General features: G+C 41.9%; 2 protein-coding genes across 2 annotated transcripts; one reads left to right on the top strand and one right to left on the bottom strand.

Moving 5' to 3' along the window:
* The first annotated feature begins 2483 nt into the window (after positions 1–2483).
* Positions 2484–8174, top strand: cd36 (CD36 molecule (thrombospondin receptor)). Its single transcript, XM_040149096.1, has 12 exons — positions 2484–2606; positions 2983–3143; positions 3320–3464; positions 5224–5379; positions 5498–5589; positions 5845–5894; positions 6022–6091; positions 6385–6572; positions 6710–6828; positions 6915–6988; positions 7463–7517; positions 7624–8174. Exons 1-12 carry the CDS (start codon positions 2484–2486, stop codon positions 7798–7800), a joined length of 1410 nt encoding a protein of 469 aa, XP_040005030.1. The 3' UTR covers positions 7801–8174.
* Positions 8175–9334: 1160 nt separating this feature from the next.
* sema3c (sema domain, immunoglobulin domain (Ig), short basic domain, secreted, (semaphorin) 3C) lies at positions 9335–50559 on the bottom strand. Its single transcript, XM_040144849.1, has 18 exons — positions 50409–50559; positions 45934–46117; positions 31732–31892; positions 30979–31041; positions 27762–27881; positions 25386–25476; positions 24293–24412; positions 24011–24153; positions 23803–23917; positions 23170–23239; positions 20016–20160; positions 18651–18873; positions 17065–17153; positions 16202–16243; positions 15809–15966; positions 14827–14894; positions 13828–13958; positions 9335–11989 (listed from the first exon to the last, which is right to left on the bottom strand). Exons 2-18 carry the CDS (start codon positions 46067–46069, stop codon positions 11564–11566), a joined length of 2301 nt encoding a protein of 766 aa, XP_040000783.1. The 5' UTR covers positions 46070–46117; positions 50409–50559; the 3' UTR covers positions 9335–11563.
* Between the last annotated feature and the right edge of the window lie 8657 nt (positions 50560–59216).

The raw sequence follows: 59216 nt of genomic DNA, 5'->3' as shown, positions 1-59216 counted from the left end.
CTAACAGAAGATACCACGGACGTGGAATTCATTCGTGGTCTTTGAAAAGGACGGTGTTCCTCGTTGTGAGAGATTTACGTGTATGTATACCTCTGCACATATAAATGAGTAAACCATTCTTGTCAGTGTTTTAATCATGCTTCAATACCACTGCTTTTTTTTTTTTTGTATAGTTCAATTTATTAAACCACATAAATAAATAAGGAACACTTTTGTTTAGATGGAGTTTATTTTCAGGTGATTTAAACACACATTTCACCCACGGTACAGGTTTTTTTTTATGCAACTCTTTACAAACTGTCAATAAAACATTTTAAGCTTTAATTTAGCCCCTGGAAAATCCAAATAATTCATTCTGTTTTCAAAGAAGCTGGAAATCTTTTACTTGATGGCAGCTGTGGTGCGCTCTCTGTTCCTGGTCGACGAGGGACCTGTTGTTGTTGCACAGGGGAAGCCAGAGACGCTCAGTGGGACACTCCTGGAGATTGAGAATACTTTCATTCCACTTTTTTTTTTTTTTTTCCCCCCCAAATGTTGCTTGCCGAATTTGTTGAACAGTCAGACTCACAGGTGTTAATATCTTTTTTTTTTTTAGAAATTTGAGGCCAACTAATCGAGCTCTTACGTGACGGGACCCCGGGGCAAAAGTGCAGTTAGTTTTAGATGGATGCAAAAAAGAATCACAAACAAAGAACAAAAAAATAAATAAAAAAAACACACTCACATAAATATTATTATTAATAGTATTTTTTCAAATAAGCTGGCAGAGAAACAGAGAGTCTACAGGCCTTGTGTATGCCCACACAAAAAAAAATCCATTCCAGATGTTGAAGTTGTAGTGGCAAGGTAAACAATAGACTCGGTGGGATGAGCCGCCCTGTTTAAGCCAGGCCCTCTGCACTGACCACGCCGTGAGTGTTGAGGGGAATGGCGGTGCTGCCCTCCGGTGGCTGCGAACCGTAGCTCCACGGCGCCGCAGGCAAAAAACCGGGGGCTGAAAATGTTGTGTTTCAACCTCACAGCCGCCTCGTCGTGCGGCGCCGTGTCGCTTTAGGACGTCGCCATTTCGAAAAGGGGCATAAAAAGGGCCGCTCCGCCCGTTTTCACACGCGAGGTCCGGCTCAGCCCGCAGAAGCAGCCGTCGGGCGCGTGTCGGGCCGCGGAGGAGCTTTCTGAAGATGACCCCCGACGACGTCATAGTGATGTCATCGGGGGTTATTATGTATGTGGGGGGGGGGCTTGAAAGATGTGTACCAGGGAGGGAGGATCCGAGGAGGGGGGTCCCCCTTCAGTTGCATTATGGGAAGTGCACGATCCATAGCAGGTAGTTAACCTTGGGATATGTGATTTTGACCCTTTGAATCTGTCTCTCGCAAGTCTATTAACGGTACGGAAGTGCCGGAGTAACCCTGTGTGCGTATCCCCCCCGTGCGACAGCCAGCATGGCTACAGCGACAGCCTTTGCCCAGTCTGGGCCCATACACGAGCTGAACCGACCTGAGGCGCCTCGGCTGACGTACCGCGTGAAATACCAGGCCGTGCAGTTTTTTGTTCGGAGGGAGGTAAAAGTATTGAGGACAAAAACGACGATTAAAAACCGCCCGGTCTGCTATATTGGTGCCGATGAAGTTCAAAAAACGCACGTGCAATGAAAATCCTGATGTATTATCTTCGAGAGAGATAAGAGAGAGCAATTCATTTTATGATGCCCCATGAACCTACACAATGACAAACACAGATAAGCCTCTCTCAACTGCCTCTGCACCATAAGGATACGCTTGATCAATCATGTGTTCCTCCTTTTTCTCTTTTCACGCTCGCGTTCTGTGCACCATGGCAGAGGAAGAAATTATGGAGAGGACAGGAGATGGACGGAGATAGCGTAGATATGTGGAACAGGATAGGAAAAGATCAAATGTCCATGAAGGGTCTCATCACCCGGGTCACTGGACGGTCTGACTGGTCCTCTTTGAATGAGGATTCAAGACTGGCTTCATCTTACCGCTGTTAGTTATAATAGCGTGAAACAAAATGAGTGAAAATAAACAAACATGCAAAAAAAACAACAGTGGCATGGCTCTGTGAGCAGAAATGAACTTTATTCATGCACTACCTTTCTGTGCGCCAACCCCTCTTTCAACCTTTCTCCTCAGCCTGTTGTAGCTGTTATCACCTGGTCAGATAGTGCCTACTTATGCTTGGGAGGAAGGTCTCTCGGCTGAACCTTAAACCTTCCTTCTCATTATGTAACTTCATCTATAAGAGGTCCCTGGGTGCCTGACAGAGGCGTCTGTACCTTTACCTGGCCTCTGCTGCTCTGCCAGCTCCTCTGATGGTAAAGCCCGCCGGTGCTGCCGCTGCCGCCGGGACGCAAACACAGGCAAGCTGCGCATACCGCCGCACACCACAAACAAAGAGGCGGAAAGAGGACAGGCTGGCAGGCAGACAGACGCACAGTCGGGCGGAGGGAAACGCACATCACCATGGGCTGCTGTGACAGAAGGTGCGCGCTGGTAGCCGGAGCTGTGTTCGGGGCGGCGGTAGCCATCCTGGGAGGTGTCCTTATCCCGTTGGGGAACAGCATCATTGAGGGGACAGTGGAGAAGGTAGGGGGGCTCAGTTTCACCCGGGGTTGGAGGATAGGGAGTGACAGGAGGGTGCGGATGTGTACGCAGGGATCAAGGTGAATTAGGAGAAACGGGAGGAAAGAGGAGTGCGTTTTTTGAAAGCTGCTTGAACTGGTAAACAAGACGCCGCAGAGAAAGCCAAGTATCAATGTCATACATTACAAGATCAGCATCTTTGGATTTTCTTTTTTTAGAAACTGTAAAGAAATTTTTTTTTGGACGATTTAGACCTTGTTTTCTTCTTTTTTTTCTATGATCGAGCATCTACCTCGTTCACGTATCAGTGGGGCTGCTGGCCTTCTGGCAGCCTTCAGGCATGTTAAAAATAGACTGTCTGTGTGTCTGCGGGGTTTAGGAAGCCGTCATTGAGCCGGGAACGACAGCTTACAACAGCTGGGTGTCTGCGGGGGCAAAAGTGTACAGGCAGTTCTGGTTCTTTGATGTGAAAAACCCCCAGGAGGTTTTGCAGTATGGGGCAAAACCAGTGGTATTGGAAAAGGGACCTTACACATACAGGTAAGGTCGATTTTTAAAAAAAACTTTTTTTTAGTTTGCTTTAGCACAGTATGCCTCTGAAATTTGAACTGGTCAATTCCTCGATGAGCACTCCATCACACCTATCCGATAACATACAACGTAGAAGAATCTACTCTCTTCCTACCTAATTTAACGAGCCTCGCCTCCCTCTCCAGGACAAGATATCTTCCCAAAGACAACATCACGTTCAACGCCAACAACACTGTCTCCTTCCTGCTGCCTATGGGCGCCATCTTTGAGCCGTCCATGTCCGTGGGACCGGAGACAGACAGAGTGACCTCCCTCAACCTGGCTGTGGCTGTAAGTGAGTGTCACCCCGCGGTGATTCCTGATTCGACTCAGCTCTACCGTTTACCAGCTACTGGCCACCTCCGTTGAAAGGCCAAGGCGAGCTGTGACAAATAAAGCTTTGCTGCCTCGTGGTGCGTTGCTCTGGTCTGCAACCACTCATTTTAGTGGTGGTTCCCAAAACTTTTTGGCCTTTGACCCTCTGTTTAACCAAAGAAGTTTAACCAAAGACCAGTTTTCTCTCACAAGGTTGTTCCTTTGAATAATTTGTATAGGGCTAAAAATTTAGAATTTTACAAGAAAATCCAGAATTAGACAAAAAAAAAAAAGTACAATAGACACACCGAGTAGCAGAAATGCAGTATCGTTTTTTTTTCTTGTATTCTATCCTGTTAATCGCCTTTCCCTTAGGTGCATTTTTTGACCCAACCTCCAGGTTGGGAACCAGTGAACTATATCATGAAGACTTGTATCAGAATTTCATATTATACCAGTGTCAGGGCAATGTCTGAGTTTCTGTACTGATGCAATACTGCTTAAAATACCTTGTTTTGAGGAATGAAAATACAAAAGGTCAGACGTTACAGAAAAATTCCGGTGTTTTTCAACCTGGGCTTTACTCTACCCACAGCCTCACACGTGTAAACAAGTTTGGCTTGCACAGATGACTAGGCAGCAGGCTTGGTTAGCCAGACGGTTGCAACGGATGTGGTATGCAGGTGGCTACAATGGCTAATGCAGCGGGCTAGTTTCTGTGTTAACTCTGATGTTTCTAAGCATGTTTTTCACCTATAGGCAGCTAGCCTGGTTAGCCGACAAGTCTCCCTGAAGGTGGGCGCGCACTCAGCTACACCAGCTAACGCGGCGGGCTACATTCTGTGTTTACTTTGACCAAATGCATGTTTTTCATGAACAGGCAGCTACTGGTTAGCTGGGAAGTTTCCTGGAAGTAAGCTAAAATTGCAACGGGCAAATTTCTGTGTTTACTTTTAGTCAGACAAAGAGACATGGGTTTTAAATGATTTATGTGAAACCAAAGTTTACCTGGAAAGCTTTGGCAGGTTAGCACTGCTTGCGCCTATAAACTGTTGTTTGGCCTGACTCAGCGTTTTCCGCATGTCCACAATGGAGGTGCAAAGTTAGCATGGCTTATTAGCATAATTTTAGCCATTCTGACTGTAAGACCCAGGCTAAAAAAATATTGGAACTTTCCTTTAATTGTGTTTTGAACACAAGCAGGAGCTTTACCTAAATAAAACCGTAAAATTAGCAAAATGATTTAAAACAGGAACTTTCTGATCACCAAGAAGGTTAAAAGAGTAAGTAAAAGGAGTCGTTTTCAGTCTTAGGAAAGTATTATGGTTGGATACCCAGCTCCATGGGGAACTTTAGTGTAAGAAGACATGACGGTGGGTTTGGAAATATGAAGAACTTGAAAGTCATAAATTCACAATGGCAATCTTTGTTCATGGGCACAGTGTATGTTCCTCCCTTTCAAATGATGAGTGTGAACAATTCCAAAGAAAGCCTCTACTTATAAGTAATTAGCTAGTATCCAACTCATGAAAGAAGATTATTTTCTGGCATATCTCCTGAGGCAATAGCAGCAGTTGTGACTACAGCAGTTTTATGCGTTTTGTTCTGTCACTGTACCGACGTGTCTTCTAACTGACACCATCAGTCATGACTAAAATTATAATTTGCAGAAATTTTCCGAATGAAATGGTCAATTTTTCCAATTTTTTTTTTTTTTTTTTTTTTTTCCCCCCAGGGAGCTTATTCACTGATTCCAGTTTTTTTTCATCCTGTGCTGGAGACTATGATAAAGTTAAGCAACTCCTCCTTGTTCCAGCACCGCACAGTCAAGGAAATGCTCTGGGGTTACACAGACCCCATGTTGAAAAATACCGTGGGCTTATTTGTACATGTAAGTAAACAGATATACTAGCCTTACTCTCACATTAATAAACATAGAAGAGACAAGACCTGCAGAGTGACACCTCCGAAATGACATGATTTAATCATCTGCAATGTATTTTCCTTAGTACAATAGCACCTATGATGGCTTCTACACTGTCTTCAATGGAAAGGAGGACATCTCTAAAGTGGGAGTGATTGACAGGTGGCGGGGAGAGGGGTGAGTCCAATAATGAATAAAGTGAGGGAGATATTGAGATTGGATTTGAGGCCTGGATTTTTTACGTAAATTGTACAGATTTGACAAGTGAGGATCCAGTTTTTAAAAAAACAAAACATTGTGATATTTTAGGCTGGTAAATCAAATCAGGTTAATCAGTTTGTACATGTTTCGACAAGTGAAAATCCTGTTTTTTTGAAAATGGTAAGGTGAAATTTGGCTGTTTTGTCTGACTAATCTAATTTTGCCCAACAGGAGCTTACGTTTCTGGAATGACACGTACTGTGACATGATCAATGGGACAGGTATAGCTCATGCAGCAATGTGTTTTGTAAAAACTTAAATGACTTTTTTTTCTTAACGCCACTTACAACGGCTCTAAATGCAGAAGATTCACCTTTCTGACCTTATTTCTTCTCGTCTTTTTCTCAGATGCTTCCTCATTCCCTCCCTTTGTGGACAAGAAGGAGCCTATCTATTTCTTCTCATCAGACATTTGCAGGTGACTAAGGGTTTAAGTTTGTGGGAGCAATCTCACCTGATCTAGTCTGACTCGGATTTGCTAATATTAAGTGGGCCAGTAAGATGGGAGATTTAACATCTTAATTTTAGACTTGCAACGTTTTAGACTTCTTTCCTCTAAGTTACCACTAGAGGTCAGCGCTTTCCAGTACCAAAACAGTCATGTGCTTGAGTCCATCTGGATTAAATTGCACAATAGAGCTAGAGAATACTGGGTCCATGAGGTCAATTGCTCGAAGATTCTTGAATTAACCTGTGTTGTTTTGTCTTTAGGTCTGTGTCAGCCATGTTTGAGGAGAGCATGGACCTGAAAGGGATTGAGGTGTACCGCTACGGCCTGCAGCCATCCACCCTGGCCTCCCCTACGGTCAACCCAAACAACAGGTGCTTCTGCAGAAACCCAAAGACCACCAAGAACTGCACCATCGCCGGAGTGCTGGATATCAGCTCCTGTCAAGATGGTCAGTTTGCATTTGGTTTGCAGCGTCAGGGTTTTACCCAGTTACCCAGAATCGGCTGGGAGTTCAGGCCTCTTACTTTATTCTGCACAGGAACTTGGCATTTCGAAATTGTCATTGTTTCCTTGCCGTCTGAACAGGAAGGCCTATCTACATCTCCCTGCCCCACTTCCTTCATGGCAGTCCATCCCTGCTAGAGGATGTACTGGGTCTCAGTCCCAGCGAGGAGCACCATCACACCTACCTAGATGTGGAACCTGTAAGAGCCTCTTAACGTTCGTCTTAATGATTTTTGACTTTAAGGAGCACCATCTCTGATGTTAATTTTTTGTATCTTTCCACCAGACAACCGGGTTTACCCTGAGGTTTGCCAAGAGAATTCAAGTGAATATGATGTATGGACCCTCGAAGGTCATCACGTAAGTTCTGTTTGACCTTTTTAAAGACAAATATTTTGGAAAATATGCTTAGCTTTGCTTCCTTGATGACAGTTAGATGAGAAGAACGAGACAGCTCGTATGTCTCTAGCTGGTTAGCTTAGTTTAGCATAAAAACTGAGAGCAGGGGGAAACAAGTTAGCCTCGCTCTGTCCAAAAGTAACACCGTTTAACTGCCATCCCCTCTAAAGCTCACAAACATGATCTATCTTGTTTGTTTAGATTGTAAAAAAACTGTATATATTTCAAAATAACAATTTGTGGTTTTGTTTTTAACTATTTTCTGGCTTTGTATGGACTGTTAAGCTAACCGCAAAGTGTGGCATCAATCTTCTCATTTAAATCCCAGCAAGAAAGTAAATAAGCATTTTTCCCAAAACGTTAAACTATTCCTTTTTAGAAAGTTTGAGGAAGAATCATGCACTGAATGCCAAGTAATGAACTCTTTCCCTGCAGGGTGCTTAAGAAAGTCAAGGATTATACCGTATTCCCTCTTGTTTGGCTGAATGAGGTAAGATAAAAATGGAGCCCTGCAGTCATGAAGTGTATTGTCTGTCAGCTCGGGATGCATGTTAATCAGTCACTCCCTCCTTCCTCTCTCTACTCTTTGTAACAAGACGGCTATGTTGGATGACGAAACAGCAGACATGTTTAAGAAGGAGCTCCTCTCCCGTATCCGGATGTTGGAGATAATACAGCAGGTGCTGCTGGGCACAGGTCTGACCATCTTCCTCGCTTGTCTCATCTCCTACTGTGTGGTGACGAGGAGAAATAACCAAAGCAAGCTCGTGTGAATGAATCATACAGAGGTGTCTATTGTGTGTAAGTTGTGGAGCACTTTGCCTTTAAGCTGCTATGGGACATCAACACTTTTGATATAGATCTACACTTTTTTCAAATTTTAGTGTTATTTATAATGTCATACTTTGTTTGATACCCGAGGGGGGGGATACTGTGATTTTGTAAAGCTCAAGAGCTGAATTCCTTTGCCAAGTATTATTTTAAGTGCAAACACTGTAACAATAACTTAATCAGGGATTTCCAGAGGGAGAGCAGGTGCAGACTCCTCTTAGCTGCCAGGTTATTAATCCGCACAGAGGAGAAATGGGTTTGTTTGACATCCTATAAAAGAAATGTACATGAAGCTAATCCTGTGCAAATGTTAATATCCTTTGCTGAACTAGTGTCTTCGAAATGAATAAAAGCTGAAAAAGTGAGTTTTTCATTGGGTGTCCTTTTCCTAGTATATTGGATTGTTCTAACCCTGCACCAGCCTATCAAAGCTGGTCTGCATCCCCCGCAGCCCCAAATACAGCTGAGACTGTCCTGCTGCTGAAACAAACCTCTGCATTGTGCATGCTGAAGCAAAATTATGTAGTTTCCTCTTTACCTCGAGTGGCCCATAAATCAAAAAGAGTAACAGAAATGGGCTGGGGAATGATTATACTGTGGTTATGAATGGTACTTAGGTTTGTTTGGTGAGAAAGCAGTATTTCAGCCCAACAGGAGACCTGCTTTTGGTTTTATGGCTTTTAAATGATCCTCGGCAGCCCCCTAGGTGTCTTTGATTCTACTGTTACGTCTCAGTCTTACATGCCACACATATAAGGGGGCGTTTCATTCATATTTAAAAAAGACAAGTCTTGCTCCTCTTTATGTAGATGTGCAGTTTGCAAACCTTAACGTTGACCCAGGTACTTTTCACTGATCACGCAAGTTCCTGTTTGGAAACCTGGACCCTGTTAAGCTGCCACTTATTATTAAACCCATACTTTTTGCTAGATATCAAAATTTCCGCATATGATAAGAATATTTTGTTTTACGTAAGATCGATAGCTCTCTCATCTCTGTATGATAAATCTAAAGCTACCGCCAACATCCCGCTAGCTTAGCTTAGTGAAAAGACCGCAAACAGGGTGAAGCGGTGAAACAGCTAGCCAGGCTCCGTCCAAAGACAGATCTCCCACATAAACCTCAGTAAAACCATAACCTGGTGTTTTCACAATTTTTTGTACGGATTAAACTAATGAGGTATTACATGTTAATGAGGAAAATTTTGTTACTTTAGGGTTTCCCCTTGTTTCCAGTCTTTGTGCTAAGCTAAGCGCCTTTCTCACAATGTCAAACTATTCCTTTAAAGCAATAGAATAAGACAGTTATGATATACGTAGCACGATATGCCGCGCCAGGGTATCTATAATGTAGACAGAGGGATGATGTAGTGGCCAGTAACAGAAAGACAAAGTTCACATTTTGAGAAATTATACTAATAAAATGTCCGACAATAAAATACACAGTCTTTCTTTAAAATTGAGATTCATCTGAACAGATTTATTCAGGCTATCATGACATTAATAAATAGAAATACATATGTTTCATAACACTGAAATTACACTGAGTTGAAGTGACATGATGCTGGTCACACAGTTTTATTAAACATGGAGCAGAGATCTGTAAGAGGGAAGGTACAACTAGAGTCTTTTCTAAAAATGAAAATAATACTGTTTATCTCTTCAATTTGCAGATACAGTCAGAGTTAGTTGGTGAAATGTGTTGAATTTATATACACAATGAATACAGATCTTCACAAAACTCGGCACAACATTAAATTAAAAGCATGAAACAAAAAAAACTCTGTACACAAGCAACAAATAATCTCTATCTACACTAACTATGCTTCTGAAAATAAGTCTATTCACATATGTCAAATGGTCTATCTCACACACTATCACCGACAATTACTACTTCTGAATTAAAAGTATGTCCACTTTGCTGTGCCGACTCTAGAAAATGTGGATCCAGAGAAGGAAACTGTCATTGTAGACCGTATTTCCAAGTACTACAATAACATACAGTATTTACCTGAAGGCCACAAACTAAAATGTGCACATCTGCCAGTTTGGTTGCTCAGATCTAATCCAGGTAAGGATTAATGGAATAATTTGATGAATAATTTGTGAAATGTGCTTATTTGCTTATATTTCCGTGAGTTAGATGAAAAGATCGATACCACTCTCATGTCTGTACAGTAAATATGAAACTACAGCCAGAAGCTAGTTATCTTAGCTTAGCATAAGGACTGAAAATGGGGGTAAACAGCTAGCCTGGCTCTGTCCGAAGGTAACAAAACCTGGCAAACCAGGATTTATGAGGGGTTATGTGGCAGGCAATTTTTCTTGGCCGGAGGAGTCTCGGCATTGACGCTAACAGTTTATAGGAGGTCACCGTGCTCAGCCAAAGAATAGCAAAACCTGATTTTTTTACGCTTCGGCCTTTGTGAGCTTTAGAGGTGCTTGCAGGGTGGATTTCCTTATATTTAGTCAGAACCAGGCCATCTCTGTTTCCAGTCTTCCAGCTAAACTAAGATAACCGGCTGCTGGGTCCAGCTTTGTATTTACTCTACAGAGTGATATCGATCTTCTCATCTAACTAAAAAACAACTAAGCCTATTCCCCAAAACGTCAAACCATTCCTTTGAAAGACCTCTACATTACTAATGGGTTTCTATAAACATGCTTCTGTGCTGGAAAAAGAGAAGTATGATATAGATACAATATGCAGCTGAATTACAGTGAGGCACATTCTCGTACATGTATGTCTGAGTAGTAGGAATAAATATAGGACAGATCATATAAGGTGTGTGCAGCAACTCACACTGTATTTCAAATTTCTACTCAGTATCTTATAACATCAGCATTGGATGTAAAGTTTGGTCTTTGAACTAATACATTTTTTAACTTACAGCGCTGTAATAGAACACTTTATTCAGACTGCTTGCCGTCTGTGCTTTGTATGAACTGTGCTATTGTAGACGCCATTGTGAGGCCGTCAACCTGTAGGAATTTTTTTTTTCTCTCTCACAAACTCACAATTTATTGCCCCACATGTGCCCACAGAGCTCTGTAGTTTTCACTGAATGGAGAGAATTTTTTTTTTTTTTGGTTGAAAAGCAAAAAATTCAAATGTGAGCATGATCTAGTAAAATATTACGATAACACTTAGCATAAAGAGAGAGAGCACTCACTGTCAAACATGCATCTATCTCCCTTTTTTCCCTTTTCAATATCCTCTGTTTAATATCATTATGTCAAACTGCCTCCCCCTTTTTTCTCAACAAAGGACAAATCCACTGTGAGCTAATATCCGGCCGGTCCAATTTCCCCTCTGATATTTAAAATATGATAAAATCATTCTCTCTAGTTGCATCTCAAGGTGTATTATCATAAGCAACATCAACCTGTCAGAGACTGCCGTTTATTGGTGGCACTCGTAACGCGGCCACTTCGGTTTGTGTAGTGACTGCGACAACAAATGAATGGCCCGTGGTCGCCTGTGCGTGTGTCTTAGTGTATGTCACAGCCACCGGGTCACCGTACCTCATGCAAGAAAAACATTTTGCCGAATCTGAACTCCCCACACCCACCTCCTCGTCTTACTGTACATCCGCAGTGCAGCTCTGCAGTTTGAGATGAGAGTTGGAAGATGAGGATTTGTCACTGCCTGGTAGGATTAGAGGGAGGTGCGCATGTCAGTTTCTGTAGCTGCCAGCTCCCTGTGTCAGACCTCTGGGAGGTGATTGCGCCGGTTGCGGCTCTTCCTCCGGTCCAGCAGGGGCTTCAGTTTGGCCAGGTCCCCCCTGAGAGGCCCAGGTGGCCGAGGCTGATGCTGCGACTGCTTCTGCTGGAGGTTCTGGAGCTCCTTCCTCTCTTTGCAGTACTGTTGTACAGCCAGGCTCTCCGCAGGACTGAAGGCTGCCAATAGGACCTTAGGGTGCAGAGAGCTGGCCCACGCCCACGGCGACTGCTGTTTGTCCGACAGCACGCTCACCATGGCCTCGCTCAGCACGCGCAGGCGGATCTTGGCGACGGTGCGTTTGAAGCCATTTTCCGTGGTCAGGCAGTAGTAGAGACCCTGGTCAGACAGCTGGACGGAGCGGATCAAGAGGCCTTGCTCCGTGGAGAGGACACGGTCACTCAGCTTCACCTGCAGTTGGCACAGTTAGGTTGTGTCATAACCTCATCAGCATGGTTTGTAGCAGATTGTTGGACCAGAGAACCAAATATACCGTCAAAACAAAAATTACGTATAAACAGACATGTGGAAAATCACAGGAACAACCTGAGTAAATTAGTGGGGAAACATAATGTATGCAATAAAACCAAAAGAGTACCTATGGGAGATTTTGGAGCAACATGTTCAACAGTCCGCCACCATCATCAAATCACTAAATGAAGGAATATCCTTTGAAAGAAGGGTTTTCTATCCCTCCAGTAGATCTATTCCAAGGAGCACTGAAGCTGTTCTTTCGGCTTATGGTCGGCCGACATCTCATTTAGACACTAACACACTGTGGTGGCTCTTCCTTTAGTCTGACACCCATTGGTACATGCATTTTAGCCCAAAACACGGCAACGAATCGTACGTTACGTCATACATTATTGAGAATCGAAAGACCTTTACTTTGACAGTAAAAAAACTGTTTTTCTTCTCTGCCTTCTGCTCTATACAAACTACAATGGCTTTGTTTGAATTTTTCATGACATGGTTCCACAGAAACCCTAAACCCTGAAATAATCTGGTGGGAAAAAAAAAGGGACTGGCTGTGTGTTTAAAAAAAAGGGAAGAAGAATATTTTCATTAGTCTTACCTAGATTTCTCTTGTAGGTTACAATTACATAAGCTTAACTACAAAAATGGCTACATTTTCGGACCTTTCTTTAATTTTACGTCCGCTCACTGCTGAAAATTTTGCAGCCGAAACATTTGAAATAGTTGAAATACAAGCGGTGGTCACAACGAAATTACTGAAAGAAGTTGACGATTCGGTTCAAATGAGCTGAGACATCAGTCGAAGTGTAACTGATAACTTGAGCAAGGGTCAGCTGAGGAGAAAGAAGTTAATACTTGTTGTAGACATGAAGGTCTGAAAATCTGATCATATAACTAATATGAACTTGGATTCTTTAATTTTGGTATTTTTGTAGTACGATTTTAAAGTGTATGCCCCGTATTCTGGATTTGAGTTATATTCATTTGTATGCATGACAGGATAAATAAAAAGCCTTCAGCATCAGCATTCGTTCAGAGAGAAGACAGATTTTCATGGCGTTACATTACTCCTGTTTTTAAAAAAAAAAAATGCATTTCAAAATAACTATCACACTGATCTAATGCTTTCATCCAAAAAAATAACACTGCTGAGTCCTTTTCCATTGACTCCTTTAAAATCAGCCGGGGCTTATCTCTGAAAAGACTAATGATTACACACCGTAAAACTAAAGTGATTTATTTTAAAGCCAACTTCTATTCTCATGAGGAAATGGCTATAAAACGGCCATTACTCTGATGCTACTCCACGGAGGTGAGAGCTAAATCTATAAAAGATATGTCTTTATCATGCAGGCGCTCTCTTGCCAGGCTTTATTTAATCTTTTAAAGCCTTTCTGAGTGCTCTCACTGTTTAAGGGGTGTCAAATATTTGGATTCTCTGTGCAGAAACATTTTCCAGTCATTAGTCAAGGTCTGTATCATGTTCGATCTGTATCACCTCTCATTAAGATGCTCCGCTGCCAAATTGTGTCATGCCTCAGGCGATACAAGTCCTGATTAAGCATGTAGGCTCATTTGATTTGCTGTGATATGTTTAATGTTTGATGTAATATTTAACTATGTGAGCAGCTCCCTATAGATCAGAAAAAGACATTCAATCCGTTATATCTCGAGGGGTTTCCATTGTGTCCCTGGCTCCACTTTAGCTTGTTACATATGAGCAAAGGTGGACTTTGATGCTGACCTTTGACCTCTCTAAATATCAAACTGACCTCTTTCCTCCGGTCGTTGTCCCTCTGTATAAGCCAGCGAATAGAGGCCTGGGGAGACTTGGGAAGACACTCCAGGAAGGTGGTGTTGTTTTTCACGCCATACTGCGTCATCTCCACTGCGTTTCTGTAGGCTGTAACACACACACACACACACACACACACACACACACACACACACACACACACACACACACACACACACACACTCAGAGTCATGGAAGGCACATCAGACTCCACTTGCTGTAAGACACCAAGTCCACAGATGGACTCAAATCTGTCTCAAGTCAGTGAGAGGGAAATGTTGACACAAGGCTTAGTCTGACACCTGCAGCACAACCATACTCCACCCAGACTTCCTCAGATTTTCCAGAATAACAAAATAACCTTCAATACACTGGATCAACTCGGTTTCGTCTCATCTACCGTGTCGTTTTTGTTGCAGCTAAATGGTCCATCACTCAGCTGAATGTATGACAGGGTTGTGACTAATTAGCGGTAATGACCATATGGTTGGTTCCCCAAGCTCGTGTTAATTTATAGATGTAGACTGTTCATGGAAATGGAACGCTCTGTGGAGCAAATCCTCTCATTAAACTGCAGCCTGCCAGTCGACTGGGTGAATTTTGAAGGATGTTGTGCACTACCTCAACTCACAAACAATCAAAAACTACCCTGAAAACACGAGTAAACAGGTGCAGCTAGAGCCTCAGTGCAAACCACTATGCTTGTTTTAATTTATAAAAGTTACTGCCGTCAACTGCTGAAAACTGCTGAATAGCTGTTTGCAGCTGTGAGGTTGATAACAGCATCATTTTGCCTGCCATAAAATAAAAACAATTAGCTAAAAGAGGCTTAAAAGCAGCTCAGATGTGAGGGAAATGACAAAGTTGGGTGAAAATTCTCTGTCGGTTTGTCACCAGGAGCAACACCTTTCACATCACACGCAGCCATTTGACCCTTTGTAAATATAAAAAATTAAATTAGTGCAGCTTTAATTACCTTTTAGATTGAATCCTCTGCATTGAGTGAGTGGATTTCCATGCATAATGTCCTGCCTTCTGCTTCTCCTAAAAAAATAAAATCAAATAACCGAGCATGAATACACTATGGCTAAATACAGAAAAATACACAATCATAACAGCCTTCTTCCTCTCATATTAAAACTGTGGAAGGAGCAGTCGCTGCCAAAACAATATGAGGAAAATCTGACCGCGTTATTCCACTCTGTGGTGCACACTCATGTATAACAGCTTGAGGAAAAGAGCATGTAAACAGCTGACACATTGCAGACACATTTTCCACAGGAAAACAGGGGCTGCACTTTTGTTCTCTGACCAAACTAAACTTGACCTGCGTTCGACTGGAATGTCAAGAGACAAGCAGCTGGTCCTTAAAGAGAGCAGAGAGGTATCGGTTTAGAGCCGAAGTGTTGCTCATACATCCTCGTCTGTGTTATGTCTAGACGGAGGGGAGGGCAACAACAAAAGCAGAATTAGTCACATGGCTTACACTGAGGTGTATACTGAAGGATTCCAGCCACGTTTGGCCTCACAAGTTATGAGCTGCTCTGTTCTACGGCTGTGGTACCTTGACTGATTTCATATTTGGTTTATAACTGATGAACACTACTTTGGTTGGCCATTGGAAGGCCAAAACCTCACTGCATTCTTGAGGCAAATCCGGCTAAAATGGAACAATGGTGAACAGAAACAAAATCTACACTATGCTACTGTTTATTTTACACTTAAAAGTTTTGCAACACTGCCTCCACGAATGCGCTCCCTAATCATAACCTGTCAGCACTTATTAACACTAAAAAAATTGCTTTCGGGGCCTAAAAACTCTTGCATAGGTTCTTCTACACTGCCAGGAGAACATTCCTCGGCGGGAACTAAATACCTCTTTGCATTAAAATGAAAGATACATGAATACTAGCACAAAACCGCAGTTATGAACCCTAAAACTGTAAACCTTTGTGTACCTTTTGCCAGTGGGATAGAAGCGGGAGCAGCTTAGTCCGTCCCAGGCGCAGTAGGGATCTCTGGCGAGGCAGCAGTCAGCGCAAGCCGATCCGTAAGCGTGACAACGGTGCAGGGAGACCTGCGAGACCCCGAACTCCGAGCTGACGTACAGCTGTTGCTGCAGAGTAAACAGTTCAAATGTCAGCCGCCCTGTTTGTCTTAATAAGTGGCCGGCTGACAGGAAAATGAGGCAGAGCGCCGAAACAATTATGGCTTATTATTTCCTTGCCTTTGGGAGGCTTATCGTGCACAAGAGATTTCTGTTTCGTGCATTACATAGTAGCTGCAGACACTGAATAACATATTAAAACAATAAAACTGCACTCAGGAAACCATTGCAGAAGGATACTTACTTTTTTTGAGGATATTCTCAAGTTTGTAATAGGAGCCTGGTTCTGAAAAATAGCAAACACACGGACCAAGTTCAGAGCTTTTAGACATTTTTGACAATTATTTCTACATGAGAGGTACAATATCTGGCTGCCAGCACCTCTAAGCTCACAAATTAGCACATCGTTTCTTAATTTTTTCGCCTGTTCAAAAACCTTATTGTAAAAACAAAACATTATGGTTATATGGGTGGTTATCTAAGGCAGATTAACTGCTGGCTATTGATTGGAGAGATGAAAGGAATACCGATGTTCTCTTCCAACTCTTGGCAAGAATGACTTCTAAAATGTTGGGCTATTCTTTTACAAAAACCTTTTATTGCAGAGAGCAGCTTATCAGACTTTTCTTGAATAAGAAATAGTCAAAGCAGAAAAGGTAGCCGTCTAGGACCAGTTCCTCGCCAGATGTCTTTAACTTTCTGGAAGAAGCCTATTCAGTATTTGGAGATTAAAACTTCTCCGATTTAAGCTGCTTTTCTCCAGATGCAGCAGAAGATCAAAGGAGTCATGGCCTTTACATCTGATCACAGGTTGATCACAATTTTAGCAATTTCAGCTAAGATAAGACAGCACCTGCAAGGGTTCAATCGGCGCAATTACCAGATTCTTGCACTCTGTTAGCATGTTTCCCATCACTCTACGCTGCACTACACTGCAGAACATCCATCTCCTGAATGCCACCCTGCCCTTGTCTGTCTGCCCCTGGCCTTTGTGCTGTGGCCAAGCGCACCCTCCTCCTCCCTGCCTTTGATTTTTGGGAAAGAAAAGGGATGAAAGTGGAAGAGAAAAAAAAAAAAAAAAAGAGGGGAGAAAGACTGACAGCAGACCTTAAACACTTCCAGCTCCTCCAGGATTAGATCTTCATGCAGGGAATGATTGCTTGGCAGGACAATCACCTTCTGTACTGTACCTTTGTCTGGGGGCAGAATGCACACATGTCATGAGCTGTAACCACACACAAGCATTTACCGTGTGAAACGTACATGTCTACGCACACTCAACAAAGACTGCCCAGAGATGTGTGCCGTCAGTGGAACTAGAGCACAACTGTTGGTGAAAAAAATAAACTCCGAGTCTGTTTTTCTTTGCCTGTGTTTGCTTTTGAATTAGGCATGATAGCCATGAACAGTTTCCATTTGCAAAATCAACTGTGGCAGGAGCGGGAATGGAAGCTGTTACGCCCGCACAAGGCGGGACAAGGGCCATGAAAAGAGCAAAACGCAACACGGCCATCATCAATAAGGCTGTTCTGTCCTGGGAGTTGGAGCAGCAAAGCGTGGAAAAGGAGTTACAGTAGCGGCTCCTGGAAATGCCCGATAAGGGCGTCTCCCTCATCCTTGAGACAAAGCACCGTTTCAGGCCCCAGATACGGTGAGACAGCACTGGCTTCTCTTAAAGAATCCAGGCAGGAGCAACAGAATGGAGAGGCTGCCTGATAAACACAAGCAGCTGCGTGAGAGAGTCCCAGAACGGCTCAATGAATGCAAAGATGTGAAGACTTGGACACGCACAAGCATGAATGCATGCATAATTATGTACATACACACAGACAAGACACGCACACACACACACACACACAAACACACGCATATTATTATTTTTAACTGCAATGTTATATGCATAGAAATAACAGAAATGTATCTGTTCTACACTAGTGTTTCTTGTACTGGTGGAAATGTCACTGTAACAATATTTAATACCGCAATCAGTTTTAAAAAAAAGCACTCTGTCCTTGAGGTGAGATAATAATTTGCCAAAAATGTTTGACAATATCTTGGATGGCTCTTATCATGATTCACTTTTTATTAAAACACACTGTGCAGAGGAAAGTGAAATGAACTCAACCCATTTTACACCTGCTTTAATAAAATGAGACCGTAAAAGCTCAAAGTCCTCTTCTAAAAGACCTTGTCTTGTCACCCTTTCTACAACCTACTCGTGGCTCTATTTGTGGTCTGTGCTGTGCCACGTGTCTGATTTCAATTGAGCTTCCACACCCACTGTGTACTATTCCCTCTTGTTATCTGTTTATCTGTTGACCAGCTGTGGCAATGAGACGCCACTAAACAATCATTTACTTATGAAACACACTCGGTGACAACTCATGAGAGAGAGTTTCTGCCAGTTTTTTTTTTTTCATGTCATTGGAAATTTTTTTCGCTGACATCTAACCTGCCTTGTTACAGGATTGCAATGCATGTGGTGGCGCCATAGCCTCAAGAAAGGGCATGAGGCCATGTTGCATATTTATCATATAAGAATTCTTGTTGTTCTTGGAAGAAGCAACAAAAGTCAGACGATGGGTGAAGTGAGATCATTTTCCCTTTTCTCTTTATCTTGATACTAAGTGAGGGATCTGTCTTCTTTTTTTGAACTTACTGTGGTCAGCAGACTGTGATTCATTTATTCATACCTGTGCCCAAGAAGAGTACTTGGTAATTGCCGTCGGCAGCCATAACCTGGTCCACAGCCACTGATGTATATTTGTAGTCAGCGTTGGTACGAACCACCAGGGGTTTCCTCCCCACTGGGTAGATGGAGTTGAACATGACCGGATGGTTTCGTACGAAGGTCACCACGTCGTCTGGGAACTCCTTTGTTGTCTGAATGTCGGGTGTAAAGGCTCCACCGGGGCACTGGAGAAACAGAGGGGAGTGTGTGTATTGTGTAAAAAGAATCTAATTTTCACATCCTAAACCACAGGTTTTATCCTTGAGCCAGTTGTTAACATTAAATCAACCCCACAATCTGCAAAAATTAAGTCATATCATGGTCAAAACACATACATAAATGGATTTTGTGGGATAGTTTATACATGGCAGATATAAAGATAATAGAAAAAAATGTGTATAGTTTGCTGATAATTGATCTAAATGAATTAAGGTTAAATATGGAGTCCCACAAGGGTCCAAATTGGGGTCCTTGTTTATTTAATGTATTGGTATTGTATTGGTTTCGTAAATCAATTTGTGAAGTGTCAAGGATGCTGGAGTTTATTATGTTTGAAGAGAGCAAAAATTCCTCTCTTTTTCTTTTAGCAATGTTATAACATTTAATGACAGTATTGTAAATTTTAGGATTTTGTGTAATTATTTAACTTTCCGCAAAATGACCGTTCTCTGTAATTGATAAAAAGATTATCCAGGCAAAACAATAGCACTGAAAGCATACCTGAAAACATGTCCTAAGCTTCAATAATAAACAATAAACTTGGTAATTTTCTTGGTAATCTAATAAGTTTAATAAAAGCAATAGCGTCCACAGTCCATTGCAGTTATGAGCAAATATATGTTATATTGAAAGACACTTAAAAATGTGCATCTGTGCATCTATATCTAAGGGCAAAACTTAAAGATTTGGTGTAATTACAGATTATTACCTAAAAAATATCACAGATGTGTATTTCACTTTACTGAGTGTAACTACCGTGGAATTCTCTGGGAAATGTCTTCAGATATTTTTTCACTTTAAGAAAACATGGAGAAGGAATACTTGGGGAATATGAACGTAATGGGTAATATTTATGTTTGGCTTACTGCCATTGATTGTGTATGAATGTCCTTTGCTTTCTTGTCATTTTTTTTAATAGCAAAAGGTTGTTCAAGCATTGATGTAATCTGGTAATTTTGTTAAAGCAAGATTTTTTCTCCCCCCACCCCTCTTCTGGCTAGATATGGAAGGAGGTAAGGTTAAGACTAATATTTTATGTGAATTTTGTTTTGGAATCATGCACTGAAAGAAACAATAAATGAATACATGGCCTAAAAAATGAACTCACAGTTCCGGGCCTTGGGTAAGGGATACGCCCCTGGAACGCCACCCACTGGAAGTTGGGCCCCTCTCTGTGAGCAAAGGGCCCATTGAAGACGGTGAGGATGTCTGCCATGTTGTAGACACACACTGCTGAACCTTTAAACACGGAGCTGAGGAAATGAGATGCATACTTTCAATGAAACACAACAGTGGAAACCTCCGCTCACCACATTGACACCCGCCCAGCTAAAATGTTCTGTAGTGGTTTATTAAGATCGCTGTTGTGCAGGAGTCATACAGACTTGGTGGAACCACTGCCAAACTCAAATGGGGACAGCTCCCCTATTTCCCCCTCCATGATCTCATGTGGTTTGGCCCAGTCATTTAAAAACACACTCTTCTCTGATCTTTGAGCATGGCTACACTACTCTAGCCCTTCTGTGATCCAGAGATAACAAGTGGTTCAAAGGCCCGTGGCAGTGTCCCCCTGGGAATTCAATTAGAGCGTCAGTGAAGGAACTTAATCGAACCTAAGTGATGAACCGAGGAAAACCAGGCTTACAGACGGATGGATGGACTAGCAGGCAGGTAGGTACAGACACATGGGAAAAAACACTCGAACCATAAACAGACAGTCTGACAAGGAGCTGGGGGAAATGGCTGTTTTAAGTAATGGCTGGGAAAATGCGGCAGGGAAGCTCAGTTGATTTGTTGTTAACTACAACCAACATCCTCAGAACCATGAATACAGTACTTTATAGGATAAGAGAAGAAACGATGACACCTGCAGGTAAATTCGGTTACAGCGACGTCCAAAAGTGATATTTAACAACACTAGAAAAGGCCAAGGATATACTATAAATAAGTACAGGAATAAGTACTAAGTTTTCTTATTGAGTGAGTTTTTCTGCTCTTTTACCTGATGATGAACAAACTATTATGAATATGTGATGCAGATTTTGGAAAAAAAAATTGAAGTAATGTCAGACTGTTTCTGCTGCCAGAGCAGAGGAGAGAAGAGAAGAAAAAGTATATTATGCCTGATGAGGTCAATCTGACTGACATGTTCATTTATAATCATGGGAAATATTTAACGGTGTGTGGATAATTTCTCTAAAAAAAAAAAAAAAGACATCAGAGGGTTTAGTTTTTATTCCCAGTTATCATCAAAACTCTCTTCATGTTATTCTGAGCTGCAGTGACAGAATATGAGAGTGAGATCGTCGAACACTGTCAGGAATCCTGTCAGCAATGAAAGAATCTTTGTTCAATTAAAATATAGCTATAATAGTGATAATGCAGTTATTTAGTATGATAAGTATAGTATAATAGTATAATAGTATAATATTTGTCACTTTATTGTAAACTCTTTTGTCCATGTTAGGGTCCTGTAGGAATGATGACTCTGGTTTTCCAGTGATCTGATTGGTCAGTATTTGGGCCGTTGACAGGTTTTGATGTGGTCCTCTGAGGTTAACCTGCTCCGGAGTGGGTTACGCGTGCAGCGCAAGTTACCATGGCAAAGTGTCCCGGTAAAAAGTGAACCACCGTCGTAAACCTGGAAACCCAGGGGGTTAAACCTGCAGCTACTTTGCTAACCCCGAACCCTGTTTCGTAGTACAGGCCTCTGGGGAGCGAACATGAGAGCCCAGAGACCAATCATGGCGAAGAGATCAGAACAGATGGCTCAAGTGACGGTTCCTTCAAACCTCCAGACTTGCTGTGCAGGCCCTGCCGGTGGTGACTTGCCGCTGAGTGAGAACTGTTTAATCGGTTTACTCAGTGTCCCTTAAATCAGTTACCACAGAGGTTTGCATGGTATGTGGTAAACTCTTCTCTCCTTAAATTGAAATGTCAAAGATGATGATTATGTTTAAACGATGTTCATCATCATTTTGACAGCAGATGTGCTCAAATTTACATGCACTGGGATTCACTTAAGCAGGAGAGTTATAATAATCTTGTTACATTACATTTGATATATTATTTCATTTATGATTATGATTATGATTATTATGATTGTTATTATGATGATGATGATTGTTATTATTATTATTATTATTATTATTATCATTATTATTATATTAAACTATTATTATAATTATTACTATAGAAATAAACCTTTTACAGGTGCTGGGTCAAAGACTTTAAAATAGGGCAGAAACAGAGTTTCCATGTTTTCAAGTATTGCTTCAGTATATCATATTACTTATTACTCCCCTTTGCATATTCAGAAGAGCTTCTCTTGAACTTTCTACTTTCTTTAACAATTTTTTTTTTTCCTTCACTGGAACTAATTTTCCCAGACTGGGTCAACAGTGTCCCATTTTGGCAGTACAGGTCTTTTTGGTACTGATCTTATACAGTCTACATAAAATACTACACACAAGAAAACGGCACACTGGCATCAACCAATCTTATATTTATATGTATGTCTGTGTATGTATGTTTATATGAAGTGGAAAAAGGAAAATAGATTATTTATTCAAAGAAAATCCAGAATTTAATCAAATTTACATCTGAATTGAAACAATTGTTTTTACACTTTTTCTATAGTTATGCTGTTTTTTTCGAGGTTGAAGATCAACACCTCAGCTTTAAGTGTTAAATTTTTAGCTTTACAACTCTATCTTTCAAATTCTTAAAACATTAGGTCCCCATTTGTCTCCATATATGTTTATCTAGCAGCTTATCTGTCCCTGTTTTATGATAAAATGGAAAGAGAAAGATGACATAGTCCTTTTTTTTTTCTCTGAATGCTGAGGAACGAGGCTCGGGTTTCATCTATCGGAAAAATGCAATAATAATATTCTCCCTGCACTCAAAAATCCTGCTGGCTACTATTATCCATGCTCGTGGAAAACATCCAACGATGTAATCACTACGTATTAGTATGCGCCATAAAGGTATCTCTTGCACACGGTCAGCAAAACGGCGAACCGCTTCATGTGGTCATGAGGAAAGAACGTCAAAACGAAGAACACATGGTGAAGCCAACAGGACGCTGAAAGTGATAGTTCATCATCTGAATAAACTGTTCTGCTACATGTCACATGAAGTCTCTATGTAACAACCCCTCTGACAAACACATCCCCTCCCGCTATTATGCAGCCCGCTATTGCCATAACCGCTGAGGCCTGTAGGAATGTTAGAGCTGGCTTCGTTGCCATTGCTCTTACCTTGTGGATGTGAAGACTCCAAACACCAACAGACTCTTGGGCTGATCGGTTTCCAGCAAAAACACGCTTTCTGTAAAGGAAAACACATATGTGCGCACGTAGACAATTGCACATACGTGGAGAGAAAAGTGCGTAATGTTTTCAACAAACTCCCTACACCCCTTATCACCTCATCCCTGCGAGTGAGATTGCCAAGAAATGATGAATGCAGGAATCAATAACTGCATATGCTGACAGATGGAGTCTGATGACCTGAATGGAAAAACAGGCCTACAATTCTGCGAGCTGATGTTTGCAGTTTTCAAAGCTGAGGCTAAGACAGGACTTCAATAATATGCCCATAAACAAATAAAAGATGACCAAAAGTAACAGAACAATTGCTATGAAAATTGATAAACGGCTACAGTCCTAATCCAGACCAAACACATTTAGCTTCATGGATTGTTTGTGGAGAAAGCAATTGCTAGAAACCAAAGGACATAAATAGCCAGATTTTGGAAATTACGATGGTAAAAAAAATAACTACACAGTTTGTTTTAAACTCGTTTCGTGGACGATGAAAATAAAACATAGTTTGGAAGCCACACAACAAATACAGGAAATATCTTAAATATAAATCTGTTTTTCACTCACCAAGTTCATCGAAGTGCGTTTCCGTGCCATCCTCCTCCAGAACTGAACAAACCATCCTGGCTTTAAGGAAGGTGGTCCATTTGTTCACCAGGCTCCGCTGGCCTCCGATGTCATTCTGCAATGACAAAAGCTGCACATAGCAACTCGAAAAAAACCCCCCACAGAAAGTAGAGTGCTGATTTATTCAGGCACAGACAAAGGCACTTACTGGACACACTCTGGCCACCATCGTGTGGATATTTTTAGTATTTCCATTATTATCTGTTAGCCTCTCGCGGAAGAAAAAATACAATTTGGCGTCATTGGGGTCTGTCCCATCGGGTATCAGGTGGGCGTCAATGAAGATCGGCTCTGAATGAAAGACAATAGCAAATTGAAACGTTTACAACTGAGATCCATAACTCAAAAAAATAAAAGCAGCTTACTTGTTCAAATTAATCAATAAACAGCATATACACTCAAAATCTTCAGAGATTGTGTGTGTGCTCACCACTCAGCCATTTAGAATTATGCTGGTCCGTCCGCACTGCATTTCGCTTGGTCAGGCTCCTGAAGATGGCAGCATCTGTCCCCATGAAGTCAATGTACATGCCTGAGAACAGCTCCTGGTCTAGAGGAACACATACACACGTTGAACAAACTCAACAATATCCTCGCAAACTTCACACAGCCCTAAAAAAAAAAAAAAGGCAGCAATCTACCTTTGTTCTCGAAACCAAGAGTATAGAGACGCAGCTTCAGAGACAATTAAGATAATATGGATGAAATACGGCAACATTTTATTGCATGACTGATAAATAATGTGAAAATTGTTCAATGAATGAGAATTACCATGCAGAATTATCAACAGGTTGACAGGCCGTGTGTGTCCTGCCGCTAATAATGCACTCAGACACACTGCAGAGGGCCCCAAACGTACGGACGGGGCGATGAAGCTCAGATTTGACTCGCGCCAATTCTTCTTTGACCTCACCCCCCCCCCTCCCTCCTTCAGGTTAATCCACCCGTCCCCTCTGGCTGACTCTTGGGCATCCCTGGAGTCGCTCACCAGCTGGCAAAGCTGCTGCTGACGCGGCAATGCTCAGGTGTCAGAAAGCGGAGCGGAGGGGTGAAAGGTGTCACCTTTAGCCGCGTCAACAGCAACCCAACACTCCTCGACCAATCGGGGATCAAGGGAAAGAGAATTGGGGAGGTGGAGGGGTTGAGCCTGACCCGAAGGAGTCCACGTGCTCGGTGTGTATTAAAGGTGAACTAATTTTGGATTCTCCTCATTTTATCCTATAATTAAATTACTTCTTATTTGATTATCTGTTTCCACAAATACGTCCAATAACAACTTTACTCTGTTCTGAAAATAAGCTTCAAGCCTCTAGAGGGCCTGTGTTCTTATCACGATAACTTCCTCGGAGTAATTACAATTATGGGTTACTGACTTGAAAACAGTGGTGACATCAACATCCAAGTTGTAATTATGACTGGGAAGGTTTTATTCTCTGAAAGTTCCGATATATCCGACTTGGCGCTTAATGATATGATAATGATAAGAGGCAGAGATCATGTAGGAAGAGAGAGGAGGCACCTACTGAGCATGACGGACACTGTATTCACTTGAGGATTGAAGGAGCACCTCCCTTTTCCAGATTCGGTCCTCGAGTCAATGTGAAATACTTGTTCCTGTCACACAGAAAAGAGGAAGTCAGAGATTTTGAAGACAGTTTTATATGATCAGTTATTCCGTCTAGTGGCCTCTAGATAAATAAAACTGCGTACCAAATGTCTCATAAGGCGGCCCCGCTCACGTTTCCATTCCCTTTTGGTTTTAAGGAAGCACAAGGAAGGTCCTGGCCTGGTCTACCGTAACTGGCCCATGTGGGACAGTAAAAAGAAAATTCCATTTGGAAGGAGAGTAGGAATTTCTGCTAATGTGTTGGATAGCCATTCCTCCATCTCCGGTTGGAAAGGCTGCCAAGTTTCAACCCCCCTCCTGGTGGCGGACTGGACGGTCCAAGCACCTCGTACAACAACCCGGGTCGTTTCTAAAGCTTCCCCGTCCCGTCCTATTTAGGTCTGGCTCATGGTGAGGCTGCTGCCTCCTTGAATGTAGCTGCGAGCGCCTCAGCCAAGTAGCAATTTTTTTTTTCTCGGGAAAACGTTGCTGTTTGACAAGAGGTTCTGGGGGTGGACTGACACCATCTGGTAGATTCGGTCATTAATCTCTACGAGGCAAAATGTGTCCATTTTTAACAAGTAATTTGACATTGCAATTCATCTTAAAGCCCCCTTCCCCTCAGAAATGTTCTTAGCTTATTGTTACTTCACTTGGACGTTTCCCTGTGCAGAATGAAGCATTTGGAGAGTCAAAACTAGATGGCTGTTTTCACATTCATCTGCATCCATGCCCTTTTAAGAGATTGTAAGTAGTTTGTGGAACTTTTTTGGTGGAAAAACTGTATCAAACAAATCAAATCGGGGCATTTTTATATGTCTTAAATTGTGTCTGGAGCGGGTCTTTAAAATGCTTTTTTTTTTTCAAGAGACACCCGTTCATACAGATAAATGTTTCTGGGGAATTTCTGATGCGATGCATCTCTGAAAATAAGTGGAATTATTACACCCCACAAAAATTTAACGACCAAATAAAAATCGAACTGAATTCAGTGAGATGGACGTTTTACTGCAGTGCCAGTTTCACTATGCATTTTTTGACGAGTGAGACACAACATCGCCGCACAAAATCAATGACACATGAAAATAACCTGTCTGTTGCAGCCATCCTATCAAGTTTCACAACAACACAATAGTCTGGGGCACGTTGTCAGGGCAAAGCTCCACACTGTGAACAGCAGCTAGTTATCCTTAACAGATCCCTTTTTCTTCAGACATGTTTGAGCTCAGAAATTGCAAACAGAGCAGTCTGCCTTTCAAACAAAAACCCCAAATGACAAAAGGCACCGCAGTGCAGAAAGAGCCCCGGTTCTGAGCTCTCTAACCCTGCTTATTAGTGTTTGGCAGCAGTCAGCAGTCTGTGGCTAAATGTTGTTCACTCAGTGAGCACTTTTCTCCTGGAGGACCTCCCCACGCTCCCTTCTGGAGCGGTGCGGCGGGCGATGAGAGCGCCCGTGCCCAGAAATCTGCCCTCAATCCCTGACACTAGAGTGCCATTTTTCTCCCGCTTATCCTGAGTATCTCCTCTCATGTGGCATCAGAGCGATTACATGAAAGCTTTGCTCATATAAAGTTAAGACGTCTTTCACTTTTTTCTTAACATATGGTGACACTTCTAAATCCCTAGAAGACCAGTAAAAGAATATGCTATTGTTAGAAACGATCACTATCTGATGCCGCGCAAGAATCTAAGATAAGATGTGCTGAAATTAGAGCAATTTCAAATGCGCTGGTTGTCATCTGGTTCATACGTTTTCAGTACTTAGTGATTCTGAATGGTAGCAATGTTGTTCTCCTTCCAGCATAGAAATTATATTTAGTTTTGAAACAAGTAGATACAATCTGATATCCTAGAACACATTTCTCACCCACATACCTTGACGCATTTTTTTATCATTTATTATTACATACATAATTATTTTTGGCTTTACAAAGTCTCCTATCACCAAATCCCCTTCACATTATCTCAATTTTAGTAATTCTATATCCTTAAATTATGTACAATGTTCTTATTTTTTCACTTTAGAGATCACGTTAGTGGTGTAGTAACATTCTGCAGCCTGCAGTGTCTCCTAAAGTATTTTAAAGGACAACCAGAGTAGATAATATACTGAGGACAACTTTTCAAAATTTATTTTCTCAGGAGTAACAGTAACAGTGTGCTGCACTGCACTTGTACTGTGCTTTGACAATACAGCTGTGGTTTTAACCATCAAGCCAATGTCCCCAAATCGTGGTTCATTCCCTCAAGAGTTTGTTTCTTGAGTGAAGTGAATCTGTCATCATGTGCCCACCTCTGGTCTCCGGCCCCTGTTGATGTAAACACAGACGGGACTGTACGCTCCGCTACCACACATGAACAGATGAGTTCTGTTGTAGGGTTGCACCACACGGATGAAGTTCCCACAGCCGTGCTGGAAAATACAGAAAAACAGAGACACATTCAGTTCGCCGACACGTTCAGTAAGGTGAGACAACAGTAAAAACGTCAATCAGATCCAATCCAGTGAAATGTCAAACCGGCAGTAGAGATTGTTGTAAGTGACTTTGGGCTTTTTGACTCTGTGACTTTTATAAGATGACTATTCTTGCACCGGACTTTAAAGCGACACTTGTGACTTCTGAGAGAATTTATAACACATTGTAGCAACTAAAAAAAGGTAAATTCATTAGTAATAAAAAAAGCACCGTTCCTCAATTCAATCCCCTCAGGACTTTTATTTGTACAGCCTTAGTTGGTCTGGTATGACCAGTAGCTTATGGTGGCTAATGTTAGCTCATGTTAACTAACTTTAGGTAAATGTTCTTTTATAACGGACGACAGTGATTCAGTTCACTGACCCTTCTTACAATAGCGTAACATTTTAGCCAGTATTATCTCACTTGTAATTTTCACTTGTAGCCACAGCGTCCGCTGTTCAGTAAACTTTACATTAATAGAATGTACACATAACAATAAGGTTATTTAACCTTTAAAAAAAAAAAAAAAAGTATATCCTGGTATACAGCCAAGGTGAACACCAAATCCAGAACCTGTTTATCGCTCCTAAAGTATCTAATTCCATATGAGAGAGTAATTCAAACTTATCTCACTTTTTATGGTGGTTATACGATCTCGTGCTGCCCAATGAATGATAAAGGAGTTTATTGGTCTGGTATTAAAGCCAGTGGAAAAAGAGCATCAGTGGTATATGTGATATATCTAGGTAAGACAGACTGCTGATATCCATACATCTCTGCCCCCGCTTCCCAAGCCCAGCAGCAGCGGGAGTGCTGGACTTTGTGGCTAATTAAGCCTGAGCTTGCAGAGAACCAGTGGAGAAAGGAAGAGAGAGAGGAAAGGACCTGGGGAGGAGAGGAAGACGTTTCCAGGGAGCCGTCAGGAACTTGGCCATGGCTGCAGGAATTGCAGCTGCTGTAGCTCACGGTCGCTGCACAGCTCCGCTGAGAGCTATTGGCCAAAAAATTACTTTTTCACATTCACACACCCATCTCAGTTATTTATTGTCCCTCTCTTTATCTCTCTCCATCTGTCTTGCTGTGTCCTCACTCTTATAACTGATTCCTCTCATCACACTCTCATTCAACCCTCACACACCCACAGGGTCTGGGGCCTGCACCCATATCTGCACCCATATCTGATGTCAGTCCCACATAGCCATATATATATATATATGGTCATATCCTGTTTTATGTTCCTCTCACGTTTCCTGTCCATACACACGCAACCTTCACGACTGTGTTAGAAAAACAGCATCCAGCCTCATGGCCTCGAGTTCAAGTGGCGACCACGCCAAGTTTAAAGTGGAGGCTTTTGAGCGAGCAGCAAATACACTTAATCAACCTGGTTGGTCTATATTTCTCCACAACTACCGCCCTCCGGCACAAACAATGTGTGGTCACTATCTGGAGCTCAGCTTGACCACAGATCCTATCAGAGAGAAGAAATTTAATATATACAGATGGGGAGGGTGACCCTAACAACAGGATGGGGGCTCTGATTCAAATGAAGGAACTCACGAGAGAGGAGAGGGGCATTATGGATGAAAGAAAATGAAAAACGCTGTGGTAAAAAGGAAATCAAGATAACTCAAACGAGGTGGAAAAAGTGACCAAGGAACGTGTAAAAAATAGTAAGAAAGAAACAGAAACAGAAATTTTTATAAGCAAATCTGTCAGGGCTGCATGCAAGAAAGGGGATGACAGAGGGGAGAGGGGGGCATTGAATGTCTCCACACAAAGATGGCTCACCCAAATATTTGTGGGAGCCTGTCTGCAGCAGGCGGGCTGTGACTCAGAGCAGCAACAAATCACTCATTGACTGGAAACGGGTTCTTCTCTACTTCTGCAACAGCGTGCTGTACAAAACCCCAACTATTACCCAAGCTTCTGTCAGAGAATGGAGAGATGAGGAAGAATGCAGGACAGACGAGCAGCGCCGGTCGCAGTGTGACGCTTGCAGCTTGCACTGTTACTTTAAAAACGAGGCCTTCACTGTTTGTTAAAAACTTACGAAGGCTCTTCTTTAAAAACGAAACCCCCTATTTTCTCCTTCTATTCCCCCGTCTTCTGCACTGCAGTGTCTATAGGCAACTGTGCATGTACTTGTTTCAGAACCACCCAATTAGAAAGAAGAACAGCGGCGGAGGAGAAATCAGTCTTCTGAGTCTCGCTGCATGGCTTCATTAAATCTTGTTGCAGCTAACAAGTGCTGCTCAGAACCAGGCCGGGTTATGAAATCTCTGCATCAATGAGCTGTGTCACATTTGTAAGCTTTGATTCGGGTTTATTTTTTCTACAGTGCTCCGTGGCCCTCGATCCTCCCACGCTTCACTCTCGTCCTAAAACACTGTGCCGATGCCAGGAGGACTCCGAGCCAGTCGGTGACCCTGTAGACATCTGCTGCCTGCTACACATGTGGTTGGACCTGACACAAGCTCCCAGATGGGAGAGGGAAATCCCAGGAGGCGCACGCACGATTCCGCTGCGGACCCACTTGGAGGAACGGATCTGGGAACAGCCGGCAAAACCTTTAGTCTAGATCTGGACCATCATGGCGAAAAAGCATGAGGGCTAGTTTTCTAACAAGTCGGACTGCTATGAATTCCGCTTTTCATTTTTAAGAGGAAGAATGTGTTATTTCTCCACAACATCTTGTCTTGCTTTAAAGAGGGCAAGTAAGTTTATCAAATCAGACAATCACATAAAAAAACAGCACCTTTTAGGAAATGAAAAAAAAAATATATTCAAAGGGAGGCCAAACATTACAGTGGAAGGTGGTTTATAATACATATTTACATGAAATCCAGGCCTAATGATAAAACATAAGTGAACAGTTGAACTTGGAAAATATTTAAATTTTGAGGTAGTTATATAGTTTATAGTAGTATAATATTTGCATCTCTATTTATTAGTTATTTTGGTTATTTATTATTATGAATTATTATTCGAATTCTAGAAAAAGCCCCACGTGATCCAATTTGAGGGTATTGGAAGGTCTACTGTTCTTACCGTAGGGTCCTTGCCCGCCATTTGGCATTCCTCGATCTTGCTGCTGGACGCAGGCCAAAACACCTGGTGGTGAAAAAAACCAAAAACAAAAAACACGACACTTAAACCGACAAGTGGGGAAATATGCACAGGAAACGAGTAACAGATTGAGGGAGTAATACAGTAACATGAATATGAGCAAGTTGAGGTTTGATCATATCCTGTTTACACAGACAGAAATCCCGGGGAAAATCTGTGGAAAACGAGCAAAGCGTATGCTCTGATATTTTTCTGTTTCGATAGAAGTGTCAGTGTCAGACTGGCTGTGGAAAACACGTGTGTTTTCAAACCCGGCAGAAGGTTCCCTAAAAGGTCAATGAATATATCAAGTAATTTACTTGGAAAAAATGGATGCGCTGCAGCACTCCCCGGGGGAACCTCAATGCTTCTCCATCTATGTGTGCTATTTCATGCCTGTCAATGACACTGACGATAACTCTTTCACTACATGCAGAATCAGTTATCAGAGAGCTTGGGCATTTTTATGGCTCTCTTGAATGACCCTAGAATTGTCCCGATCATGGCAAATGTATGGTAATTTGCATACCTTAACCCAGATTAGAATAATTTCGACAGAAATGCGGCAGATTTACCATGTGATTTACGTACTGTTAAATTCAACAGACATTTTTATTTTATCCTCTGTGGCGGCCAGAGAGTAGAGATGCAGGACGCAAGCGTTGCATAAGAATATAACAATAAGCATCTGCTGACCTTAAGTGTGCCATGGGTGATGTTATTGATGTCCATGGAGAGGACATGGTCCTTACAGCCCACATACATCCTGTCCTGGTCCTCGTCCATCTGCAGGATCCTGTAGTCCATGGCCCTGTCTGATATACTGTAGTGTTCAAAGGACTGGGAGGCCTGCAGGTCTGAGGGACACACAGAGAAGAAAAGGCTGAGGAAAAGAATACAAATACGCTTGTATCCACACTGAGATGAGAGGCATTTTCCACCTGTTTCTACTCAAAGTTCACATTAATATCACTCTGATCATGGGGATCAAGTCCGAGTCAAGACCAAGGCCAAAAAACGAATCAGTGTCCATTCACTATTTTTCATATATTAACTTTGTTCTTAGTGAGAACCAACTGTGGTATAATCATTTTGAAATGTGATAAGAACGGGACACTAGTGGTGCGGTCAGTCAAATTAAACACTGTCTATGCTATCAGATATGGACTTATTTCATTTAATGTGCTAAAGGTTCATATTTTTCAGAAATATAAAGTGAGAGAAATTTGACTAACAGTTGCGTTATCTGCTAATCTCTACCTCATTTGTATGTCGCTTTGGACAAAATACATGTTACGCAAAATTGTGATTATAAACCTGAGACAAAAAAAAAAAAAAACTATGTGTAATGAGCACAATCAACTCAGAGTCAAAACAACCACTAGACAGAGACGAGCATGAGACAGTAGGAAAAAAACATGAGTAGTATTGGACTGGACTTGATTAGTCTAGCTCTCGCAATAGAGGAAATTCCGCATTGCACCTACAAGTGTTTTAGGTTTTAAGCTTCATTATGATGCAAAATTAAGAACATTCTTATTTTCTAGCAAGATAGACAATGGCCTGGTCTGAACATCGAGGACTGAGACTCGATGAACGCGGAATGAGAGGCTCCTGAAATTGATCTGACAAATGTTTTATTGGCAAAGGCACTTCCTGTTTCACCTAACGTTCGACCGTTCGGCCGTTTAAAAAGAAGCCGCGACTGCAGAGAACTTGCTGGGAGAGATACAGTGTGGACTGTATGAAATGAGCCCTCCTGCGGAGTCTCTTCTGCTCATTAAAAGCGCACATTGTTCACACACATGAAGTAAACATTCTCAGACAGTTATTTTCAGCCTATTTGCTCCAGAGATAGAGAACTCTCAACCACACCATCAAAGGCCTTCACTGTCGAAGCCAAACTCATGCATATTTATCACTTTTTCAATCTGCACCGAGAGCAGGGGGTATTGGGGGGCAATGTAGATCTACACCCTCCATTTCCTCCCCTCCACTGATCCTCTCTGAGCTTTCTTTGAATTCCCTCCTCTAATCAACAAACAGGTTGCCTGTGCTTCGCTTCAATGCCTTGGGCTAAAGTCACATTTTCATTATTGTGTGACATACGCTTTTGAGGCCGGGGCCTTTTATCTTAAAGGGAAGTGGCTTTTCCCTGGCACCCCTCACTCTGATCACAGGCTGTTGTTTGGTGCATTGGCCACGTAAAGCCTGGAGTGTTTAGCTTTAAATAAAGACAAGTTAACCACTTAAGTCAAAGACGAGTTTCCCACGATTCCTCACTCTCTGCATTCACCTTGTTTAGGTAAACTGCCTTATATTGTTAACGTCTTGAAGTGAGAGCAAGGTATGTCGGAACATTGTATCATCAGAGGTGAGAACATCATCTGGCGTCTAATGAAGAACATGTACACAAACATGACTCTGTTTTTACCTGACTTTCCAGAAACAGAATTAAAAGCGAAGGGGTTCCTGTCAAGCAGATGTGTGTTTAATAAAAGAGAAACCTCGGAAAGAGAGATTGCATCAGTCTCACGCTTCAAAGCTGAGAAGATAGCATCGCAGATAGCATCACAGAGAGCTTCGTAAAGAGGCAATATTATCCTAACGCTGAAAAGGCTAAAGACGTTACAGGCCTTGCTCTGCCAGCTTGCGAGCCGCCAAGGGTGAAACATTCACTGACAGCTAATTAAAAACACACAAGGCTCCAAATTCTGCCAATAAAGATCTATTTTATACATTTTACCGAAATAAGTTCTCCGAGACTAAAGAAAACACTGTAGACCACAATGCTGTACCTCATTTTTGCACTTGGAGGAAAATCTTAATTTAAACATTCCTCTGGCTGATACTTTTCTGGAGCATAAAGGTGGCATCGGACGTATAGCATGCGGCTGTTTACAATGAACGGTCTGAGCAAGAGTTTTAGTTTCATAGCACATACAGGCAGTAATAATCTCGGCGGTTGAGTTAAACCTCAGCGGGCAGCAAAAGTGAGCGAGCGACAGAACCACAGCTTTTTAAGTTATGTAACATTAGCCTGAGAGGCCTGTGAAACTGGGGCAAAGAGGAGAGAAAAAGAAGTAGCCATTATGAAGTTAAGCATTCTTTCAAACTACAAAATGCAAAGCAGATTTTCTAGCTGTAGTTAGCTTAGCTGAGTCATAGTTACTACAGGAGAAAAGCAAGAATTTTGTAACAAGTACAGAGGAAATGGTTAATAAACAATATGATCGTCAGTGTTCTTAGGTCACTGTCATGTAAGCAGAGATTTTACAGGCAACTAAAGTCTCATGACTGCTGTTTGCTTTTCTTTTGAAAGCAGCTTTAACTAGCTAAATTAGCAAAAACAGCTAAGCTAGGTATAGCTTAGTTAGAAATGTTTGTTTGCTAATGTGCATTTTTCATTATTTTAACAAAAAAAAAAAAAATCAACTCAAGGTTCACCTACTAGTTTTTTCAGCTGCATCCCACTATCTTTAGTAAGCCTTTCCCCTTGAAGATTGTAAAGATGGAGACTACTGACTCCTCTAACTTTTAGCTCAGCCGTATCTACTTTAGCTAATGATAGCGGGAGTTCACTATTTGTTTGCCAAACTACTCTTTTGAATGTCTACAACTTTCAGGCTAAATTGTTCCTTATGATTATCCGGCACATCATTTGCAAAAGAATGTAAATTCAGCTACATAATTTTAGATACAAATTTAACAATAGTGGTCATTAAAATACACAGGAATGACCAGTGCTTAATGTTTTTGTGATCAATATCTCTTTAATATGTAATTGCCTCTTAAAATGTTTTATTGTTTTCTTGGTTGTATTGATTAGATATAGAAACTTGAATCTAAAGTGGTTAAATGAATCCTCCAATGTTACATAACCCCTTAGAAAATAAAATTTTTTATCATATGTTGATAGACACAGGTGAATTGACTAGCCTCTAGTCAAAGCTGTCTTTATTGATTTCAATTTCTCGAAACTCGCAGAGTGCACTTTTACTAATGAATGATTTATCTATACAGTATTGTTTGATGACCAAAGTTTATGTTTGCCATGTGAATGTGTTTATTAGTTTTTTATCTGAAAAATGAGGTTCACTGACTTTTAGCACCCCCCCAACTGTTATTTTGACTTTGACATTATGATACACTCCTGTGTTTGTAGCTCTCTTTCTGACAGTATCCATCCAGAACATTCCACAAGAGGAACAAATTGTTCAGAGGGGTGTGGTGCTGGGTGGAATAACTGTTTAATATTATAGTAAACTATGTATTGTTTTGTCAGTGGGGGGGAAATAGGAGACTTTCATTTTTCCTCATGAGGGTGGAAAGCCAGTTAAGCCTGTTGTTTAGACGGGACCCAGCAGGAGCGTCTCACTTGGACCCGGATTATTCACTGAGAGACAAACCGAAACCCTCTGCCGCCCACATACCGCTGGATCCAGTATCTTTTCAGGGCTCTGCTTTCAATTTCATACACACACATGAGTCATGCCTGCACGGCTGCAGCATTGTAGACCAACATTAAAGTTAACATTGCCAGATGGTGCACCTGCTCTATCAGGGAGGGGGGTGGCTCCTCTGAACCATCATCAAGGAATTTCAGAGTCATTCAATATATGCGCTTGGACCAAGAGTTTAGGGAACCAATGCCAGTTCATAACCTTTGTATGAGGTCTTTGTGGAGTGAGGCTGCTGCTAGTGTTGACTTCAAATTAATTCCCTCAGTGGCATCTCACAAGGCTTTTTGACAGCACAGCCTTGCAAATTTTCAAAATTAGATGTCACGAATGACAATCTATCAAAACAGAAAAAAAAAGGCTGTTTTTGTCTCTGTGATGAAGAAATTCTCTGGACCACATGTGGTTTGTTAGTCATGAGTTTATATGCATTCCTCATTGCTGAGATCGCCCCACTCCCAAGATGAAAGCGTGTCAAAAGGGTGTGGACATCATTTCTCTGGCACCGCTGAACATCTTGTTGTGGATTTTGGGTGCAGATTTACTGTATGTACTCTGTTTATGCTGAAGGATGCAAGACAATAGAGGAATAAACCTGCTCTGTGCAAGGATAGGGGATCTACAGTTTTAGGGACAATATTTTGTGTAAAGTCACAAAGGTGGGGACCACACACTTGATAGTAGGACTGGGAAAAGCTCTGACATTGTTAGTGATAAAATGTCTTGTTCTATGTTGTTTTGTCTTTCTGTCCTGATTGCATGTAGAGAGGGAGAAAGTAACTGAAAAAAAGGGATAGAGGGAGCAGTGTTTGAGCATTGACAGTTGGTGGGTTTTCTATTATGTATGTGCGCAGGTGGTCCTTACAACACCCTGCAGACCTCACAGCAGTCCCCAGTGCCCTGCCTTTGACTTTGAGCTTTGACCCATCATGCCCTATTGTTTGGATGGTAGACCAGTAGTGATACAATCCACTCTGATCCATCCGATGGACAGTGGAGCTAGCCGAAAGGGCAAAAATGGTGACTGGAGAGCTGAGACTTTCTCTCACTTTGATGTAGGTTATTTGTGTGAAGTGGTCAAGCGGAAGCAGCACAAAAGGCTTTTGCTGGGCCAAGAAATGACAGCAGTCATTCAATATTAAACAGCAGGTTGCTTTCTTTGCTGCAGAAGGGGTTATATTGGCAGAAAACATTCCTCACATGTTGGCAGATGGGCTGTAAAACAAATTAATGGAAAAGAGCTGGTAGATCAGAGGTTTGCTCAAAAGATTAGTTGATTCCATAATCCAACGAGAATAAATCGACAACTATTTTAATATTTAACACATAACACAGAAGTTAGGGGACTTTTCGTGAGAGAGAAAAAACCAGGGCAAAATTAAAGATGAAAAGGCCGAGATATTCTTACTTTTAGACCCTAATATGTGTCAAACTTCAAAAACACTGGATCCATAACAAAACTGAAGAAGAAGTGTATATCATTAGACACTCCTTTCCTGGTGAACACCCACTTCCTTCCAACTCCACACCTTGAGTTTGTAACAGTCTTAAAAATCTGACTTTAGAGAGCTCCCTCCTAGGATACAGATGACTGTATAAAACTGTTTTTACAGACTATACTGACCCTTTTATGTAAAATTGTTGGAATGCCCGTTTAAGTTAAGCAAAAAAATTGTCAAATACTTTCTGTTTACAGCTTTTCAAATGTCAGGATTTGCTGCCTTTCTGTGTTTTAGATCTTTGTTTTAGATCATAAATATCTCTGGTTGACATAAGCAATGTCCCCAAAAAGCCTGGTAGTAGCTTTTCTGGAGCTTTCAATCATATCACATGACCTTCCTCACAGATGGAGATGTTCAAATTTTCATTCCTCATGTTGGCTTAAATATTGAAATTATATGAGTAAAATATTGTTGGTTCGTTTCATGAAAGCAGGCTGTACTTTTTGTTTGTGCTGTCACTACAATCTTAAAGAAAAGATATCTGAAGAAACTGCAAGTTGTGATCATTGTGGCTGGTAACTCGGCATTCAGTAAACCGTAAGAGAATTGATTGTTCATGGGCACGGACACTTGGGTAATAATCCAGAGAGGCAACAAGCTATCGAGTTCGACAAATGAAAAAAAGAACATCCTCTTTTATGTGACTGTGGTGAGAAGCTAAGTAGAAATAGAAAGAAATGTGGGCAACAGGAAGGGACCTGTCATTGTGGCCCTGTTTGTATGGCAGCAATTAAAGCGCGGGGGAGATTGCAGTGCTCTGTTGTGATTATATAGCCAGGAGAGGAAAGGCAACAACCACATAGAAGCTCTCCTCAGGTTTTAAACCCCATAAGACTTTCTGACAGACTTGGACTCCAAAATTGTTCGCGTGATCAAATAACAAAGTTTTACAGCAAATCATTCAGCAAACAACGTCTCTGTGGTTCCGGTTTGGGATGTCCATACAAGGAATGATTTGTTGTAATGCAGCATTGTAAAGATTAGAGCTTCACAGTGGCTGGAAAGAATGTGGGATCTTTATGAGAGAGGCAACTGTAGTTTTGGACTGCCTGGGTCTGACATTTCAGAGGCCGATGCCAACTGACTAAGCTGGTGCCACTTGAACAGCCTTAGCGTCTTCTTCCAATTTGTCGCGATATAGCACAATGCGGCAGAACACGAAAGGAAACACTGTGGCATGATGATTTATTTTGAAGGGAAATGTGGTGGCAGAAAAGTGGTTAACACTGAAAAACACAGCTGTAGTTTGTAAGATTCCCCCTTCTGTTTGCCAAATGAAGGAGTCATCTCATAAAAATCCATCTTCAGAAACTTTTCTGTCTACTTGAAAAGGTAATAAAATCAGCATGGAGCAACAATATGGGATTATTTTGTCAGAACATTAGCTGAGCCATTATGAAGTACGGGTGAATAGCTTCAACAAAATTGACTGGGAGTCTGGAGTGTGTAGCTTTTTTTTTGATTAACACCAGTGTCTGAACACAAGCCAAAAGGTCCTTGCGCCTAATTAACACTTAAGGGTCCGACAGTGGGCCAATTACAAACCAACCTTAGTGTCTCCCATGCAAATCAGCCCTAATCAACTGGCTTTCTACCTGAAAGGCCAGCATGAATAAATTAACTCCATGCTAGTGAGGCTTGCTTTCCATTCAGCTCAAGGAGAATCTGTTCTGTGGTTGTCAGGGGCAGCCTGGGAGGACCCCAAACACCCATCTTGATAAATATTGAAGCAAGGGCTTATACTGCCCCCTCGCAATTCAGCTCTCCTCACAAGATGGAATAGGTTTCTGACTTCAAACCTGGTGCCAAATACCATTGCTCTTTGTCCAGACAATACTAAGAGCTCTTGGGTTCAGTTCTAGATGGCTGCACTTACCCGACACAGCATTGGCCCACTCATACATGCTACGCCAATAAAGTACTTAACCTGGCAACTGACAGGCCCCTCTCCAGATAAAAAATGACTTTTGCCCACACGGCCATCCATTCTCCTGGGGGTCTCAGCCCAATGGCATACAGTAATGACTGGTGGCGCATACATATGGCAGAAGGGAAGTTAAGGTGTCCTTTCAGTGTGAGCAGACCACCCAGGACGTCTCGCACTGGCTGACAGAGTCGTCCGATTGTCTGTCCAACAGACATACTCCACATTCCCAGGCAGGCTGCACTCAGCACTCAAAATGCAAACAGCATGTACAAATTTACTGTACTGCAACTACTTGTCATGGACAGATGCCAGCGTTTGTTCAGAGAGGGAAGACTTCTTATATAATGCATCTCATTAGTTTCCCAATTGTTGTCTGTCACCAATTATCTATATCCACACATTCGTAATGAGAATCATATGACCACACAGAATGCCGGAGCGCTTATGTATGCCTTCTTTCACGATGTATCGTCTGCTTCACTCCGGACATGTGAGCCCTGAATGTATTTTCTCCCTCGGCTATGTGTATGCGTTTGTGCAGAGTGATGTTATCCAGCACCAATGTCAACTGCTTCAATGCATGGCTGACCTGCTAAGGTGTTGGCTAATATTCCCTGTAGGAGTTGAAACTTGAGATGACAACCTGTCCATCATGCTGCTCCGCCAGGCAGCTATTTTGCGTTACCAATGCCCCAATTAGCACCTGGCCTCCCCTTCACATGTCACCGGCAGTTGATCTTTCACACAGAACCAACCCGTCCCATCAGCAGCCCTGTCTTTTAGCCTTGACCTCTCACCTGCACACACCAGGAGCCTCTAGTTACCGCTCACCTCCAGCAAGACGGTAAATCTGTTATTTTACTGTCACTGAGGCTCTTGTAGAGACTCTCAGAGTAAGGGGAGGCTAGCAGGAGCTATGTGTCTGAGGGTTCTTGGAGATGATGTATTTGCTAGTCATGGAGAACAGCAAAAGTAAAAAGAAAGCTCAACCAGGTGGGACTCTTCTTCTCTGCCATATTCAAGGCTGATACCCTGTCATTTTTTTAAAAAAAAGCTACACTTCCTGTGTGACACGATGTCACTGAGGTCATGGGGTTGTTTCTTTGGTGTTGAGTGAAGATGAAGATTTGCTGTGAGGGCAACAATGAATATATGCACCTGTTTAAACTTTTGGAGTTGGCTGTGCACTCCAGGAAAAAAGGTTGTTTACATAATCCTTTGATCCAGCTGCTTAAAGAGAATCAATTCATGTCATAAAATATTTCCAATAATGGAAAAGGAATCTGTCTGATAGATAGCAAATGCCTTTTTTTTTACCTCTGCTATGTCAAGCAGTACTCGACAACTCTACAAAAAAAGTAGGTATTGAACAATTTCATAACCCAAGCTTACAATATATATTACACAAAAGAGGAAGAAGTACAAACAAATGTGCAAAAATGGTTTAATAAGAATTGGTTACGGATTTGAGATAACGCCAAACTCCAACCCAAGGATTTTCCAGTTGACCTTGGCTATCCTTGAAGAGCCTCTGTCTCTGTTCATATTGATGGCTATTGATTACCTTTCAACATGTTGCAGTGGAAGAATAATAAAACATTCAACAGGGGTAGCAAGGTCAGACACAGGAATGGCTAAACACAGAGACAAACAGAGAAAGACAGGCTGACAGAGGAGCTGTCAAACATCTCACACGCTGCTTGCCCCAAAGCAAGTTGGAGATCGTTGCACTCGCTAACCCTCCTGCAGAAAATGTCCATTCTGCAACTCAGGTGATTAGATGGACATCTTAGCACATTAGTCTGGGGAAAGTGCATACACATATCGAGAAATAGCTCTCTTCATGCCATGTGTACAACAGTATTCAGGCTCAGAGCAGACACACACATGTGACGCTAACCTATAGCAATTTGTAGCATGTCGCTGTATGTCCTTGCCAACAGCTTTGACGGGCCTATGCTTTGCACTGCCAAAAATTTCCTGTAATCACAGAGCATCACTGATTTTACTTAAAAGGCTTTATTATGTTTACCTCTGTAAAGGGGAGATGCTAATGTGGAGGTCTAATGTAAGACAGAGGCGGGAAGCTGTTTTATGTTAGAAAAGAATTCATCTGAGCGCACAGAGAGAAAGACCTCCTAGTCAGCTTCTGGCCACGTGTCAGCATTGATCTTTTACTCTTTGCCCTTTGGCTGACCACAAAAGACCACTACATACCGTTACCCATACAAGTCTGTTGTCTGCATCGCTGGATTCATTAAACAGCCCATTTAAATACACTTCCATAAAATCCATCTAAGTGCTGAGAAAAGTGATATGATTCATTATAAGTAGTTAAACCTTAAGGAAAAGAAGGCCATGTGCATCAGATTATTCTTTCTTCCACTCATATTGGATTTAAAGCTGAGACATTACCTTACAAGAGGTTGATACATGATCAGCTAAGACTACCTTGGCTCGACAGATCTCTTCAAGGAATTCGGAAAACACAGTAAGTAATGTATTTTTCAGATTAATGAAAATCTTAAACAAGTCATGGTTGCCTCAAGATTCAAGTATTTGAGTTATGTTCTTAGCAGCAAAATAGCTTGTAGATTTTGTTTCATATCTGTATGTAACTTGCGAAGCTGGAAAACCACATGAATTTAAGAATGATTCAGCAGAATGCTTTGTAACTGAAATTCAATCAAGTCAAGGAATGAACAATGAGGCACTTACCACGAGCAAATACGTGCACTCTCCGACTTACTGACATGCACACACTCCTGAAAACCCTCACCACCAAATAAACATCCTTAAAAGACTAACGTCCACCTATAGTGTATAAACAGTATCACTCCTGTATGAATAATGGGGAGTGGAGGTAGTAATGAGGCATGATAAAAGCAAGGACCGATCCGGTGTATCCGCTCTCTGAAACCTGGTTCCTGATCTCCACGCCTGGTTCGGTTCAGGCTGTGAATGAAGCCCATGTGGCTCATGCCAGTGTGAGGGAGTGCTCATTAAACCACAGACATCATCTTAATCAATCTCTACTATGTCTTAACCAGGCTTTCAGCCAAACGTGTGTGTGCAAAGATCTACATCCACACAAAAGCATGCAAAGGCCTGTTCACTTTCAAATAAACATCTTTCATGGTTTGACGTTAACACTGTATATATTTCTAAATTAATACTGTATTGAATACTGGAGGTTTGCCAGAACAGGTTGAGACCACTGATGAGGTTAAATGATCCTGATCATGAACACGGACCACTGCCCCAACTGCCAACTGAAGGGATAAATGAGGCTGAGTTGTTGATCCCACCATTCCTGGAATGGCATTTTGGCAACGGCAGGGCGAACCTTGGATACAGTAGCAGAACCAATAAGCAGCATATTAAATATGCTGTGCTCCGCAGTGTTAGCCTGTTTGGAAAAACACTCTTCTCACAGTTAACAGCATACAAAATCAGTATGGTTGTTATTGTATTTGCAGGAGGTAATATGGCAGTTTTAATACTACACAATAATATAACAACTACTTAAACAGTGGCTTATTGTGTCTATTAATTCAGTATGTTCTCAAAAAATCTGGAATCTGTTTTGACAGTGTCTTAAATGAACAGCAGCTTCATGTTAATCCCATCTGTCATCTCAATATATCAAAGGTAGACACACTGTAACTCACCATTAGTGTCATTAGCTAGAGCTTTTAAGATGTGGATTCATACTAGGGTTGGGTATCGATACAAGTACCGATACATTTTCCAAAACCTCACTATGAGGAAAAGAAACTTCTTTTACCCTACAAAACCTTTTTTATATTTGACAAAAGAAGCCAAAGATCTCAAATGTTAAATATTGTCTAAATGCAAGCAGGGCTACAAGACTTTCTTCCTAAATTAAATAATAATACAATAGGTAAACTTTTGATTAAAATGAGTGAATATCTAACCAGAGGCAAGATTACAAATTGCACTAAAAAGTTTTCTAACAGCTTTAAGGAGTTAACAATTACTCCTACTCTGTGTGACAGAAGCAGTTTGGATGGTACCAAACAAGTATTAACCTAAAATTCCAGCCCCCAGAGTTTGGTTGAATAGGAGTGTGACTGACAACAAGGCTGCTAAATCCCTTCGATGTGACGAGATGGTAATAATGCATTTGGACAAGGGCTGTCACTTTTACCCTTCTACTTCGAAGTACAGTTTGAATTTGGGGGAAAAAAATTATCTTTAGTGATCTGTTTGAATTCAAATTTCATGCAAGTAATAGGCTGTACCTTGTATTCCAACTGACCCATCGCATGCCCCATGGCTACTGTTACACTCGTTGCTAACGCGAAACACGGAGGAAACTAGCGGGCCGCACTGAACAGGTAACTATGAAACCAAATCATTTATAAAGCAAAGTGTGGATGCATTTTGTATTTGACACTATAGAATCGTGTATAAAGGTAACGGTAATTTTAGCTCGTCGTTCAAGTGAGGTCGTGAACGCGTCATGAACGAAAGGCAAAATTTTGCAATGTAATGGATTAGGTTAGTTGGAATGCCTTTATTTGAAGTTATTAAAATGATTTTCCAGTCGAGCTTGGCTATCCTTGAAGAAACCTGACACAGGTCAAAATAAATGTTGAGGAGTTATTATCTTTTATCACACTGGGTATCCCTGAATAGTTTTGCAGTGACAAAGGGGGCCTGTGTTTTATTATCCGAGGCACGGAAGGGAAAGGCACTGCTTGAGAGTTTATTATTTGGGTTACTTGCATTTCTCACTGTTTATTATGCGGTTTTAATTGTGGTCTGGCTGCGTTCACCTCTAGAACACAAGAGTAAACAGAGTGAGGGAAAGAGGAATGTCAGAGGCAGCAACTTCTCCGCAGGACGGGAGGCTACGCCAGGAGTCCCGTGAACCTGCATTACCCCTGGATTGGATTTCAGCAGTGACACAAGTAGGAAAAGGGGGGAGGATATTCAAGCGCCCTCATCTCTGTACAACACGAGCGTCTCACTCAGTAGTTTATTTTCTTGATTTAGTTAGTTCCAGCTCCTAATTATTAAAAGGTTTTCCCATCTGGCGGCAGAAGAATTCCGACTCCAGGACTAACCTTTTGGCCACCCAGCAGGTGCCAAAACACCTGCGCTTTCCTCCCCTCCGGGACACCGCTCTTCCAGTCTTCTTCTATGGCTCTTCAGTCATCTTTCTGGCTACCTCGGATGGAACCAGGACTCCCTGAAATTTTTCCCCCTCGGTGAAGACCAGTGTTTATAGGAGAATTGAGCCTCCAATTTACGCCTTAAGAGTCTCCCTACATCTGGTGCTCACTCATGCTGAACTCCCTCCTGCAGCCGAGAGGGAGCTGTGACGCTCATCCTCCTCAGTTCAAAAATGTTTTGTAACTCAAAAAATAAAATGTGCACCTACTGTACTAAGTTAAGGTGCTAAATCAAAGTTAGAGTGTAAATTCAAACCCGAGGTTGGCTGTTAGCTTTGAATAAACATCCTTCTACTTCACAACTCATTGTCCACGGCTCTTTACTCATAAATTCACCTAAATGCATCCTTGGGTTATTACAGCACAGTAAAACACACACATTTACCTCATCATACAGATAAACATTGATTAAAAATAAATTCCAGAGTCTGTTAAAGAACGAGTGCAACATTATCAAACTCTCCTTTTATGGTCCTCCCTGAGGTGAAACACGCTTACTGTAAGTAACACAGCTCAAATCTAATCCTCACTTAGAAAGGGAATGGAGTGTTCCAGGATTATAGGGATTGGCTCATTTTCAGCATGGTCACCTTTGACCTTTTAAAATGGCTATTTAGAAAAACTGCGGAGCGAGGAGTGAGAGAATAATGTGACTGGAGGGGACAAAACGCAAGATAGTGATGGTTTTTGGGATAGTGATGGTCTAAGCTGTCATATTTAACAGCTCACACGGTGTGTAGAGGAGAAACAGACTGGACCATGAGTAAATATTTAGAATGAGAAAAATCAAAGGAAACTGAAAGAACAAACCAGAAAGAAAGACAGAAGAGAACACTGAAGCGTATAAAGGACAGACTGAGTCCAAACTGGGAAAAGACGTGGCACAAGTAAGGCAAATTTAGTTACAGCCTGAGGATTGAAGAAAAAAAAACAAAAAAGAAGTACAGCTGCTTCAGCCTCACATTGTAAGACTTTTTCTAAGCGTATCAATGCAGGAACCTTACTGACGGACAGCCTCAGCTGCTCCGCGCTGCCTAATCCACCGCGAGAGGTAGTGAAAGGTGATCAAACGTCTCCGTCAGCCCCCTGCACACTATCCAGTCGATGCAAAAAGGTTACTGCGCCACTCACAGTGCAGGGGCACGGGTGATCAGCCAGCTCGCCCACACTGACTCATGCGATCACACACACACACACACCCACACACAGACACACGCACAAATGCTCAGCCTGCTTACCCTTAAAGTACACTCTCATTTCGAGGGAACATCAAAAATTCATAAAATAATCTATGTCAAAAGAAATTAAATAAAACAAGAGAATCAAATCCACAGGCAGCAACAATACCCACAGGCCTGCAGTACAGAGTGGTGTGATTAAATTTTAACTAGGAACAGATTGAGGATAGTTCTGACAAGCAGTGCCACCTCCTGCAGAGGTTTGACTTTCTGCTTACACACAGCAGGACAATGTATGGACATGCACTGTCCAGAATAGAGCTTCAAGGCCGTACATAGTTTGAAATCTTTCAAGCTATCACATCAAAGATGAATCTGATTTAAAAAAAAATTAAAAAAAACAGCATGGTTGCATAAGATCTGCAAAGTTTTGTCAAGATGTATACTAATTCCATAATGATAAAGCCCCTGGCTAGCCTTGATTATCATACATTTGTTTGGCATTAGCGCACTAAACACATGGCATCAGCACAACCTCATTGTATCTGCAGCAAAAAACAACAAGCAGACAAAGGCCAAGTTGATGGTTTCCATTCATTTCAGGGGAGCACGTTTGTTATTTCTTCTTACCCTCGAAGGAAAGGAAGACTCTGGGCAGAGGCTGTGGGAGGCTGGAGACCCCGGTGGAGAGGAGCGAGAGAGCCAGGAGGGAAAGTGCCACAGCTGACACCAGAGGTGGCCTGGCCAACCCCTCCGGCTTGCCCATGACTGCGCCGCTCAGGAAATGCGTCCAGTCACCACTGCCTGTTGGAGGCTGTTTGGAGAGAAAATCAGGGATTTTGAGCGAAAGTTTCCCTCACTTTTGGAAATCATACCATTATAAGTTGACCAAAAAAGCTAATTCCAAAGTGTTGAGTTTTACCCACTTTTGCCTCTTCAGCCGTTGTTAAAATCACCGCTAAAACTTACAAGCCACGTCTTCAGTGTATTCCCAACAAACTGCCATTTCGGCTAATCACACATTGTGTACCAGAAGAGCTTTCATGAAAGAAATCTACCTGAAACGTACCTCAAAAAGAAATCTAGGTTAAAAATTGGGCAAAGTTTGTTGTAAAGTGTTTTTTGCTAAATGACAGGGCTGTATTACAACTTGAAATATCGTTTAAATCAATATTAATTGACATTTTGGCAGAGGAACAAACTATAAACACATTGCCAGTGACTCATTATTACCTCGTAAACGCTGTGATGACCAACAGTTTCTTATCTACACGTCCGACAAATACAGAGCAACATTATCATTCATTTGGAGTCATGTTTCTTGATGCCTGGTGAATATCTCTCCTTGTAGCTCTGGTTTGGTCTGCATTATTTCCAGATGGAAATATCTGGCTCTTCAGTCGCCAGCTTCGTCTGTCTGCTCTTTGGTGCTGTGCAGGTATAGCATAAAGTGAGTTTATCCTAGCTTTTTTCACTAAGAACAGCCACTGTATCTGCTGCATCTGGAAAGGAGGTGACGAAGTTGAAGTTGCCGTAAAACCAAAGCACCAGGTTTGTCTTATATTTCAACAGATTACTTGATGATGTAATCTCATACAAGTTGTGCACGTAGGTGCTTTAATCATGATATGACTAAATCGGTGCTTACTGGGAGGCGGCAGTTAACAGAATAATATATTCACGTGAGAGTGTCATTGAGAATATTTACTTAATTTAAGTGCAATACCATCCATTGCTATTAGGATAATTAACTTTGCTAGAAAACAACCCATGATATATTTTACAGGTAAATCATCAGTCTGACAGGCCCAGAAATGCTGACTTATGAAGTACAGCGTAGGCCAAACTGCACTGAATGAAGACACAGATGAGAGCACAGCATGTCTGTTAAATCCAATCCCTTACTATATCCTTACAGATGTACCCTCTTAAATATGAATGAGTTAAATCTGCACAAAAGAGCTGCCGGAGATACGCTCCCCTCAGCCTCCTCTTGTGCAGTTTCCATAACAGGACAAGAGTAGCTCAATTATTGATAGGGGCAGGTACTGTACCGGCCGCGGGACGCGAACTTCTGCAATGCAAAACTCCACTGCTGGAGAAAGACTTGGCTGTTTTGACCACCCAAACTGGCTGCTACCCTACCTGAGCTGCGGAAAAATCGCACTGCACTAGATTTAAAAACCACCCTTTCGCATGCTAAGAGAAAAAACATGTTTTTAGAAGAGGGTGGATCCATGCTCTCATGGCTTATAGATGGGCAATGAAAAATTAATGGCCCAGAGATAAGAAAGCTGCATTATTGCTATGAAAATTTCAGTTTAGGGTGTAGTGTACAAATAGGTTGAGCTAAGGGTGTGTGTGTGTGCTGGAGTGTAGCGTGACTGATACACAGCAGAGGTGAAATTCTACTGTTCATTTGCAAAAGGGATAACATATGGAGAACTGCAGAGGAATGGGATCTCTTTGGCCGCGCTCGAGAGAAATAAAACAGCATGGGGTTTAACCAGACGGCCCCGGCCGCTCTACTGCAGCCGCTCTCCCACTGCATCATCCACACACACACACACACACACACACACACACACACACACACACACACACACACACACACACACACACACACACACACAAAAACACTCCCTCAGAGCCTCCTTGAGCTTGGGCGTTTGCTGCTCTAGCCCTGTCCCGAGGCTCAGCCCTTGTCTTATTCTGGCTTCTGTCCCCAATTCCTAAGGGGTTGGTTCACCGAAATGACAAAAAACAAATTTTCCTCACTTGCCTCTAGTGGCATCTAGTCATGAAAATAGCTTTGTCTTGATTTGCTAAGGTTTTGAGGAGGCCCTCACTGCTTTCATCCCAAAACAATAGAGGTGAATGGAGCAGTTTTTTTAGTGTTTTGGGGCAAATCCACATCAGGTCTCAAGTCTTCATAGGCAAAATGCAAGTCACTTCCAAGTTTTTTAAAAATGACACAGCATTTGTGTGTAAATATTCATGGGGTATGGTCATGCCAGACTCCCCTGTCACCGTATTTTTTAAAACTTTACTGTTCCACAATTTTTCCAGGTCAAACTTGAGTCTTTAATCCTTTTTGCCTCACAGCAGTCAAGTCCAAGTCAAATCACAAGTCCACATTTTATGTTTTAAACTCGACAAACTGGCTCCTCTTTTAGCCCTTAAGAGTCTTACAGCTTTGATTGTCGTGCACGCCACGTGATTTACTTTAACCACAATCTTTCCCTAACCTAAACCAGGTGTTTTTGTTGTCTCATCCTAACCACAGCTCATAGCTATAGTTTATTTGCCATTACCATGCTCTTTCCCTAACCTATAACCATGCTGTCATGTGCCGCTATTGTAGAAAGCCAGGATTTTAAAAACATCAGAATTGGGCTTAAAAAAAAAAAAAAATGTTGCAATCGAATGTAGTCTGGTGTTTTTCAGAATTGTCCCATATTGACTTATCTTGCATGGCGTTAGGGTTGAGATACCAGGAAGTGTGAAATATAATCTAATTTTAATCATAAAAGTGACTCAACCCTTTAAACTGTTGAACTTCCCCTCCTCGCATGCTCGGGGAGGTGGGTGATCTCCCATTGGGAGGCTCGGCCATGGAAATGCTGGTCTCACAGCTGCTAAACTCATCGACAAGGGAGTTAGTCACCTTCTGAGCATCTTATGACATCCCACCGGATCAGGTTTAGACTTCCTTAGTTTCACAAACACCTTCATTTCTTTGAATGAATGCACTCAGCGCCACTCTCTGTCTCTCTCTTGTGGAGCACCGTAATGCTCGCCTGGAACAAACGATCGGCCAGTAATAGGTGTTTTACTGTTTGTTGCCATGAACAAAATAAATGCTTGAATTAATATCGGTGAGCTCCTCAAAGTCCAGAACTTCCAGCGCTGAGTCTGCCAGGAATCTCTGGGACGGCAATTAAATGCCTCTCCACAAAAGGAGGTCAGCCTGAGTGAGTGGAGAGTTATATTTCCAGTGGGGTGTAATGATAATTGTGTTTATTGTGCATTCCTTGGCTGGCAGCCTAATGAATTTTCCATCTCACTTTTTCAGAGGCACAGCTCCAAAACATTGATTAAAGCAGAAAACTGCAGAGCTGTTTGAGCAAGTAGCCTTTTTTTATCTCATTTTCCAAACTGGGTCTGTGATTGTTTGGCTCCCATTTGCTCATGTTAATGCTTTTAACACATGAACACAATTTAGCGACAGGAAATTGAGGGTGACAAACTTCTGGATTTAGGTTTGACAGACTAAATCATTTAGTATTTTGGTCTAATTCTTCCGAGACTGGAGAACAAGAATTACAATCTAAAATGGTAAACAAGTTGCTCTCTGCCCCGACTCTAATAGGATGGTGTGTGTTCCTACCACACCCTGCCATTCAGTTGTCAGTGGCTCTGTTACAGCCACACATTCCCTCACACACATGACTAGCAGGCGTAGCTGAGAGTGTGTATTTCAAGTATTTAAACTTTAGAGCAACTGATTAAACAACATATACAAATCTTGTGATCGCAGCATTCACACCCTGTGTTACTGGATAATCCTCTACACATTATTAAATAACTGCTTTTTATAATAAAAAGGCAACGGTTGGTTAAAGCTTAAAGCAGAGAAGAAACAGTTTTATGGAATAAAGTTGTGTAAAAATATTCACTGAACCAAAGAACCATTAAAAAAAAACGCCAATTTTCAGTTTTTGCCAGCTTCAGGATACCACAGCAATTGCAACATAGTCATGACTCATATTCTGGAAATTTATTGTGTATTTAAAATAGACAGTAGCCCCAAAGCACATGCAGGAAATAAAGCATGACACAGTGATCTGATGTAATATTACACAAGATTTTTAAAGCGCAGCAAGTGAAATGTGTTAAATTTGGCAGACTCCGAAATAGTCGGATTGCGTTTACTTCAGCTATCCTCACCAATTCTCACTGGTGGGACTCTGCACCTGTTCGCCTCAAGCCTACCACCTCTTCTCTGCATCCTGCCTCAGTACAGTACGCCTTCGTACGGTACAGCAGGTAAACCACGTTCTTATAGAGAAAGGATTAAGATCAGCCCGTGGTCCAGGACTCACCTTTCAGGAGCTTTCTCCAGTGTTGTTCCTGCTTGAAGAAGCCAAACCAAACCTGGGTCTTATTTATCCCCCTTTTAAAAACACCTTGTTTCCAGTCTCCTCTTGTGACACCAAAGAAGAAAAATGCTGCTATTCCATCTAAGTGCTCACAGAGAAGGCTTGACTGAGAGAGAGAGAGAGAGAGAGAGAGATAGAGACAGAGCACAGGGGAGAGGAGAGGAGAGAGGAGAGGAAAGAGGGAGGAGAGTGAAAAGACAGAGAGGGCTGGTGTCCTATTACACACTCTCGATTCAAGCCCCCCCCCCCCTTACATGATCGTCCTCCCTCCCTCCCTCTGTTAACTAGACAGCAAGCAGATCACTTGAACATGTACAGTTCAAAACATAAGAGGTGGAAGACTCACAGAGAGAGAGAGAGAGAAGCCCGAAAAAGGTGACGCCTGAAAGGTCAAACACACTCAGGACTGAGACTGGTTTTAATGGTTGGATGATCAAATGGCCATGATCTAATTTTCCTTCCATGGTATGAATGAAATCAGACCATTTTACAGCCATGACTTTTTTCATCTGCTAATTAACTTTTATGAATCATCTTGTAAGTATTTGCTGTAACCATTTAAGAGCCAGGCTACATTACATCATGCAGGGAAACACAGCTCGGATATGGAGTTTCACACTGAAAATGCTTAAACTAAGACCAAGAGTCTACAGCCATGCTACCTACTCTCTAAGCCTGCACTGAGGCACAGCGGTGGTCTGAGTGAGCTAAATGCTAACATCAGCAAACTAAATTCAAAGTAGAGCTGAGGCAGAGGGGACTGACACTGGTTCTGACCAAATACTAAAGTGATGGAAAGATTTAAATTTTGACCCAGTGATGGCACTAGAGGAAATATTAGGGGAATCACCAAAATTATATCTTCAGGGGAACATGAATGTCTGTATAAAGTTTCATGACAATCTATCAGAAGGATGTCGAGACATCTTGCTTAAAATCACAAATGCCAACGTCGTGGTGGCTCTAGAGGGAAAAGTAAGTTGATCAGCAAGTCATTAGGACAGATTGGGAGGTGAAAGTCAAAGAATTACCAAAGTCAGTAGGCGTCACCCGGTGGACACAATGAATGCACCAAATTCCACGACAATCCATCCAGTAGTACAGTAGAGATATTTCTGTCCGGACCAGTGCGATGGACTGACCAACAGACCAACCCTGCCATCCCTGGAGCCACGCAGCTAGCATGGCTAGAAACAGCCGAGTTGTTCCTCTTTCCTTTGCATTGCATGCACTGCTTCTCAAACTGCCCTTGCCATTCAGTATATCCAATCGTCCTCCTTTAGTAGTCTTGCCACAGAAATGATGAACTTCATCATCAGGATGGATAGTGAAGTAAAGTAATCACATAGGACATTCTTCATCCGATGTGGTCGGCCATGAAAAAACTATGTGGATATGGTTTTGTTGAGAGAAGCATGCTCTGTTTCAAACCAGGAGCATGCAAACCCCAATTGTAGATATCATGTTCAGACCTTTGTGAAAAAAAGTTACAGTTAACACACAGTTGCTTTAAATGGGCTCATTGGGGAAAGCTTGCTCAGCACAGGGAGCTAAAAATGATATGCCAAGTGTCTAAACCATTCCAAGCCTGCATCAATATAAATGCTTCTTCCAATAGAGATGTGTAGCTTCAAACCAGAGGAGTCAGGAGTCTAGGAAGACTTGGCTTTGCTGGATAAATGAATGCTACAGTCTATATTACCACGATGCCTTTGATTTGACTCTATTTCCATACTGAGCTCCAGAGAGAGGAAGTAGCTCCGTTTGCATTTTCATGAATGGATGCATTTGTGTTACTCCTGAGCTTGAGTGTCACATGTAGATTCACTGCAGGTATGAGCCAGAATGTGTAGGATGTTACACTTCGGCACCTCGGCTTTAAGGTAAAAAGTGGAGCTGATTGTTAAATCACAGCTCAGGGAAGAAAGAAAGGGGAAGGGCGTGCGTGAAACGTGCGTGACGGAGAGAAAGTAGAAAACGGAAGGAAAGAGGGAATCACTGGTGGCTCAGACAGGAGGAAATAATTAGCCCTCTCCTTGACAATGGAGCCTGATTTACGCCTCTCCAATTAAAGTGTCAGGATGGTTCACTAGAGCGATGCAGGGTTTTTTCATTGGGCCCGATCGCGTGCTCGTCATTGGTGGAGAGGAAGAAGAAGAACGGAAAGAGGTGGGTCAGAGCGAAATAGAGATGAGGCGTATCCTTTACCATCCCCATGACAGAGCTTCGGCAGTAAATTAACTTAATGAGTGTGGTGAGCCAAAGAGGGTCTAACAAATACCAGACAGGTGTAACGCCTGACAGGAACCATGAATGTAAGGGACTATGTCTCAGAGTTAGTGATTGTAAATCCTCAAAAAAGGTGTGTGTTCAAATGTTCTTCAGGTTATTTCCAGAAATGATGTTTGTCTCAGGTCAGAAACACTCCGGTCATGCAACGTCCGAGCTGCAGTGTCACACACCTTTGAACAACCTCTCCCTTGATGGGCGCTGCAGATGTTTCTCATTTGTCACATGGATGTTAAATGTGCAGGCGAAAGGTCAGGGGAGGCCCGTCCTGTGATGCTCCCCACACCGCATGCATATGTATGCACATGGTAAGACAAACGTCTCGTCCCTGGGTCAACTGTAACACACTAATATACTTCCACCACCTGCCTTTTCCTGGCGAGTCTGACTGCAAGAAACGTGATCAACCAAATACAGGAGATCCAATGACGCTCAAACAACCAGGAAAGCTCACAAGCTGGTTAGCCAAGATGAGTGGACCATGACCAAAGTTTTCATCTGTGGTTTGTGTGCTTCTTAGCTAATTTTTCTTCTGCGTAACCCCGCAGAATTGGTGAGGGAATGATCACAGGCATTTTAAGCTTTGGTTGATCACAACTAATGATTATTTTTCATCCTCTGTTAATCTGTTTGCTAGTGTTTTGATTTACTGCTGAATCATCTAGTCTATAAATGTCAGAAAATAGCTAAAAATATGCATCCCAAATTACCAGAGCACAATGTGAGGTCTTCCTTGAAGTGACAGAGAAAACTGGTTAATATTTACATTTAAGAAGTTGGAACCAGTAAATGTTGTAGTTTTTCTTGATAAATTACTTTAAAAATACCCCCCCCCCCGACACGTTTTATGGCATAAAAAAAAAAAAAAAAACTCTTTTCAGGAATTCCTAATAAATTCCATCTCCCCCTCACTCATTGAAAAAATAAATAACCTATATATACACAAATATTTTGAATTTCAGAACGGCCGGGCATCAGTGTTGAGAGATCTATTCTGAAGGAGCTTAATGGACTGAAAGAATCTGCCTGAGAGGGTATCTTGTATAGTAATAAAGTGGTCCATTTAATCCAACCTATTAAACTTGCAAAGCGTGCAGTCATACACCTTCCCGTCAACGTAATACAGCAAGACATCTGAATTAGCAGGATGATGATGGCTTGATAATGACTATTCAAATATTAGGGAGACAAGCAGAGTGTCATTTTCCAGCCCGGTGCGTGATTGAAACACTAATTCAGTGGTTTGTGTGCTGCAAATGTTTCTTCTACAAATGGAACCAGATTATATTTTCCCCATCAGGGCAGCTGCTCCGATTTTGCATATGTTCATTCCATCTGTGCAGCCAGTGTATACTTGTGGCTGACACTTCTGTGAGCCCGTGAAAGTGCGGAAAAACAAAAAAGGCAGCGATGTGAATAATGGGAGCGCTAATTAGCTGCCAGGTACCAAAGGGCAAATCTGATAAATGCTAAACAGGAATAGGCAGCGTCCTTCACTTTCAGCCGCTCTCTCTGAGAGATTAATCAAGAGTTTTAGCAGCCCCTGCAGAAAAGAGGTGGGGAATTCTGCCGGAGTCACGCTCTGTGTCAAAACAGTTTGAGAGAACTCTCCCTGCACCGCTTTCTCACTGTCAAGGCATCAGCTGGAATGCATACATTACTGTGCGAATACAGTGCTATGCGGTGATGGAGTCTGCCCCGCTAAGGTCGTCCTCTACTCTGTAATGTGGAGTGACTGGGGGCTGAAAACTGAGTCGGAGTGTGACTCTATTTGTGAGAGGGTCATTTCCATAAGAGATGGACATCAGTGGCGCAGAGCCTCACGCTGTAGATCAGACAGAGGGTCCAGCGGAGAGAAAAAGGCCACTACAGGGAGGCGAGAAAGGAGAGGACAGACATGCTGGTGATGAGCACAAGGAAGGAAACGGTTGGGGAACTCATTAAAATGACTCATTTGTCCACTTACTAGTTTTCCACTTACTAAGCTTTTCCAAAGCTAAACCACACCCAGAAACAAATGTTGTCACTCAGTTAGGTATCGATATCAGTCGGTGCATTTCTGAGAGGCTGGGAGCACCAACAACAACAAGAGATTTATTTATTTATTTTTTTTTAGCTATTTTCCAGTCTTGCTATATACACATATTACAAAGCCACAATTGCTTAAACAAGGAAAAAAAACCCTGTCCCTGCCTACAAAACCCTTCTCAATTAAACAACAGCCTTAAATATCTCAAGTTCAAAACCACCTACACATTAGCAAGAGACTAAACAATTAAAGCTGCTGAGTCACTTAGCAACAATAATTTTTCATTTAGGCTTTTAAATGTAAATAAAGACCTCTACAACATTACATCCAGGCAAGTGTTACTGTTACTTGGGCTGGAGGGAAAAACAAAATACAAAGAGAAGAACCAACTCCCCCTCCCTCAATCCCATTTGGTACAGTCCATTTTTGCCAACACCAGCATATCTGGACAATGTGGAAACATGCCAGCACCTGGTGGAGCACATGTTCACGAAATCCCCATTCAAACTACAGCAAACGAGAAACCAAACACAATGAATAACTCACAATAAAGTGCATACTTTTCACACTCAAGAGTTTGGACAGTCAACTAAATTGGCAGACAGTAAATATAGTGCACCGTACTGTATAGTTAGGAGTGATAGGGAGTTATTTCAGACACAGCCACCTGAATACTTGAATGAAAACATCTCAAACGAAGCAAAGGTATTAATCGAAATGTACATGATGAATACATTACTCAACCAAAAGACAGGGGTCAGCTCACATGCTCTTGTTGAACAAGCAGTTAGGCTTACGGGGGACAGGCATGTAAGACACAGCAGATTCTAAGAAGCAGTAAATGAAAATGAGTTATTTAAAATGATACAGTGGCAACTGAAGATTCCTCGTTCTGATTGGCTAGCAGGTGTCCATTAATTTCTAGTAACTGGACAGTTTAACCGGATGTCACTGTTAATATCCCACACTGGATTTGTTTGTCAACTGGAGAAGGGTGAGGTAAACGTAATTGGGTTTTGATGTGGTCTGACCATAATTCAATACATGAAAATGTCAGCAACTAAAAATAAGTAAATGTTTATCAGGGTTCTTTCAAACCAACAACTTTTCTCCTAATTCAACACAGCTGAACTATGCTTGTAAACTTGCAGCACAACGTCTGTGTTTAGTAGAAACGACGAGACCATGTCTGTGCTATTTTTGACTTGGAAATCGAGCGCCATAGTAAGACGATGGCCAGTGTGGAACCCGTCTGTCCCTGTTCTACCGGACACACTATATTCCTCATGTGGAATATAGTGATTCCTCATGTGGGTCTCCTCTCCCATCACTGCACATCCATTTCCTGTCTTCCACACTTCCATCTCAGTAGGTGATTGAAATAATAAATCAAATTAAAAGTTCTCGTCCTCGAGGCATTAACTTCTAAAGGGGAACTAATGGAATCTGGTTACGATTTATCCCACTTCCTGCTTCTTGTCTAGCTGCTGTACTGTAGGTCATACTGAGCTCCACAGTAGGATGGAGTTTAACAATGAGATCTTAATAGACTTAATAGAGTCAGTACATCATCCACAGTCACAAGTTTATTAGTCTTTTTAATAAACTTGATTAACTTACACATAAAGAAAACCACTGTTAAGCAGTTGTGGCTTTCAGAGGCAGATTTACAAGCCTCGTGTTAGATTTATGTGTTGTTTAGTGGTCTCTAAGCAATTTTCCATATATATATACAACTCAGTATCAAGAGATAGCAATGCTCTGTGATGATAATTTCTTGATGCATGCTTCTGATTTTCTGATACAGACACTGTAATGCTTTAAACCGTTCTTACCTGTCTTTAGAGGTCAGGCAGATTACATCTATCTTCTTGAATTTGGGTTTAGGTTTCCTCTTAAGTAGCTATCAAGTTTAAAGAAAACAAAAAGGTTTTTTTCCACACATATGTACTGTATTCTGCATCAATTTGTTCGGAAGCTTGATTGAGGCTATGTAATGTCATTATGGAATGAAATGATTCAAATCCAAGATGTCCTTTCTCATGTCTGCATCATCACATAACAAGAAAAAAACACAAGTGTCTTGTATATCGTTTTATATGCATATGCATATGTATATTCATATTCGCTGCCTTTAAACTGGACACACTTGGTATTTTTTGGAAACTTTTCGATCTTGCTTGGAGTTTAAAATAACGGCGGAGTTTCTTTTTATAGTGAAGTACAGGACAACTCGCCCAGGGGCATGGGTTTCATTTAAATTGGGAAAAAAATGTCCTCAGATTACAAGACCGTGAGAAGAATTATTGTTCAATGTAAAATACAATATGATAATGTTGGATTAAACCCCCGTTGCACGAGGCAGCATTAATCGAAACATAGCTTTTCATAAAGGCTGGACAGCATTCAAATGATTAACAGAACAACATGCCAGGGTAGCTGGGATTTTTCGAAAACTGAAAAATAGAGTGCTGGGAGACCAGCAGTGTTGAGTGCGTGGATATTTGGCTCATAGTCTGGATATGCTGATCACATTGGAATTAGACACGATGAGACAACCAGCCCAAGAGACTCCGATTTTGGAACGGGTGGTTGGACTCGGGCGAGTGACAGCTGCTGGGAGGAGAGTCCTGAATGCAAAACCTGGAATATTGGACTTGCTGGAGAGTGGAGAGGTTGTAACAATGACAGGTTTGGGAGAGCTGCTAGCCACTGAGATGGGGATGTCTCGCCGGTAGGCAGTGGTGACAGTGCTAGTGCACAGGTAGTGGCCATAGAAATGAGGTTTTTTTTGGAAGGCTGAAAGTGTTGGATATCATTTCAGGTTGTCGAGTATATGATGTTTGATAGCTACGGAGGCAGCTGTGGAGTTGAGTATGAAGATGGGGGTTGTCAGGAGAAAGGATTGGGTGCAGACTGGAGTTTTAAGGAGGCAGTGGTGTGTCCCCAGTGAAAGCTGTAAGTAAGTAAATTTGAACCAGGGGGTAAGCAATTTGAGACAGTGACAGCGTAGTCCAGATTGTCACTTGAAGAAACTTTTTCCTTCCAGGTAAACTTAGAAAGTAGAAGTATGCTTGGAGATCTTGAGAGAGTTTGACGAGGCTAGAAAAGAGAAAGCAGTAGAGTTCTGTATGCGGTGAGCCCCAGCAGTTTGCTGTAAGTGAGGTCTTGAGAACATCTGGTTCATCCAGGTTGTTGATGTAAATTCATCCAGACTGAGGAGATGACGTCCTTGATGTTGAAGAATACAGTAGCTGATTTTGCTCCATGTTGATAATAGATAGTGAGGCCTTTTACAATTGCCTGAGCAGAGGGCAAAAAGTCCCAGGGAAATCAGGGGAAAGCTTTAGAATCAGGAAAATTAGGTCTGACAGGTCAATAATAAGTCTGGCTACTGTTTTATATACTTCACCTCTAGAATATTTCTGCCAAGGTTGGCTCGATAGAAAACAATGCGGGAGGTTGTCAGTAGGAGTTCTATATACTATGTGGGTACTCAAAATTGAGAAACAATTGGATTAACCTCTTTTATGGGAGTCTGATCGTAGCTTTTTTGGTTTACTGTTGCTCGTATAACTGCATGCAGAACCAAAACTGGATGGGAATGATGGTACATGGCTTTAAATGAGCTCGAGAGCAGGAAAAAAGGGTAAAGGCGATGCAGTGTTAGGAAAATGATGGACAATTAGCTGACTAGTCATGCTGTTTCCAGCAGGTTATACTGCTACTGCAACTCCTGCCTTTCACCAAAGAGCCAATATAAATATGACTTTTCAATTCTGTTTTGGAAATTAGGGGGATCATTCTTCTGTTTACGCCTGAATGTTAACTAACTTAACATCTTTTAAAAAGCACTAAGATGTTCAACAAACTACAAAATGATTCAGGTATTTAAAGAGGCAGGCCGTGCTCATGTTTGTGATCTAAGCCAGTAACAAAAACTCCCTCATTTCAGAAAATGTAGATTGATTAGAAATGTGTTTCAAGCATAAAATTGTGGGGTGGGTTTATCTCCAAATATATGAACTCATTTAATTCTCTATATCCTTCCAGGCTCCTTATACTGAAAGACTGCTATTCACAGTGCAAACACACATTCCACTCAGCAGATGCTATCAGCTAAATAAGTTATTTTAATGATGAGCATGCCAGCGAGACAAAGACAGACTTGAAGATTGAGCAGAAAAAGATGGTACATTATGCTACACCCAAGACACTTCCACCCATCCAGCTTTTCTTTCTCGTTCAACATCATCATCACGGAGAGGCAAATCCATTTCGGCCTGTCAGCTACAGCTCATCAACTTGCCATGCCAGTTCCCATCTTGTTACTGTGCCTTCTGCTGCATTTTATTGAATTTCATCCCTCATTTCCCTGAATTGTCACTGTGTCCATCTCTTCTCTTTTTTACAGTAAAAAATACCATTAGGCG

The sequence above is a fragment of the Xiphias gladius genome, chromosome 2, assembly GCF_016859285.1.
Source record: "Xiphias gladius isolate SHS-SW01 ecotype Sanya breed wild chromosome 2, ASM1685928v1, whole genome shotgun sequence".
Classification (NCBI taxonomy): domain Eukaryota; kingdom Metazoa; phylum Chordata; class Actinopteri; order Istiophoriformes; family Xiphiidae; genus Xiphias; species Xiphias gladius.
The sequence above is the reverse complement of the archived record's forward strand: the minus strand, read 5'-3'. Positions and strand labels throughout refer to the sequence as shown.

What these genes read in the sequence shown, in the direction of transcription:
- cd36 (XM_040149096.1), top strand. Translation starts at nt 2,484, where the DNA reads ATGGGCTGCTGTGACAGAAGGTGCGCGCTGGTAGCCGGAGCTGTGTTC. An exon ending in GGACCCTCGAAGGTCATCAC is followed by an intron (nt 6,989 to 7,462) that starts GTAAGTTCTGTT and finishes CTTTCCCTGCAG; the next exon opens with GGTGCTTAAGAAAGTCAAGG. An exon ending in CTCTTGTTTGGCTGAATGAG is followed by an intron (nt 7,518 to 7,623) that starts GTAAGATAAAAA and finishes CTTTGTAACAAG; the next exon opens with ACGGCTATGTTGGATGACGA.
- sema3c (XM_040144849.1), bottom strand. Translation starts at nt 46,069, where the DNA reads ATGGGCAAGCCGGAGGGGTTGGCCAGGCCACCTCTGGTGTCAGCTGTG. An exon ending in CTTACCCAAGGCCCGGAACT is followed by an intron (nt 18,874 to 20,015) that starts GTGAGTTCATTT and finishes CTGTTTCTCCAG; the next exon opens with TGCCCCGGTGGAGCCTTTAC. An exon ending in AGTACTCTTCTTGGGCACAG is followed by an intron (nt 17,154 to 18,650) that starts GTATGAATAAAT and finishes TTCTGCCCCCAG; the next exon opens with ACAAAGGTACAGTACAGAAG.